The following is a 72,089-nucleotide window of genomic DNA, read 5'->3' on the forward strand; positions in this document are numbered from 1 at the left end:
CGCCCTTTTCCAAGTCAGCTTGTCGTCTACTAGGATGCCCAAGTAGGGGTATTCCCTAACACGTTCCAGTTTTGATTTCTCGATACAAAGATGTTTAGAGCTTTTTATCTTGGGCCCGGATTGCATGACAAAGGTCTTGGTCTTATTGACCTTTAGCCCAAGTGAGAACATAAAATTGCAATATTTATCAAGCTGCTTCTGGAGTTGTACTAAGGTCCTAGCGAGAAGTACGGAGTCATCAGCGTAAAGAAGTGCTGGAATTGGGCGACTGTTGATGGTGGGTAGGTCCTGGCACCCCTCTAGCATGGCTACTTCCAAGCCATTTGTGTATAAATTAAATAAGAGGGGGGCGAGGACACAGCCCTGCCTTACTCCGCGGTTTACTGGAAAAGAGGGCGTTAACTCCCCAGCCGTACCAAATCTTACACGGGCCGAGGCATTAGAATAGAGCTCTCGCAGGAATCTGATAAGGGGTGGGTCAACGCCCAGCCTGTCCAAGATGGACCACAGCTTGGCATGGCTAACACAATCAAACGCCGCACTAAGGTCGACGTAGACCATAAATAAGTTGCCCCCTTTTACTCCAACATACTTCCCAATTAGAAGTGAAAGGTTTAAAGCCTGCTCAACGGTGCCCAACCCCTCCCGGAATCCATACTGCAGGTCCGTTATGATGTTCTTTTCTGCCGCCCAATCCTGTAGACGATCCAGGATTAGGCGACCCGCAACCTTACCCAGCGAGTCCAGGAGGGAGATAGGCCTGTAGCAGGCAGGGTTATTTCTCTCACCTTTTTTAAAAATTGGGAGCAGTATGGAGGTGGACCAAGAGTCCAGTAGACCGTCTTTTAACGCTGCAGCAATTAGTTGGGTTATTAATGGGGACCATAAATCTATGTTTAGAAGGAAGATATCTAATGGTGCACCATCGGGACCGGGGGCCTTTCCACATTTAGAGGCTGATAGTGCTCTTTTAACCTCTCCGAGGGAGAAGTTCAAATCAATTGGGTACACCCCTTTATCGTGGATCCCAGGCACTGGGTTAGAAGTTACAGCACGGTCCGTTGGAGTGTCGCTAAAGATTTTAGAAAAGTGTGCCACCCATTCATCTGAGGGTACAGCGACATCCAAGTGCTGATGCAAATTGCCCTCGCTTAGGAAGGGAGATTTTACTATTTTCCAAAATTGGGAGCTGTCGTTACTGGTACAACTCTCGTGTAGTTGAGCCCAAAGGTCATTTTTATGATCTCTCTTACAGCTTAGTTGGGCCTGCTTGTAATTAGATCTTAACAGAGCTATTTTTGTTTGGTCTCTTACTGGGTTGTGAATCTCCTTTTTTAGGGCATTTAAAGCTTTTCGACATGCCGTATTAAACCAGCCTGGTTCAGTGTGACAGCCTATTTTGCGGGTACGTGAAAGGACCTTCTGTATAATTTTCAGGATTTCTCCAAAACTAGAAATGATGTCCGATGGGGAGGATGACTCGTTCAAACATATATTTATCCAGGGTAGAGCTTTAGAGATCACTGAACCAGATGTTTCTAGTGGGTCTATCCTTGACCATTTCACTGAATAGCCGTTAGTTTTTGCCATGGACAATGATTTTTGGGTTAATAAGCTATTTTTTATAAGGTTTGACGCCCTCGTAGGCAGCTTTAGCTCTATTGTGGTGGGGAAATGATCACCTGAAATTTCTGTTCCTGTATTAAACTTAATAACAGTACCCTTTAAAGAACTTGAACAAAGTATAAAATCTATGGTGCTAAGACAACCCCTGCCGTGAAAGGTAGACCTAAATTCCACAGGGGGGTCGGTGAGTTCATTGGCATATATCAATTCCAGTGACATTATAATAACATTAAGAGAATCACCCACTGAGGAGTGCGTAAAATGTGACAAAGGGCATTCATTTTCGTCAAGGAGGCCACAATCAGAATTCTTATAACGAGAACACAGTTGTACATTGAAATCCCCTCCCCAGATTACATTCCAAGTGGTTGATGCATACTTTGCTCTTTGTTCGTCTATACAGTGTGAGATTTCAGAGACTATTCTTATACACTCTGTCGGTGGAAGATTATTATAAAAATTAATCAAGCTATATGTTGTACCATTTTTAAAAATGATCAATAGAATTTGGTAACAGGGAGTGTTGCACAGAAGGGAAATATTCGTTACTTCTAACTTATTGGATATATATACGACAAGACCCCCCTTGGGTCTGCCATGTGTAGAAGGACTAGCGGAAGAATGGAACGTTAAATACCCTTGAATGTGTAGAGGATCGGTAGTCCAGGTCTCTTGAAAACACATTATCTCGTGGGAAGTGACGAAAGCCAACCATGATGCCGATAGCATTCTGGGTCGCAAACCAGCCACGTTCCAGAATAATATGGGCAAAGTGGGTATCAGTGTTGTACCAATCAAGGACGGTGGGCCAGTCGTGGACGATGACCCACCATTTTGAGACAGGTTTCGTCGTATTGCTGGGAGGTCAGGATTAGGAGATGGCAACGAACTTTCTTGATTGTTGTCACTTAGATTGATAGGATGAAGCTGACAACTAGCATGATTAAGGATGTGAATATCCAGTGGATCTATTGGCGTGTCCAGTATTAGAGAGGGCATTATTGTAGTTGGCAAATGAATCGGTGCGAGTGTCAGTGCAAGAGAATCAGTTTGTGTGGGAGGGGAAGGGCCTGGGGTGGTGGAGTTCCCACCAAACAGATCAGTTACTGTTGGTGGTCAGTCCACCATCTCCAAACAGTCGTACCTATTGTACGTGGGAACGCCCCTCCAATCCGACAGGGGCATGGGGTTTCTACCTCCTTGGCCCTGCCAGTTTAACCGCTCTGGATTTCTAATCCTAGTCCCCACCTGAGTCCAATTCCACTCCAAAGATGATGCAGGATAGTGGGCCGGAGGGTAGAAGAAAGCTAGCCTTTTAGTTCCTATGCCATCAGGTGATGTTTGTTCATCCCTTGGACAGATGTACTCTGCGGTTTGAGGATCTTCAAAAGTTATTATAATGCAGTCACCTTGGATGGTTTTTTGCTCCTTCCCTATCCAGGGGACTCTATGAACTGAAATAATGTTGTTATTAGAGAATGGAGGAAATGGTCGATTTATCGTTAACCAATGGAGTACCTTATTTTTTAAAGACCATCCGGGTTCCTCAGAGTTGGTATGCAGCGCAGGAACCCCGGTCATAATGACTACATATGGTGTTGCTTCTGGAGGAAGGTGAACAGGGCGGAATGAGTTGTGTCTTGTGTTATAAGCCGCGTTCTTGGTGGCTGGTGGATTAGCTGGGTGGCGTGTAGTTGACACGGTAGGATGGTTTGTCGTTTGGGCTGGCGGCCCAGGCTGAGAGGAAATGATAGCTTTTTTATTTACAGCATGATTAACAGAATTGACAGGTGTTTGCTGTGATTTACTTGCAATTGTATGGGCAGGAGTGTGAGTAGAAGAGTGATGAGCTACCACTGTGGTAGTTACCGCTTTAGGGATTTGTCGAGTTTGTTGGGGTAGGGGGGCCCCTGAGTTCGTCGAGTTTGATTTAGGCTGTTGGGGTACGAGGACAGCAGGGGTAGAAGACGTGGATTTCTTTGATTTTATTTCAGATGACAAAGTTGCTAGCAGCTTTTCAATCTTGGATAATGCCAATTTAACAGGTTTAAGATGATTTTTAATTATTGCCTCGAGTGAAGCTAGGATATGGGGATCTTGCTCGGGGAGAACCCGCCCATTACCTATATTACCGCTCGAAGCATTAATAAGATGGTCGGAAGGAGGATTAATTATTTCCGACGTTATTAAGGTGGTAGACTGATGACAGATTTCAGGTTGGATTAGGGGTTGAGCTAATGTAGGAGAATCATCGTTCAGTTGAAACGAAGGGGGCTGTTGTGAACCATTGGTAATTAATATAGGATTTTTAAGATCTTTTTTACCCTGTCTCTTTTTCGGTATGGCACCTTCACGCTGTCCCCTTTCCGTGGGGGATTGAGGGATCTCCTCCGTGTTGGAAAAAAGGATGGGAGTTCTCTCAATCGAGCGGGAGGGATGGGGTGAAGGGAGTTGGGATACTTGCGTGATAGACAGGTCTATGGATACTGATAGATCCACTATTCCTGGGACTGACGGGGTTTCATGATGTAAATCAGGCAGTGGGAGGCGTTGCGGGGTTACAGCAGCAGCCAATAGGCCTAGTGACGAACGCCTTGCTGCTGCTAAATCTTGAGAGACCCTTCTCTCTAACAAAAGAACACCCTGGTTAATGGCGTCATTAGCCTTTGCAATGAATTGGTCTATTGGACCTACAATCTGCGCAACGTGTGCGGCTTTGCTATTTCGTGTTATTCTGGGTGACATGTTGATAATATACACAGTGATGAATTACACAGTAGATATAATGAGAGCTGTCCGACAGACAAACGTCAAGATACAAATGATATAGGTAGCGGATATTTCTTTCTAGGGCACTCTAGGACGTTGTTAGTAGGGTGGCCCAGTCCAGTCTTACCAGGCTGAAACGGGCCCGCCCTTGGCCCGGGCTACGCCCCGCGCTGCGTCCCGCGCTGCGGGAGGGACTGAGCTAGTTTATATGTTGTGCTGCGATGAGGAGGCGTGGCCGCCGGGGGAAGAGGCACCAGCTGTGGAAGCCAGAGGCTGCTGGTCCTCGCAGTCCCCCGGTGTGGTCCGCAGTAGTTTGATTGGCAGCCTTGGTCTAGCGCACGCTGGGAGCGTGCAGTGTTACCGCCGAGTGCGGAACTGCTCCCACCAGCAGCGCGACCTGGGTATAGAGCCCCCTTTCGATTATTAGATCCTCCGTGGGCAAAAGAGCAGCTTCCTCGAGAGACTTTCCAGCAAAGCAGAGACGGTGAGCGGCACCCGCGGAGCGGGTGTCGCGAAAGGTATGTAGTCGGTGGTGAGGGGGCGTGGCCGCCGGGGGAAGAGGCACCAGCTGTGGAAGCCAGAGGCTGCTGGTCCTCGCAGTCCCCCGGTGTGGTCCGCAGTAGTTTGATTGGCAGCCTTGGTCTAGCGCACGCTGGGAGCGTGCAGTGTTACCGCCGAGTGCGGAACTGCTCCCACCAGCAGCGCAACCTGGGTATAGAGCCCCCTTTCGATTATTAGATCCTCCGTGGGCAAAAGAGCAGCTTCCTCGAGAGACTTTCCAGCAAAGCAGAGACGGTGAGCGGCACCCGCGGAGCGGGTGTCGCGAAAGGTATGTAGTCGGTGGTGAGGGGGCGTGGCCGCCGGGGGAAGAGGCACCAGCTGTGGAAGCCAGAGGCTGCTGGTCCTCGCAGTCCCCCGGTGTGGTCCGCAGTAGTTTGATTGGCAGCCTTGGTCTAGCGCACGCTGGGAGCGTGCAGTGTTACCGCCGAGTGCGGAACTGCTCCCACCAGCAGCGCGACCTGGGTATAGAGCCCCCTTTCGATTATTAGATCCTCCGTGGGCAAAAGAGCAGCTTCCTCGAGAGACTTTCCAGCAAAGCAGAGACGGTGAGCGGCCAATTATTATCAATTATTCAATTTTTAATTACCAATTATTTTTAATTAATTGCCAATCAATTATTAATTATCAATTAAGTCTAAATAAATACCCACAAATTAAATTACATATTTAATTAATTATAATAAAATTACTTACCACCCTGTTCTCCTATAAACCCACAACCTGCTACACAAAAAAACTTAATAACATTAACATATTTATCAATTAATCAATTACAATTAATTAGCAATTATATTTTAATTAATTACCAATTAATAATAATTTAACAAATAATTGTAAATAAATACCAATAAATAAAAATAACATATTTAATTAATTATAATTAAAGTACTTCCCATCCTATTCCCCTTTAAACCCACAACCCGCTACAGAATTATATTACACAAAAAGTAAATATTAATATTAACTTATCTTAAATTCGATATTTTTGTTGTCCATATTCTGTCTAGTCGGTATTATGTCTATTCTATATTTTTGACTCGATATTATGTCTAGTCGAAATTAAAAACTCGATATTTTGACTAGTTACCGTCTAAAAGCAGAGATCGAATTCCTTGTTGCTTTCATAACAAGAATGGTGTGGTTATATTATTTCACAAATCTTTAACTGTTCAGTCACAAAATGAGTTTCATGATGAAAATGGTAGATGGCTGTTTTTAAATACCACTGTTAACAATACTCAACTTTCTTTTTGTAATATTTATGGTCTGAATGGTATTGACTCAGTTTTGGAATTCTTTCTCTAACCTTATCTCTTCACATGCTGTTGATGATTTGATTCTAGGGGGAGACTGTAATCAACTTATGGACCCCTTCCTAGATGGTAAATCACAAAGTAAATTTGTTCCCAAGATACAGAAATCTTTCCATAAAGCAATTTCAACTAGAGGCCTAATAGATTCATGGAGAATCTCTCACCCTGATACAGTAGAATATAAATTTTTCTCCCCAGTACACAAATCTCATTCTTGTATCGACTATATTTTTCTTACCCATCATGCTCTGCAGTTTATGATTAACTCAGAGATAGGTTCCATCCTTATTTCAGATTACACCCCAGTTATTCTAGATATGGATTTTCCGTCACCCTCCCTCACCTCTCATCGCTAGCACTTTAATAACTCTCTTCTCTTAGATCCCTAATTTGTTGAACAATTTACACTCTTTATGGATGAATTATTTCTTAACATCCTTACCTCTACTCCTCAATTTCATTTCATTTGGGATGCTTTTAAGGCTGCTGCTAGAGGGTTTATAATTGTCTCTGTAGCTCGGAAGAAGAAAAAAACTATTTCAGAAACTTCTCTCATCCTTAAACAAATTAAAGTATTAGAACACCAATATTTCACCACTTATTCTACTGACACTCTTTCTTCTCTCATCAAAGCCAAAATACAATTTATTAAATACTCCTGGAATTCTCCTTGTAACCAGCCTCTTAAATGTAACGCAAAAATGTGTGGCGGACGGAATAAAACAGGCAAATCTCTGGCCAATTACCTTAAAATTAAGAAATAGAAGTTTAAAATCGTTGCTATTAATGATAATTCCGGTGCTCATCATACTGCTGATGATAAAATACTTGATTGCTTTGTCCAATATTATACCTCTCTTTACACTCCAGAGTCTACTCCTTCATCTGCTCAAATTGATTCTTTCTTCCAATCCATTCCGAATGCCTCTGCTGCTTCCACAGATCATACTTTATTGGACACTCCAATTACAGAAGCAGACATTATAAATGCTATCAATCTTCTACCCAAAAACAAAACTCCAGGTCCGGACGGCTTCACTGTTTGGTTCTATCTCCATTTAAAAAAATCTTCAATAGCCTATTTATTTCCAATGATACATCATTTTCTTCAAGAAGGAGAGTTAAAGGGAACCTTTACCCAAGCAATGTTTGTCTAATTCCTAAAAGGACAAAGAACCCTCCCTTTGTAAAAATTAAAGACCCATCTCTTTGATTGACACTGATTGGGATGTATGTCATTACAACGCATACTTTTACAACGCATACCTTTACAACGCTTTTTTTACACTGCAACATCCATTACAACGCATTCCATTACAACGCATGCCATTACAACGAATTCTTTGAAACTACCTTTACAACGCATTCCACTACAACGCATGCTACATTTACAACACATACCATTACAACACATACCTTTACATTGCATGTATGGTAAGTATTGGATAGTGTAGGGGTAAAAATTACTATTCTAACTCCAGGGGGGAGCAACAGTAGGGTAAGTATTGGATAGTGTAGGGGTAAAAATTACTATTCAAATCCAAGGGGTGCAACAGTAGGGTAAGTGTTGGATAATGTAAGTGTGCGTTGTAATGGTATGCGTTGTAATGTCTGCGTTGTAATGACATGCGTTATAGTGGTATGCGTTGTAGTGACATGCGTCGTAATGGTTGCGTTGTAATGGCATGCGTTGTAATGGATGTTACGTTGTGAAAGTTTTGTTGTAAAGGTAGTGCGTTGTAAAAGTTGCATTGTAAGTGTTGCTTCCCCACTGATTGTAATTTTTTTGCTAAAATACTAGCCATTTGTATTAATACAATAATTCCTGATCTTATTAATATCTACCAGTCTGGGTTTGTTAAAGGAGGATCTATAACCGACAATCTAAGAACTCTTCTTAACATCATCCATCTTGCCATCATGTTGGATGCAGAAAAAGCATTCAATAGGGTGCTATGGGATTTTATGTTTGGAGCATTAAGATGGCATGGTTTTAGTCCCCCTTTTATTAGATATATTCAATTACTTTACTGTAACCCCTCTAACTCTATATGGGCCAATGGTTGTCAATCTAAGTATTTCTCTTTACATAGATGTACCAGACAAGGGTACCGTCTCTCTCCACTTCTTTTTATTCTTGCTTTAGAGCCTTTTCTCGAAAAAATCAGGCGCTCACCTTTATATACTAGTTTCCAATTTAAGGATATTGACATTAAGTACACTGCATATGCAGATGATATTTTGCTTTACATTTCTAACCATTCCACTTCTTTGCCGGCCATTTTTTTCTTTACTACAAGGATAATCCTTAGTCTCAGGCCTCAAATTGAATATTGATAATTCTGAAGTTTTACCTTTAAATAAATATTGTCTTTCCCACATGTTTCAAGGCTCTGGCTTTGAATGGAATCCCAAAAGTATCAAGTGTTTAGGCATCCTTTATACAAATACTATTAGGGAAACTATTAAAATTATTCATACTGATATACTCAAAAAACTTGCTGTTCTCATATAGAGTTGGTCCCCGCTTTTTCTATCCTGGTGGGGCAGACTCTCCACTTTCAAGATGACGCTCCTCCCCATTGTTAATTTCTACCTCTCTATGCTCCAAGTCTCCCATCTGCTTTATTTCTTTTGTACCATAAAGCATTCCTTAACAAAATTTTAATAGAACAATCGCAAAGCTAGGATTTCTCTCTCCTGTCTCCAGCAACCTAAAGACTCAGGCGAAGTCAATTTCCCTAACATCAGTCGATATCACTTTGCCTTCACATTAACACAAATTTGCCCATTTTTAACTGACTCTCCCGCCCCTCCCTTAACAGCTTGGAGTTCACTGGAACTCGCTCAACTCTTACCTTTTTCATTTCTTACAGCCACCCTTATATCTCAACCCCCGAAATGTCTTTCTACTCCCATTTTTAATCACTCCAAAGCCCTTTCTCTGTCTCTGTTTCATTCTCATCTCTCTCCTGAAGAATTTCTCTCCCAAACCCCAATAAGGTACAACAAATCCTTAAAGTTATTAACAGAGCACTCTTTTGGAAGGAATCGATTGATAAAGGTATTATCACTCTTGATCAGTTAATGAAAGATAATTTACCAAGGGAGTTTTCAGATCTTCGCGAGTCGTTCAATATCTCTATCACTCACTCTCTTATAAACCCCCTATTGAAAACCTCTCTCTTTCTAATGTATTCTCATGTTTGCTCTTCAGCCACTCCTACTAAAGTACCTCCCTTTACTCTTGATTTCTCTACCCCACTTAAAGCTTCTGCCATCTATAAACTACTCTCCCACCCTTTAGCAAACAGGTCTAAGGCACCAATAGAACTACTTTGGGAGAAAGACTTAGCCCAGGAAATTTTGCCTCAGCTTTGGGACTCTGTTTGGTCCTAAATACATACCTCATCCCGCTCTGCAAGCACAACACAGACTTTATTTTTCTTTTATAATACACTTTTTTCACCCCCTCTGATTTTCACAACTTTAAATTATTAGAGTCAAAAAAATGCTGGCCATGTCCAAGTGAGAATAGTGACTTTCTCCATATGTTCTTTCACTGTCCGTCAGTTAAATCTCTATGGTCTCATATTTGGTCCAAATTAAATGTTATCCTATCCACCAATTTCCCTTTTGAGATTATACATATTTTTTGGGAGGCTTCTCACCAATATGGACTGTTCATTGCAATGTACGTCAATTTATAGATTTATTTATAGCTATTTCTTTCCAAATTATTACCACTAACTGGAAGGACACATCTTTAATCTCATATCTAGCCTGGTGGAATTTGTTATGCCATCATTACAGGCTTGATCGCTCATTTGCAACTTTAGTACCCTTATTGAATAAAACAGATTTATTATGGTCACCTCTCACAACATTTCTCTCCACTCATGCTCCTTGAAGCCATTACTTATTCCCATTTACAGTACTCTCTTTGTTCGTTATTATTTGTTTACTTATAACTTATTTTTGTTGTTATTGAACTGAATTTTTTCTTTTTTATGATACCCCCTCCCTTTTCTTCCTCTATCTTTCCTTTTCTTTCTTTCTCCCCTTTTCAAAAATCTTAAAAGTTTTTTTTCCTATGTACAGTTTTATCTCACCTTTTGGGGCTAATATCATTTCATATTTTACTGTAACTCATTTACTCTTGTGATGATGTTTGACTATGTTTATTAACTTTCAATATAAGCTTTACTAAACTTAAAAAAAAATGTGAATGTACATTTGTGTCATAGATTGGGTCTTCCATTCAGATACCTTAAACCTTCACCTGATGTATCTGTTTATGTATTGTGTTGTGGACTGGTAACAGAATCTATGCACTCCATAAACTATCCCTTTCTGCATCCTACAGTATTTTAGGAAATGAAGTCTCAGAAGTCACATTTTCTTTCCTGTGAATCAGACAATATAGGCACAGTGCTTTCTAAGGCCAACAGTCATTACGCACAATCATACGAATTTCAAAAGTATAGTATTCATCTGGGCAGCTGCTGGACATGCCCAGTTGTGTCTGAATTTGTGATGTACTGTGAAACAAATAACTACACATCATAAACTCTCTCTGATATGGACCAGTGTGACTACTTAAGGTGTTTGAAATTCATTCTATGTTTTAAAGAACAGTACGTAGAGTCAATTGAGCTCTACAGTCACTTGAGCTCTACCGAGGTTAGAGGCATAGTGGAATTTTTTCATCTGGCTGTTAACAGTGTCTAGGGGATTTTGTCCTTGAGACCTGCAGTTGAACTGAAAATTCTGTAGATCCAGTTTTGCTCCTATCTGAACAGTTGTTGTTCTGCTGTAGATGGAGTACATTTTTAAATGACAAACCAGGTAAAGTAATTTTAAGAGTGGCTAGTGGACTCAAAATGAGGCATCAATTTAGTACTTTTCTTTTTACACCAAAAAGTTCATTAGTGTTTATTGATATGAATTCTTGCCTTCCATGTTGTCATGCAGACGTACTTTAAGCTGCATGTACAGAGCAATATGTACACCACATTAGTACTGTCACAATTATTGTGTTTCCTCAACACCCAGGGTGTCTAAAAGGATCACTGACACAACATCGACAGTCAAAATATCGAGAGGACAAAATATCAAAGTAAAAATATCGACCGCACAAAATATCGTCTTTCCATCTTCAAACAGGTATAAAAATATCGACTCCAAAAAATCGAGTGTAAAAAATATAGACTGTCAAAATATCGATTTTTTTCAAATATCTTAAAAGTAAATTAAATGTAATATAATAATAAATTAAATTAATTTAAAGAAATGTAAAATACTTAAATAAACGTAAAATTAAGAAATATTTAATGTAACTAACAAAAAATATATATTTTAAATACATATATATATATATATATCTAATTTACAAAACATATACAATATTTTTACCGTAGGATAGGAAAAAAGTTAAATTTATTGTAACGACTCCAGTGAGTGCAACAGTAGGGAAAGCATTCGATAGCGTAGGGGTAAAAATTTACTATTCCCACTCCAGCGAGTGCAACAGTAGGGAAAGCGTTGGATAGCGTAGGGATAAAAATTACTATTCCCACTCCAGAGACTGCAACTGTAGGGAAAGCATTGGATAGCTTAGGGGTAAAAATTACTATTCCCACTCCAGAGAGTGCAACAGTAGGGAAAGTGTTGGATAGCGTAGGTGTAAAAATTACTGTTCCCACTCCAGAGAGTGCAACAGTAGGGAAAGCGTTGGATAGCGTAGGGATAAAAATTACTATTCCCACTCCAGTGAGTGCAACAGCAGGGAAAGCGTTGGATAGCGAAGGGGTTTAAATTACTATTCCTACTACAGTGAGTGCAACAGTAGGGAAAGCATTGGATAGTGTAGGGGTCAAATTACTATTCCAACTCCAGAGAGTGCAACAGTAGGGAAAACGTTGGATAGTGTAGGGGTAAAAATTACTATTCCCACTCCAGTGAGTGCAACAGTAGGGAAAGCGTTGGATAGCGTAGGGGTTTAAATTACTATTCCAAGTCCAGTGAGTGTAACAGTAGTGTAAGCGTTGGATAGAGTAGGGATAAAAATTACTATTCCAACTCCTGAGAGTGCATTAGTAGGGAAAACATTGGATAGCGTAGGGGTAAAAATTACTATTCCCACTCCAGAGAGTGCAACAGTAGGGAAAGCGTTGGATAGCATAGGGGTAAAAATTACTATTCCCACTCCAGTGAGTGCAACAGTAGGGAAAGCGTTGGATAGCGTAGGGGTAAAAATTACTATTCCCATTCCAGCGAGTGCAACAGTAAGGAAAACATTGGATAGCGTAGGGGTAAAGATTACTATTACCACTCCAGAGAGTGCAACAGTAGGGAAAGCGTTGGATAATGTAGAGGTAACAATTACTATTCCCACTCCAGCGAGTGCAACAGTAGGGAAAGCGTTGGATAGCGTAGGGGTTTAAATTACTATTCCAACTCCAGTGAGTGTAACAGTAGGGTAAGTGTTGGATAGCGTATGGGTAAAAATGACTATTCCCATTCCAGAGAGTGGAACCGTAGGGAAAACGTTGGATAGCGTAGGGGTAAAAATTACTATTCCAACTCCAGTGAGAGCAACAGTAGGGAAAGCGTTGGATAGCGTATGGGTAAAAATTGCTATTCCCACTAAAGTGAGTGCAACAATAGGGAAAGCGTTGGATAGTGTAGGGGTAAAAATTACTATTCCAACTCCAGTCAGTGCAACAGTAGGGAAAGCGTTGGATAGCGTAGGGGTAAAATTACTATTCCAACTACAGTGAGTGCAATAGTAAGGCAAGTAAATACTTCTTATTTAAATATAAATAATATAAATAGTAACACCAATTACAAATTAATTAAAATATTTTACAATTGTGTTAAATATATTAAATATTCAATTTAAAATACAAATAAAAAGTATTTCATTATAAAAATTACCTACTAATACTAATTATTTACCTATTATTAATAAAATAATTAACAATTTAAAAGTATTTTGATAAATTAACTCAATACATTTTTTATTCAAAAATGTAATTACTTACAATTACATTACTTCACAAGCTATTCCCCTAAAAACACACAACCCACTACGGAAATTAATTTAATAAAAGTAACATAACTATCAATTAATCAATTACAATAAATTCAAAATGTATTTTAATTAATTACAAATTAATAATTAATTTACAATTAATTCTAAATGAATACCAATAATTAAAATAACACATTTAATTAATTATAATGAAATTACTTCCCACCCTTTTCCCCTATAAACCCACAACCCGCTACAGAAAATACATTACTAAAATTAACATATTTATCAATTATTCAATTTTTAATTACCAATTATTTTTAATTAATTGCCAATCAATTATTAATTATCAATTAAGTCTAAATAAATACCCACGAATTAAATTACATATTTAATTAATTATAATAAAATTACTTACCACCCTGTTCTCCTATAAACCCACAACCTGCTACACAAAAAAACTTAATAACATTAACATATTTATCAATTAATCAATTACAATTAATTAGCAATTATATTTTAATTAATTACCAATTAATAATAATTTAACAAATAATTGTAAATAAATACCAATAAATAAAAATAACATATTTAATTAATTATAATTAAAGTACTTCCCACCCTATTCCCCTTTAAACCCACAACCCGCTACAGAATTATATTACACAAAAATTAAATATTAATATTAACTTATCTTAAATTCGATATTTTTGTTGTCCATATTCTGTCTAGTCGGTATTATGTCTATTCTATATTTTTGACTCGATATTATGTCTAGTCGAAATTAAAAACTCGATATTTTGACTAGTTACCGTCTAAAAGCAGAGATCGAATTCCTTGTTGCTTTCATCACGGGACAAATATTACAATGTCCACATGGAAAATGGCCAACAACTAGAGGTCAACGCGACATTGTGTGGATGCTGGGGTTTGCAATGTTCTACCATTTTGTTTGTGTACCAAGATGTTTCTCAGTTATTTTCCTTTCTTAAAGTCGGATATAGGTTTGATAAAGTCTAAGGAATCAGATGTAAAAATCCTCCAGTGTTTTGAAATCAGCTTTTTAATTTGATTTGAGTGTGTGCCAAATGTAATGACACAGAGCAGAGGATCATTTGTCAATTTCTCAAAGGTCTGTAAAAGTGATACTCTGTGCTTGTTTCTTGCCCTATTCTTGTTTTTTTTAATCAAGTGATGAGGGTATGACTTGAACTCCTATTCCCAGTCAATAATGCAGCGTTTTCATCATAAGTACTCTTGTCAGTACAATTTCTAGCTGTCTGAGAGATTGGCCTGCTGGTAGATTATCTGTTAATTATTTGGGATGAAAAATATCATATCATAGTAAGTTTTCTGAGAGATTAGCCTATTGGTAGATTATATTTTAATTATTTGGGATGAAAACCATCATATAAAATTTAGGGGCTCATTAGGATTGCGGATAATCCGCATCCTCCGGGCCGGTGGAAGCCACTGCTGGCCCGGAGGATGCAGATTATCCGCTGCGGACTGGAAAAAGAACCAGATTAGGATGGATGGGGGATCTATTTTCAGTCTGCCGCTTTTCCGCTGCGGTCGCCTTCCGACCGCGGCAGAAAAGCTGTAACATGGCCGGCTGTGTCTATCAGACACCGCCAGCCAATCTGCTAAACATAGAGCCTCATTTCACTGCCTCGGCAGATGACCAACTAAAAGTATCTGTTCTAAAATAGTTATTACAAATTCTACTTTATCAATGAATTAGGCTCATAATAAATATTTTTAAAGGTCCAAGAATGAACCTTGTAGGTGTTTTCCAGCCGAAGATAACATTATTAAATGTTAATCTTTTATCCCAATTATTTCCTCTTAAATAGCTAACCCTCCCATAGTGGAAATATCTTTGAGGTTCTTTGTCATTATAAGGACATGTTTAGCATTACACCTCAAGATGTCCTTCTTTCAAATCCAATGCTCCCTGCCTTGTGGAAAGTAAGGCCTCCTTAGGGGTAACTTATTGTGATTTAAATGGAAGTTGTAAACCTGTCAAAAGGGATTATATCATATATTTGCAGTTAAAACCTTCACAGCCAGGCTAAATACAGCCAGCCTGCAGTCACATATGCATTATTAAGTCAGTGGGTGGCACATTAGGTGCGGCAGCCCAGTAGTGACCTTTAACGTCTGGGAGCATACCAACCCTAGGGTGGGAAATAACCTGACATTTATCCAAAGACAGCATCAAAAGGCTAAATATCCACTGCCATCTGATTGGAGAGTCAGCTTTACAATCAGCACTCCAGCTGAGTGCAGAAACATGAGCTTTACCACATCTCTCATGGATTACAGACAGCAGATCTACCCTTCAATTGCTACTGTCAGCACAGGTATCCCTCATTTTCAAAAACACTCTTTTCAAAGTATTAGGGATATACTTACATACACCAAAACTAAAATAAAATAAGATCGTTATTCAATATAAACAAATATCAGTTTCAATTGAAGAAATCACATTTGTTCAGCTATTCAAACCCTCAAAGCTATTTAAAGAATTAATTCCATCTTTTTTTATAATGGCAATATTCTACAAATTGTTCCAGATTTCCGCAAAAATAAAAAAACAAATCTAATAGAATAACATACTTTTCAAAGGTCTACAATTTTGTTAGACATTTCATTAACCAATTCATCCACATCTGCTAAACTCCTCGTTTATTTTTCTTGCTATACTATTATCTTATCAAATCTGTAGTTTGGATGTGCTTGATCATCCTCTATGGTGTTGGGCTTGTTCTTCTGTGGAACCAATGTCTGGTCTTTTCTTTGTGCAGACTGAAGTGCTATCCCTCACTTGTCACAGACCCTACAGGTGGCACAGACTGTGGAGCTAGGCCTCACTGGTTACAGATATCTGATCTACGCAATGTAACAAAACGATCTCCCTGGGCAGATTCGCACCTATAAGTGATATCTGTCTACTTCCATCCCATAGCTTAATGATGCAAATGCTAGCTTGACTAAATTGACAAAGCTTAAAAAAGATAGGCTTAGGGTTGTGTGACCAGACCCCTCTGACAAGCATTCTGCAGGGATTATTGTTTCACTCGGAGTGGATTGGAAGGTCATAGAATATGCCCCCAATGTACCACATAACACTACATGCAGGCATAATTGTCTCACTCGGATTAGATTGGGTGTCATAAAGTATGACCCCAATGTACAAAATAACACTACATGGAATATTCTCTTTGTCACAGCCACATCATAAACATTTAGGGCCAGAATAATCAAATAGTTGTATTGCCCTTCTTGTGACACACAATAAGGGGCAAGGGTGATTCAACTACTGAGTAAGATTTATCAAGCTACCCAAGGCCACCTTTCATGGTTTGAAAAATCTAGAGTAACGCAACGCAGTGCCGATCATTGCGTTGCGTTACTGTGTCCCAGGAAGGTATTCCATGAGTGGAGCGTAGGTGTTCCCACACTTCCACTCATGGATTTTTGTGCATTCCCTAGATTTACAATTCCTAGTAGACCTCGGAATGCGTCATAAAGCTACACCTCCACAGGACATGCGTAACAAGAAAAAATATATTTTTTTTCTACTTGTTACTGCCTTGTTCTATGTGTGCTGAATTCCCATTTACTATGCAAACCTGCTCACACAACTCTTCACTAAAATGCAGAAAGTACAAACACATTAAATAGAGCTCAAAGTCTACTGAGATCCCAAACAGATGGATACATTGGTTACATGATCTTCTCATTCTCAGTGATACCCTTACAGAGACTAGCATAGAAATACCTCACAATGATATTGGTTAACCTGATAGGTCACAATAAAACACCCTTCCTTCTGAATGGAACTAAAGGAAAAATAACAACATCCAACACAGCACCACTCCTACTGGACAGTCATATAGATCATCCCCAAAGCAAACACATACATCTGTAAAGAAAGTACTAAAAAGGCAACAAGCCAAGTAATCTGCAGACATAAACTATCTAACATTTGTGTGACATGAATCAATTGGAGCCCAGGTGTGGAAGTGTAATGTCAATCAGAAATGTACTAATCTCCATCTTGTTATTCATCAGATAAGCCAGAAAAAAAAAGATTTGTGTTTCAATATTTAAAAATAATGTGATATGTTAAGAAACAACACAATTGTGGGAGAAAGTAGGAATGTTAGCATTTCCAAAGTATTAATACCTGTAAGAAAGTTGTTTATTAGCTGGGAAGGATGAGAATCCTTCAAAAATCATAAGTCTAAATTTGCCTTTTATTGTGAACCAAGCTCCCCTTTTTAGCACCTGACACTAACAGAGCAGTCCGTGGATTACTCAGGGGAAGTGCTGTGGGGTAGCAATGCAGCTCTCAGGAGTGCAACAATCAACACTCACTGTCCAGTCAGTGTTCTTTCTTACTGAAAAGGAAAAGTACTTGATATGCATGATGACAGGTTGAAATGCCTATAGTGACACCCTTTAAAAACCTCACAACCATTAGGGGGTGCACATTAAATAAAGTAGTAGTAATATAACTTTATTGTATAAATCATTGATCACAATAAACCTGAAAATCTAATATCTTGTTAGAAAATTATGATGCAACATCGAAACTGACCAATAGTTTCAACGTCGAGTCCCTGTATACCTGCATACCGCAGGAAGAGACTCTAGAGGCCATTAGATCTCTTCTTGCCACACAGGAACTTCAGAGTATCACAGTGAATTTCATCATGGAGTGTGCCAGATTGGCAATGATGGAGAATTATTTCAAATTCGAAGATCAGATTTATCTCCAAACCTCAGGAACATCTATGGGGAGTGTCTTTGCCCCAGCTTCGCCAACCTTTAGGTTCACTTATTTGAACAGAATCATGTTCTCAACCATAGCAACCCCTATCTCCATCAGGTGGTGCTATGGAAGAGATACATAGATTACATCTTTTTGGTTTGGCGAGGTACACCATCAGAGGTGAAATCATTTCATGATTGGCTTAACAATCAAAATCGGTATCTTAAATTCACTGTTAAGTTTAGCCGGGATGAATTGCCATTTTTGGATATTATCATCTTTCCCAAACATGGTAAACTTGAATGCGAACTCTATAAAAAACCAATGTCCAGGAACTCCCTGTTGGTTTTTAATAGCCACCACCCCCGGGCTGTACGGGAGAATCTCCCAGTAGGACAGTTCATGAGAATTTGTAGAAACTGTTCGTCAAAACCTCTTTTTGATAAACATGCCAGGATTCTATCTAAACAACTACAAGAATGGCAGTATCCTCGCCATCGGGTAAGAAAAGCTTGGAAACGTGCCTCCAATAACAACAGGGAGGCACTTCTGGACAAAAGACCTGAAAAGGCACCCTTGGATAGGCTGGCTTTTGTCAGCACTTTCAGTGTCCTTTCTAACAGGATTCAAAAGACAGTGTGAAAACACTGGGATATTCTGAACATAGCCCAAACTAACATTCCATCTCCCTTGTTTTCTTTCAAGAGAGCCCGCAGTTTACGGGATAGTTTGGTCCATACCAGACCTAGATCAAAAGTGACAGGAACATCCAATACATTGTGGCACATTCCACCAGTACGCGGCCACTTCCCATGTGGCTCTTGTAGTGCATGCCCTCAGACATACAAAGCGGACCAAGTTGACATAGGTACAGGAAATCCATGGTTACGCCAAAAACATACCAATTGTATCACCGAGGGAGTTATATACATGATCACCTGTCCGTGTTCACTAAGGTACATTGGCCATACTACACGCAAAATGAAGGTTCGTATCAGTGAACACAAAATCACCATTCGGTGTCACAAACAGTCTACTTGTCTGACAAATCATTTCCTGTCAAAGAAATATAAAGCAGAAGATTTGAAGTGGGTGATCCTGGAGCATCCTTACATCCCACCACACATCAGTGACATCTCAAAGTTTTTATTCATCAAGGAGCAAAAGTGGATTTTCAAGCTCCGTTGTCACAGCAGAGGATTGAATGATTCTATTCCTTGGATGTCCCTTTAAGTATCTTTTTATACACCCACATCCTCCACTTCAGTATAGCTTATTCAACCCTTAGTTGTGATGGGATAGGAATGGATACAATAAACTTCAGGGCTTTGTTGTCACAGCTATATCATCTTTTACAGCTATTTGCTTGTATATAATTGTCTGCAAACTATTTTATCACCTCTTCACGACCTCTATTGGTGATTAGTGCATCCTCTTTGTGACTTTTACACTGCACGTTCTACTACTGACACCTGTATCTATGTGTTAACACATAATGAAATTGGTCATATTATTTGACTCGTTACAACTAGTCTATTTCATAATAATACTTGCGCGATTGTGTTTTCTTTAAACCTTCTTTTTGGTCACATCTAGTGTCATTGCATATAACAGTATACTTTGCCGGCTGTCATTGCAATTACAGTTCATCCGGCTAGTTGCGCAGTGGAGGTGCGTCTTGCCGTTCCTATGACACGCGACGCCCGCGCATGCGCCATTTCAATTGAACTTTACAACTTTTGTACACTTTCGCCGTATCTACGGCGATCTTGACATCAGCGCAACAGCTGCCATCTGTACATTTTATAGTTAGCAGTCATCTTTCGTAAACAGCAGAACGGCCTTCATTAGTACATTATTAGGCAAGGCTTATCCGACTTGTACGGCTGCGCAGGGGATAGGCGCTTGCCGTTTCTTTGACACTTGACGCTGGATACCCTATCCCTCATATGCATGCGCCGAATGTTAGTGGCCGTGTTTTGTGTTGATCACAATACCACACTTACGCATAAGTTTGTAACATGGGCCACAATTACGATTCGACAACACACATGCGCAATGACAAAAGCGGCTCTTAATCATGTTAATGTCAATGTTAATGTTAAGCTAAACTTATAAAGCGCACTGACAGCATAGGTTTCCTGGCGCTGAAATAATGATTGTGAGGTGGTGACAGAAAAAAATAGTTGGAATTCAAGAAGAGCCAGGATTTTAGACTCTTCCTGAAGCTCAGCAGGGTGTCAGAGGTCTTGATTACCATGGGGAGGGAGTTCCACAACTTGGGTGCCAGATAACTGAATCTGTGGCCACCCAGCTTTTTAAGTTTGACCACCGGAGTGACCAGAAGGTGAAGATGGACTGAACGAAGATTACGGGCCAGGCAGTACGTGGCAATGAGTGATTTCAAAAAGGCAGGACACTTGCACTGACGGGCCTTGTAAATTAGGCAGCCAATCTTGAAAGCGGCCCTCTGTTCAATTGGCAGCCAGTTCAGTTTGGACAATGGGGGTCTTGCTGACTGCCATTTTGGGACTTTATAAATGAGACTTGCTGCCTGGTTCTGCACGATCTGGAGACGATGAAGCAGGGACTTGGGCAGACCCCAGTGAAGAGAATTAAAAAAGTCAAGACGGGAGAGAACAAGGGAGATAACAACTCGCACCAATGCATCATGCGAGAGTAGATAAGAGATTTTTCGAATTTTTCGTAACTGGAACATGCTGGCCGAAATGATAGCTCCGACATGGGTTTTAAGAGAAAGGTCGGTATCAATGGTAACACCCAAGCTCTTTACCCAGCAGCTCGACGGGCTGGGAGGCGTACCTAGCTCTATTGGCCAGAACTGTGGGCCCCAGTGAGCCGCACTGTTGCCAGGCAGGATGAGGCCCGTTTTCCCGGATTTAATTTAAGCTGATTATGAATCATCCATTGTTGAATGTGAAGCATCACTGCCTGAAAATCCGATGCAGCATCAGGGGAGTCCAAGGGGAAGATGATCTGCATGTCATCTGCATAGTTGAGGACAGTGCATTTCCAGTTTCTCAATGAATGGATTAACGGCCGAAGGTACAAGTTAAACAATAAAGGTGAGAGGGAGGATCCCTGTGGTACTCTACAAGTTGTGGACACCTGAGTTGCTGTGAAAGGGCCTAGGTGAACCGTTTGCCCTCTGCCCGAGAGGAAGGACTTAATCCACTCCCGGGCCGGGCCCTGGATGCCCGCCTGTCCGACCACTGTGTCGAACGCGGCCGACAAATCCAGGAGTACTAGTGCCTGTGGGGACCCCCTGTCAGCATTCTCCCGAAGAGTATACAAGACCTTCAGGATAACCGCTTCAGTGGAATGCGCTGGCCTGAAGCCAGCTTGGTTAGGTTCCAGGAATCCGGAGCTCTCTATGAATGCCGACAGGCATGTGGTCACATGAGCCTCCAGAAGTTTAGAAATGTAGGGCAGAAGGGAAATAGGCCGATAGTTGGCAGGATTAGCGGGGTGGGCTCCCGGTTTCATCAATCAGTCTCGAGTTTGGCGGGCGAAACTGAGCTAAACAAGGCAATTATTCAATTGACTCCAATATAAAAAGGAAGAGGCCGGTCCAGTCGGTACCTCTACTTCCTCTTGGATGACAGATAGAGGTACGGATGGACAGGTAAGGTCTCTTCCTTCTGGTGCTATTGACCATCCCTTTTTAAAAAAAATAATAACAACAAACAAGGTCTAGTTTAGGACCCTGGAACAGGTTGGTTTTTAATCAAATCTAACCTGTGATAGATTTGGTCTTACAGTGAATAGTTCCCCTTTTTTTATTACTAGGAGTATGTGCTCTTTTTTTTTCTTTGCTTTTCATCTCCTTTGCCAATACCTGTGTGGTTGGGACCATGGTTTATATTGATTGCGTCCATATTTTAGATGGTTAGAGTTTGGATGTAACAGCTATTAGCTGGGGCATATACAACTTTGGGATTTATGCCTCATTCTTCTTCTTTACACATTAGAGCGGGCCTCATATTCCCGAGCGGGTGCCGGGTGAGGTGAGGTCGTCTCCCACGCAAAGCGGGGTGAGTGTTCACAGATAGGTCACTTTTTCTGTGAATGAGTTAGTATGCTCAGGAATAAGCAGAGTATAAAATACTTATGCTAGTGTGTTGTCTGTACTGTTTCTTTGTGAATATGTGGATATACATGTAAATATGTGTCTGTTTTCATATGCTTTTTCAACAGGATTAAGACATAAATTACTTCTTCCAGTGCACATTGGGGCTCCAAGTTCCTATTAGATATAAGCATTTATATATAGTATAACACCTATTTTATGTTACCATTTTGCACATTTCACGTATTTCATGTTGCAGTAGCTTATCATTATTTAGGTCCTGACGAAAGCCGGATAGATTTCCAACTAGGCTGAAACATGTTGACCGTCCTGCACAGCGTCATAGTGTAGTTATATATTCAGACTACCTGGCGTGGTTTTTAACCTTGACACTTAGACAATCCTCATTAAACATATTTTTTGTCTAAGTCGTTAATTTTAATTTCACTTCACCACAGCACTGCACTACACACCTTCAGCACTACCCTCTGAGTAACATTCTGGCTAGAGATTCTACTTTACATCCATAGCCGCACCGTCATCTGATGGTTTGGGCGGCTTGTTGGATGGATTAAACAAATCCCACATGATGAGATTCCGCCAGAAGGGTGGGCTGATGAGAATATCTCAGCCAGTTGTAACTCATTCACTTTTTGCATGAGTCCTGTTTTCTAAGTTACTAGTACAGCAACACAAAGAGGACCGGTCATTTCTATTTTGTATGATGATTATGATGTAGGGAAGTGAAATGACAGGTCGTTAAATATAGTCCCTTGACCCCCTCAAAATTCTTTTTTTTCGGCTCTCCAGAAGTCTCATACATTATTCAATGTTGCAGCCGTATGGATTACTTGAAGTGATGTAATACCCAGTTTGAGATGTAACATACTTTGTGGAGTTTCTTGGAAAAGTTTGAAAATGGATTGTGTAACCTACATGTATATGGTATTCATGATCCGAAAAGATTTTGAAATAAATATCTGTGATCCATGCAGCAGTGATGGAGTTTTTTTTGCATTAAATACTTTAATTGACTGACCCACATCCCTTCCTTTCTAGATTCTTGTGAACCTTTTTATGGCATTGATTACTACTCCAAGGGCTAGTTGTACAATGCATTTTACTGGTCACAAATGGCTCAGGCAGGGAGTTGTCCCACGGGCCACTGCCCACTATTAACAAAATTAAAGAAAAACTCTTTATTTTTTATTTTTGAAACACATCCCATTTTCCTTTTTAGGAAAAGGCCTGCTTTATGTCACAGACATGGTGGTCTACTGACTCTAGCAGGCCACCATCCCTGTGAAAATGAATGAGTCAGGTCCCTTGAGACCCATTTGAGAATCTCAAACAGTGTCTCAGACACTGTTGTACATCAGGTTTTTTCAACTTGCACATTGTGTGTAGCTGAAAAATGAAACTTGCTACTCACAAAAACAGACGGTTCTACATCTGGCCCCAACTTTCTGTCTTTTTGATCTGAAATGCACACTTCATTTTCATTTATCATCTATGTCCCTACCAAGAAACTCAGTGGTTCTTACTTTATCAACTTGTGCCAAACAGATTCTAGTTGTTTTTGTTGATTTTTTTTCGCGGAGTATATTACTTTTATTTTTGCTTAATTTACAGAGAAAAAATTACTCTTGTTAAATTTATGGAGTGTTGAAAATGTAATTTGATGACTTCTTGCAGATTGTGAAACACTTACCAAAACACTTGCATAGGCCAAGTATGTTATTGGATGTTTCCATAATGTTGGTATTATACTTTCTGCATGATCCAGATAACTATGAAGATCATAAATGTAAAGGGTATACAAAAGAGAGGCCAATATTCAGCCCCGCTTTAAATGATTTTGGGTATAGATCTTTGGTGAGAAAGAATTTCATTCTGATAATTTAATCGGTAACCATCTGTCTTTGTGAAACGCTTTAATAAGATGGAGAAGAGAGTACGATTCCCCAGTTTAGCGAATGGGACTACAAGAGAGAATGGTTGACTGTGTCAAATGCCATCCTGTAATCTATATAGCAGACATACAATGACCGCTGTCGTTCAATGGCATTCTGAGCCAATATTATCAAAATTGTAATGTTATTGAGATTAGAGTAACGGGCAAGAAAACAGGACTGATGAAAAGTTATTAAACTCTTCTTGGTGAATATATCACACAATTTCTGGAGCAGATATCAGTGGGTGCAAATTAAATAAAGGGCCGATTGACCAAGCAACTCCTAAATACAGCCTCTACTCCTAGCACAGGAGGCACTTTTAAGGGTTTGCGAAACATCAAGCCCTGATTTCTAAAATCCCCCTACATATGATGAACACATCAAAATGGAGTGCAATCATTAAAAGTTGGGCCAACTGAACCAGAACAATAAAGGCAGGTATGTGTAATCAAAAGCCAGTACATCCAGTTCCAAAACTCTGCAGGACTGTAACTTCTTCCAACAACTTTCAGTACAATAAGTAGAAATGTTTTCCAATAAAACATTAATCATTTATTAGTTTGTATGTTCATGGGTCTTTCTTCTACTTTAATACTGTTTCAAAACAGCATTAAGATCGCAGGCGAATGTCCTGCACCCCAAACCCAAACAACTGAAAATCCTAGCCACCAAAACACTTGAAAGTATTGCAAAAGCAATATAAGGTAACACATTCATTGCCCTAGGAACCCAATGTCCTAATTTACAGAATGTTTTAAAAGTCACAAAACCTCAGATGTGGTCAATCTGAGAGTTTGTGACTGCTAAAACACTATTTTTACTTTGCTAAACCCAATCAACGATTAAGAAATGGTTTTCTGAACTGTTAAATTAAGTAGACATTAAGGTGTGCTAAGGGCACCCTTTCAAAATAGGATTGGTGTCAGTACAACGCGTTGTGTTACAACGCATTCCGTTACAACGCAGATTTTACAACGCGGGATCCATTACAACGCATGGCATTACATCGCAGATGCTATTACAACGCATGGCATTACATCGTAAGTATAGGTAAGTATACCTTTTTTTAAAAATGTTATTTTGTTTATTGTAATTAATTTTTTTTAAATAATTTAATTAAAAGACATTTTAAAATTGTCATTAAATTAATTTAATTAAATAATATCTATTTAATAAATGTAATTTTATTAAAAATTGTAATTAATTTAATTTAATAAAAAAAAGTAATTAGTATAAAGTACATATTTTTTATAATAAAATTAAATTAAATTAATAATAATTATTTATTTAATTTAATTAATTTGATTAAAAAAAGTAATTAATGTAAAATAATTAATTTAATTTTTTAAATATATTGTAATTAATTTTAAAATGGTAAATATAATTTAATTATCCCTAAACACAAACCCTACCCTAAAACCTAAAAACACCCCTGTACCCCAAAACCCAAACCCTGCCCTAAAACCTAAAAACACCCCTGTACCCCAAAACCCAAATCCTGCCCTAAAACCTAAAAACACCCCTGTACCCCAAAACCCAAACCCTACCCTAAAACCTAAAAACACCCCTGTACCCCAAAACCCAAACCCTGCCCTAAAACCTAAAAACACCCCTGTACCCCAAAACCCAAACCCTGCCCTAAAACCTAAAAACACCCCTGTACCCCAAAACCCAAACCCTACCCTAAAACCTAAAAACACCCCTGTACCCCAAAACCCAAACCCTGCCCTAAAACCTAAAAACACCCCTGTACCCCAAAACCCAAACCCTACCCTAAAACCTAAAAACACCCCTGTACCCCAAAACCCAAACCCTGCCCTAAAACCTAAAAACATCCCTGTACCCCAAAACCCAAACCCTGCCCTAAAACCTAAAAACACCCCTGTACCCCAAAACCCAAACCCTGCCCTAAAACCTAAAAACACCCCTGTACCCCAAAACCCAAACCCTACCCTAAAACCTTAAAACACCCCTGTACCCCAAAACCCAAACCCTGCCCTAAAACCTAAAAACACCCCTGTACCCCAAAACCCAAACCCTGCCCTAAAACCTAAAAACACCCCTGTACCCCAAAACCCAAACCCTGCCCTAAAACCTAAAAACACCCCTGTACCCCAAAACCCAAACCCTGCCCTAAAACCTAAAAACACCCCTGTACCCCAAAACCCAAACCCTACCCTAAAACCTAAAAACACCCCTGTACCCCAAAACCCAAACCCTGCCCTAAAACCTAAAAACACCCCTGTACCCCAAAACCCAAACCCTGCCCTAAAACCTAAAAACACCCCTGTACCCCAAAACCCAAACCCTACCCTAAAACCTAAATACACCCCTGTACCCCAAAACCCAAAACCCTGCCCTAAAACCTAAAAATACCCAAACACCCCAAAACATATACCTCAGTACCCCAAAACATATACTCCTATACTCATACTTATTTAAAAAATCACTTAAATTAATATATTTAATTTATAATATTTAAAAACATAAATAAATATTTTTTTTTATAATTAATAATAATTAAATCAATTAAATAATATAAAATAAAATTTAAAAAAAATTAAATACTTACCAATACTTACGATGTAATAGTATGCGTTGTAATAGCATCTGCGATGTAATGCCATGCATTGTAATGACATCCGATGTAATGGATCCCGCGTTGTAAAATCTGCGTTGTAACGGAATGCGACGTAAAAGATGCGTTGTAAGTGTAACATACCTTCAAAATATCAATTGATTAAGAGATATATCAATGGTCTGCAACACAAAATCCAGTTGCAATTAGTGAATATATTGCCACCATTCGAAATTGATGGGCAGCCATTTGCAAACCAGAAAGGGTCACCCAGGGACTTAGTCCTCTTTGAAAATATTGACAGTATTTTTTAAAGAGTTGCCCGTGGTCCTGAAAAAGGTTTCATTATGTTTTCATTTTGCTTTTAAGAAAACGGGCTGCATTAAACGCAAAGGTTGTTTTACTTAAAAGTAATCACAGACATGGTGGTCTGCTGACCCCAGCAAGTTACTATGCCTGTGGCTCTAGACAATAGTAGTGAGTCACCATCTGCAAACTGCCTTTTATATATTAATCAGGTAGGTCAAATTGTGACAAACTACGATTCAGAATTTTGTGAATTGTCCTATTGGTACATTGGTGGGTGTTGGAAATGGGGATTCTGGTTGGCTAGAGTATACACATAAGCCATGCAGAACGCACCACTCTAGTCCGGGCAAGTAAGTTACATACCAAAGATAACCAGTACTCACCCTCTGGTAGGTTTCTGCAAAGCAGGCTGGCAATGTGTAACGTGTTAGTGCAACACACTTACACCGGAACACAATGAACACTCTACAAAAGAGAATCCACAAAGGAATAGATAGAAATATATATGATACATTATTCATAACAGTAGACCAAAAAGACATGAATCAAAAATACTGTGTATATTATGCAAATACTGAAATAGTATCTCCTGTCAATACAAGAATGAAAACAACATGCATTATAATATCAGGGCATGAAATGCAGCAGTTTGGTTAGAGCAAGAAAACACATGAATCACCTTATATCACCATAAACTATAGGGCACACATATGTTGCTGTTTATCATTATACGGTAATTAGGCTTCAAACATTGGGCACAGGGACACCTGCATTCCTACTATGTTTATTATGTAATCCAGTGTCAGGAGAAATCAAGATTAGGACCTCCATCAATGGTAGATCCTGTTCTGCCAACAAGATCCTGACCCCCCAAAACAACAAGTTCATTGCCTCCAAGGTATGTTACACCAAGGGAGGAAGGCCCAACATGGTAGTATTCAACGGGTGACCTCACTGGATTTCCCACATGAAATAATTAGCATTACAACTCCAAATGAGCATGCAGTGCAACTACGGACTGAGGCATCCTTCAGCAGCAATAAAGCAACCCTGAGGTTGCAGCATGCCTGAAGCCCTCTGGGGCCTCTCAGACCACTATCCTAACACCATAACAGAGCTGCCCACTAATGAACGTGGGGCAGCTTTCATAACATCAGCAATGACCCCAAGCTCCCTAAACAGGGAATTTGAGCACGCAATGGTGCACATTGGCGGTGGCAACAGTACTTTGAAAGTTAAGTCTGTGATCGCCATTCAGTGAGCTGAGACAGGGCATGCTTAGCGTGTTCTAGGAATGATCACTGTGGATCAGCAAATGACCAGCTGATCTCCCAGGTAGGATCAGCACACAAGCATGTGCACACCACTGATGCCGGCAGTGAAGTGGTCACACTGCTCCTCTGACATTCAAAAAATGTACACCAGAGAGCGGCAGTGAACAGCTGATCTCCTTGCATGGAGGTTGGGTTGGAAGGGCTTTACTTGAATCAAAGAGCGCATGTTAGGTGAGCGTTGATGTCTCTGAGATTTCCCAGCATCAGGGGGCAAGCCAACAAGCCCTTGGAGAACACCTGGGGTCCTAGCACAATAGTAGGCAGCAGCTAGCAGGCCAGAAACAAAAGGAAGGTAGAAGGTAGAAGAATGGCAGCCCCCCTGCAGACCAGCATACAACAACCAGCAAGTCAACACAGCAGTTAACAAAGGGACAGTGCCTCCTGGCAGCAAAACAATGCCTTCTGGTAATGTGCAGATGGAGAGCCAGCAGTCGCTGGTTACTATTTCGAAAAATGTCTAAAAACCATTTGGTCAGTGTCCCTGTACTTATACCTAAAATTGTCTTGGTTCAAGGGGTGACTTTATCATATATCACATGGCATGGAGTGTGAATGACCCATGCACCAATATTAGCACTTTCGTTCTTCAAACGCGCCGTTTCTTTACAATTAGGCATACTTAAGAACCCTCCACTTATATTCACAGATTCACTGGTCAATAGCACGGTCATAAGATGACGGCGTAAACGCACTTTCGACACGAATGTCTTCTGGTTGCACTTAGATGTAACAAGGTGTAATACTGTTGGTCTACACTAGTGGAAGCGTTACAAATTGTGCTTGAGACCGTATTCTACGGCCTATTTGTAAATGTACTCTTGCACGACGATTGCTCCATTGTTACTTATTTGTTTGTTTCAGCCCTGAGGATTCGCAAATGCGATGAAACACATGTCGGCTGGCTGTTTGACATATTAAAGGACTCCAACGGACTACCCTTCCTTTGGAGTTTCTGAAAAACTCCTGTCATTTTGTTTTTTGTACTAAACGTTGTATGTTACATAACATATGTTCTACTGTTGTTTGAGTGCATTGGGCAACCCCTTAATTTCTATAATTGGTAGCTCAGTCTACTGAATTTGGAGTGGTTCCAAGGACTCTCCACTCGCCATTTGCACCACCTGATAATAGCACATCTATATCCAGTGCGTTCACATAGACTGTGCACCCGGTTGCTTTTCTGACTAAAAAAGCCTTGCGGGATCCCTACAAGTTTATGTTAATTTGCGGTGCCCCTGCTTTTCCTGGCGCACTATAAGGTTCAATAAGCATGGTTATCTTGGCACTAGATAAGGTTATGGGCCAATCTGTTGTGCTGAGGCCGTATTTTCCTCACATGGTTTAATATCATTAAAATGCTTTTCTTACTTTTTTTGTTATCAGCTGCATTCTTGGACATACTTTAATTTCTCATTGAAAAACACTGCCTAAACAGTCCTTGCTGGCACCCTGTGTACCCGACATATCTGGATGCCAATGTAGAACCTGGCTTGTCTCATTGGTTCCCAGATAACTGGATAAATGGGGTTGGTTGGACTAGAGGATCCTGAGTGGTGCCTCTGGTCACTGGTCTACTTATGAGAAAGCACTGCCTGTAGGAGGAGGTGAGAGTAGAGATGTCAGCTCTTGCTATAGTGCTATATCAGTCTGATTGACAGACACCATTGTTTCTTCCTTGTTAGGAACAGCACCTACACCACTGATCTCCCAGCATCTGGAAACCACTTGTGTGTGATTACTGAGATAAATAGCCTTCTCTTCAAATGAGGAAGAATTAATTGTGCATCTCCTTATAATCTTTGTCCTGTCATGTTACAATAAATCTTGAGCGCACTTGATAGATCTGTCTTGGTTTGCAGGCAGCACAAGTATAAGGTCTTAGCATTTAGAGTGGAGAAAAGAAACAGGGGTCCTGTGTACCTGTCCCCGTGCTTACCCGGAAACAACAGCATTAGCAACAGACAAATCCCCGTGAGACAAATTGGTTAGATTTTAGAATTCCCCTCAATCCTTCCACTTGCCATGTCTTATCAACCAATTAGGGGCCACCTAGAATGTTCATTTACTCAGTGGATCATTGTGGCCTATTGTACTACAAGTCATTATTCGGTTGAAAACATTGATTAGCTTATATATGTAGTTATAAACTTTATTGCACAACATGTGTTATATCTATTGTAGATTCAGACAGTATGCTTGTAGCTCATATGTTCATATATTCAAATTTTCACTTGAATGTTTGATACTTAGAGAGCGGCACAGTGACTTTAAAATTATTATACACGTGCATTCTCATGCTATTCTTTTCACTTTTACATTATGACTAACATTTGAATATTCCGAAAATAATACCTTAAATAATACAAAATGGTGATTCACAGCCCTCTCATCAAGGTAGTGTGAAGCTTTGGATTGCAGGACAAACAACGCAGTCCTCAATGTAACTGCACTTAGGCTAATATTCAATTGTAAATGCGGCCACATGCACACGATTTTAGCTTTGTATTGCAGCCAGGCTGAGGGCTAGAAAATATAAAGGACGTTCAATATCAGCAGCATCTAAATACATAATCCACATACAATGCAGACTTTTGATGCTGCTATGTTTATTAGCTAAGGTTAGACGTGTAGGGATCTTGCAAATTAAAATTTGTATATGCTCTTTGTTAATACTCACTGCTTTGATCATATATCTGCAACAGCAAATCAAATCAAATCAAATATTTCTTTATTCGGTGTTTTCCATGTACAAAACCATAAAGCACTTTTAAATAATTTTTAATAGACATTTTTCACATTTAGCCTAATAAAAGCTTAATAGCTTAATAGCTTAATAAAATACTTGATCTTTTATATTAAAAAAAGTTTAAAAAGGATAACACGATAAAAAACAATTTATGATTTGTACTCAGTCAGTCAGTCAAGATATCTTTATTCGACTTTTTCCAAGTCATACAAAGAGGACATAAAACAGATAAAACATAGCATAAAATACATATAAGCAGATAAGTGTTAAAAAAAGTACTACATACAGTGATTTAAGAAGGCGAAATTTGACCCGCAGCATTCACCCTTACTGCGGCCACTAAAAAATTAGCAATGCAAAATGTTATCCGTGGATTTAGTACAAGCTGTAAATAAAGCAGCGCCGGGCGCACCTGAGTAAACCCCAGTTCTCTCAGGATAGGCAGCAAGTATTTTTTCCTCGGCTCCTGATAGTGGCTACAGAACATTACAAGGTGCATTGTGTCCTGCACCGAAAAGTCATCACAACTACAAGGAGGGGCTAACTCGGGCTTCAGCCATTTTTTAAAAGAAGAACCCAGGTAAAAATGTATCAGGTTAAACCTGAACTTCGTCAGTAAAAACCTGTGGTAGGGGTGTGTAACAAAGCAAAGATAAGGGGCCAAAGATGGTGCACTGACCAAGAGGTTATGTGCCCTGACTGAGGGTTTTAATAATTCAACATCCTCACGGCAGGCTGCCTTCTTTTCCAGAAATGCTTTTTTTATTTGGGCGATATCTGATGCCTTGATTTTTTCTGGGTGTAAGAAAAGTTCTGGACGGTCTAAATCAGCAAATGATTTGTCTAAATATGACAACCATGGGATGCTCTTGTGTCTATCTAGGGCGAGTACGTCTTTCAAGATGGTATGGTTCAGTGGGAGATCCTCATTCAGCCATATTTTAAGCCATAAAATCAGTGGCGCTAGGCTTAGTAGATCCGTCAGGTAGGATAGGCCCACCTCCTGATGTATCGCGTAAGTTGGGGCTGACTGGGGTAAGGAGAGGAGTGATCTAATAAATTTATTTTCCGCTCTCTGTATGGGTTCAAGGTTTACATACCCCCATAGCGGAGATCCGTAGAGTGCTATGGCCACAGGTTTGCACCTATAGATTTTTAAGAGGGCTTCCATTGGCCTTGCCCCCAGCTTGCCCGCAAAGCCAAGGATTGCTAAAGAAGACCTAGTTACTGCCAGTCTTTTTGCTGTTACCTGGGGCCCCCATGTTCCCTTGTTATCAAACAAAACTCCCAAATAGGGGAACGTGGTGACTTTTGATACGGGAACCCCACTGCAAAGAAATGTTTTATGGCATTTTTTAAAGCACTCACGCCCCATAACCATTGTGTGGGATTTTGAAACATTCACCTTCAGGTCCAATTTGTCCATGAAGGAACCGAAGGCATCCAATAAATGCTGCAGTCCGATGCCAGTGCGAGCGATCAGCACCGCGTCGTCCGCGTACAGGAGGGCCGGAATATGCACATCTCCTGCGCGTGGTACGTCCGCGCCCTGGCTGCGAAGGTGTTCTCCTAGGCCATTAATATACAGGGTAAAAAGTGTAGGGGCCAGAATACACCCTTGCCTCACCCCCTTTAAAGATTTAAACGTGGGGGTACATCTGCCATTGTTTGATACACGCACTGCGGCAAATAATTCTCGATGCAGCGCAGCCATAAATAAAACCAAAGCTTTGTCAATACCTAACTCTAGTAAAATCGCCCACAGTTTGGATCTGTTAACAAGATCAAATGCCGACGAGAGGTCCATGAAGGCAAGAAATACAGAACCATCCTTTGCGACTGTATACTTAGAAATGAGTAAGTGCAAGTTGCAACATTGTTCAATGGTCCCTTTCCTCTCCCTGAAACCGTATTGAAGTTCGGACAGCCCCCCGCAGGCCTCCACATTCTCCCTCAATCTAGCCAGAAGTACTCTGCCCAAGATTTTTATAGTTGAATCCAGGAGGGATATTGGCCTATAGAATGCTGGATCGTCCCGCCGACCTTTGTTTTTAAAAATTGGGACGATAATAGATTGGGCCCATGAAACGGGGGCTGAGTTTCCATTCACTGAATTAAATACGTTTGTCAGGACCTCGGCCCAAAGTTTGGGTGAGAACAAAAAGAAATCTGCGGGTACTCCGTCTGGCCCTGGTGCCTTGTTTTTTTTGGTAGCCAACAGGGCTTTTTCTACTTCTTGATGGTTAAAGATGATATAATGATCATCATTATTCGGCGAAGAGCCTATCTTAGCTCCCTCGTCAGCACCCCCATATACTTTTTCAAAGAAGGACAACCAAGACTCATCAGTGATTACGCAGTCCATAGGGTCGTTACTGACGTCAAGGAAAAGAGGCTGTTTAATAATTTCCCAAAATCTTCGGCTGTCCTTCAATACTGCTGCCGAGAGGAGGTTTTCCCATGCTTCTTGTTTGATCTCATCTTTGCGGGTCTTTATAGCAGCTTTGTAGACTTTCCTTAAACTCACAATGTCCTCTTTAACCCTGGGCACAGATTTAAGAGCCGCCAATAGATCTCTATGAGCTTTGGAGCATGCATGATCGAACCAACGCTTGTGGCCATCAACACCCTGGATGGGTTTAGCGAGTAAGTCCTTCGAGACCTGGTCACAGATTGCCTCGTATGCTGCGATAATTTTGTGCCCTTGAATATCCGGATCTCTGCACTTCTCCACATGTGCTTTGATTTTAGGATAGCATTTTTTATAAAAATTTTCCGGAATAACTTTTGCCCACTTAATACGTCTGGCTTGGTCTGTGGGCCTCAGAGGAAGGGCAGGTTTGTACTTGGCTGGTGCAGGTCCCAGGTGAGCTCCCCATGCAGCTTCAAGCAGGACTGGGTTGTGATCACTATAAATTGTAGGGACTGTGCTGTAAGCCATATATTGCTGTAAGATACCTGATGAAACAAAGATATAGTCAATCACTGTTCCCTGCTGAGCTCCATTGAAGGTTGGGAGTCTCTGCCCACAGTCAGGTTCGTGTAGGTCAAAATAGGCCAAAAGCTCCTCAAGCTCCTGCCCCTCAGCGGTATGTTCAAAATGGGGACCACGTGTGGCTGCGTCATCAGCCTCATCTACATCTCTGCCCTTACAGGCAAAACCACATGGGTGAATATTAAAATCGCCTAGTAAAATTAACTCAGAAGAAAGCTCGATATCTTGTGAGACTGTGTTAAAAATGTTTTCCAAATTAGCAATGTTGCGGCCGCTGTAGACACTATTCCCTGAGTTATAAAAATTGACAAACAAGGTCCTACAATCTTTGTTTATCACCCTCTCAACTATCAGAATATTATCAGAGTCTGAGCTTATCTGTCTATAGGTACCTTTTAAGGCTAGTGAGAATAGAAGCACCAGGCCGCCTTTGGCTCTGCCTGCTCTACTGGGACTTGCAGGTTTGACGAAACTAGAGAACCCATCCAGCCAAAAACTAATGGAAGTGTCCCAGGTCTCTTGTAAGGCGATAATATGGTGTTCTGAGATAAAGCTCAGCCAGGCTTTGTCCTGGCGTTTTGCGTTTGTCCCTGCAACGTTCCAGCTTAAGATTTTACATGGGACAAACGATGCTGGTTTATTGGTGTTTGGAGCTGCTGAGACTGTTTCGCCTGGATGTTGTGAGACCATAGTGCCTCTTACTGGTGGTGACTCGTTTGGTGCCTCCATGGCTTGCCTAGAACCTCGTTCAAGTCAATCGCATATATTTAAGTCCGATAGAGGGGCGAACCTATTTCCTGTGCTAACACCCCAATCAAAAGGAGTTGCTACCTGACCCTGACCATATTGTGGTAGGTTCCATGTAAGTAGAGGAGTGTTGGGATGATGTGGTAGCTGATCATTTCTCTGCCACTGAGCTTGCCTGAAGCCCCAGGCGTTACGCACCTCGCCCGGCATGCCCCCATCCCATACGCTACCTCTTGGCTCTTGGGCCAAGGCAGCTCTGGGATTCAGGTCTGACGTGCGATACAGTCTTCCCAAGTCCTGATAGACTGTAGGCTGAAGCCAATCGTTCGGGTGTCGGGGTCTGGCGGTGTCTTTCCAGTTATTCCTAGTGGTGTATCTATTATGACCAATAAGTTTAGGTAAGGTACAGAATTTTGTTTTGTCATAGAAAAACTTGAGGGTGAGAGGGACTATCGAGCCTCTGCGTCGTTGGGGCGGAAAGACGTTATTCAGAACATCTGGGAGAACCTCCGCGTTAGCGAAGTTAAGAATAACGCAATCCCCAGTGAACTTTTTGGGCTTGCTTCCTATCCAGGATACCCTCCTGGACATAACAATATCCCCTGCCAACTTATCGTAACCTTGAGCTGTCATATGCATATTGTTAGTGAGCCAATACAGCGCTTTATCTTTTAAATCCTGATTGGACTCAATCTTACCATCTGCTAGAACAGGGACATTTGCCAACACCAGAACAACTGGTGAAGCCTCCAAGATAAATTGAGCGGAGAGATCCTCCTGCTGTGTCCCCACAGGGACTGAAGTTATACTAGTGACGGGGGCTGCCGCTTCCACGCCTTGACCAGTAACAGGCAATGGAGTTGGTATTAAGGAAGGTGGGGGCGAAGAGCCCTGGTGAATAGCTAGTGGGTTACTTGCACTAGAGGTGTGCTCCTCATTTGTAGGTAACAAATTTAAAATAAGAGAGGACAAGTTTTCAACCACTTCCGCCATCTTGCTGTGCCCTGTGCCCAGTTTTTTGACCTCAGCTGTTAATTTATCTAATTTCCCAATCAGGGGTTTAATAATGGTCTTGATCTTGATGTCCATCATTTCCTGAATTCTGTTAAAGAGGTCATCATCTTTATTACTTCTAACCTCGGTCGCGTTATCAAAATCAGCCTGTTTCCTTAGCCGCTTAGGAGGTGGGGTGGTGGCCTTTGTCCTACCTAGATGTTTCCCCCCCCGTTTGGCTGTGGATTTACGACAGGCTCTAACCGCCCGTGTAGCTGGCCGTGGTGAATGGGATACTACTTCCGTGATAGATAACTGGAGATTTGGATCGATACTGGTGTTTGTTAGAAGATCTACTGGGTCTGCTCTATCAGACTGAAGATTATCCTCAGCATCTTTGATGGCTTCAGATCCATTAGAATGAAAAGACATGTCTATGAGATTAATTTCGGGGTTAACTTGCAGAGGGTCAAGAGCCTCAGTGCTAGAAACACTTGAGGTCGGGCTTGCGGGGGGCATAATAGGAGACTGACTAAGGCCAAGAGATTGCCTACGTTTATTATTAATATCACTGACCATTTGTACCATATAAGATTTGATGGTGTTTGTTTTCTCCACCGGTGCAGGTAGCCGTTTTTTCCCCATAGCCTTCTCGGCAAAGTCAACACTTTACAGAGGACTCGTTCTCAACACCTCGAACACTACAATGTGAATCGAAATAAAGCAGTACCTTACTGGTTCAGCCGGCAGGTGAAAAGGGGAGAGGCCTAGCCTGGCCTCCTCGTGCCCCTGAGGGCCACAGAGGGCCCGCCCTTTGCCCGGGCTTCGCCCCGGGCGTCCCGCACGCGTCCCGCGTAGCTGAGGGCTGGTTCTTTTTCAACGCCCCTCCTGACGCCTTGGCTCGGCGTCAGGGAACGCGCCTCCGCCGCAAGGACTGCCGGGACCTGTAGTCCCGAGGCGGCGGTGGCGAGCCTGGTGTTCGCGGTCTGCTGGATGCCTTGTGCCGGTTCTTCTTAGGCGACAATGATCCCTGGGTTAATGCAGGCTTGGGTAAGTTCCTCTGCACTCCGCTAACTGCTTGCTCTGATGAGAGCTCCCCCCGCTACACCGAGGGCTGGTTCTTTTTCAACGCCCCTCCTGACGCCTTGGCTCGGCGTCAGGGAACGCGCCTCCGCCGCAAGGACTGCCGGGACCTGTAGTCCCGAGGCGGCGGTGGCGAGCCTGGTGTTCGCGGTCTGCTGGATGCCTTGTGCCGGTTCTTCTTAGGCGACAATGATCCCTGGGTTAATGCAGGCTTGGGTAAGTTCCTCTGCACTCCGCTAACTGCTTGCTCTGATGAGAGCTCCCCCCGCTACACCGAGGGCTGGTTCTTTTTCAACGCCCCTCCTGACGCCTTGGCTCGGCGTCAGGGAACGCGCCTCCGCCGCAAGGACTGCCGGGACCTGTAGTCCCGAGGCGGCGGTGGCGAGCCTGGTGTTCGCGGTCTGCTGGATGCCTTGTGCCGGTTCTTCTTAGGCGACAATGATCCCTGGGTTAATGCAGGCTTGGGTAAGTTCCTCTGCACTCCGCTAACTGCTTGCTATGATTTGTACTATATGTGCAGTGCTACAGATAGGAAAGAGTTATTTTAGAATTTAACTCCTACATACTTTAAAAAATGTATACAGATGGAGAATTTATTCATTTAACTCATTCTAAGTTTGTTCTGTGTCGAACAATGCACTTCAAAAATTTAATAACAGTCTTTGCTAGCCATTCCTCATCCAAGAACTGTAGAGAGAGCAAGGCAGGGCGACATCTTCTAATTCCCAGTTGTTTTAGTATCGGTATGAGCCATATCTTTCTGTGTTCATTATAAAATTTACAAAATAAAATGGTGTGTAAAGTTGACTGGTTTGAGGTGTCATCGCATGGGCAAAGTGGTAACACATTTGTCCAGTTATTTCTTGTTGGAATTGCGACCAGTCGGTGAAAAAAATTTAACCTAAACCGAACCAAAAGGAAGGGCACAAAAGTAGTACAATCAAAAGTTAAATAGGGCTGAATGGCAAAAGTTGATTGTACAGCCAAACTGTGTTTGATGGATGGTTTAGTGACCTCTTTGGTTAGACGCAGTTCTTCCAGAGGAGTAAGGCAATGCGTCTGAAATTCTTTTCTAGGTACCTCCTGGATTAAGGGAGGATCATGGTAGTATTTTTCCGAACCTAGGTCACTTAAAAATCTTTTTATATATGATAACCATCCCGATTTATGTACATTTCTCCAGAGAAATACAATCTGAAATAATCGCATGTGAAAAGGCGGTTTTGTCTGAAGACCAGATTCGATGCCACAGTAAAAGAGGCTGAATTTTCACTACATCTTCCAAGTAGGATAGACCCAATTCCGTGTGGCAGGAGAGGGTAGCCGTACTCCGAGGTACAGCGAGAAGATACCTCAAAAAGGTATTTTCTACCATTTGTAATACAACCGAACATGCATGCCCCCACACACCCGCCCCATACAATGCGACTGTTAAGCATGTGGCTTTATAAATTTGTAGCCTTTTCCCAAGTTTCCTAGAGAAGTTTACAGGGGCAGTGGTAGTGCTCATAAAGAGGAGTTTTCTCGACTCGATTGCCGGTTTCCAGGTGAGTTTTTGATCAATCATAATTCCTAAATAGGGATATTTATCAGTATTCGCTAGTTTTTCATTTTCCAGATAAAAATCCTTTGTCCTTCTTTTGTTTACAGACCCTGCTTTCATAACAAACATTTTTCCGATGTTAATTTTTAGGTCCAAATTAGCCATAAAAGAAGAATATCTGTTTAGCGCCTTCTGTAATTCGAGGGGAGTGCGGGCCGTATTACCGCGTTATCGGTGTAGAGTAGTGCCGGAATCGGGCGGTTGTTAATTATCGGGAGGTCCTGGCACCCCTTAATCATATGCCTCTCCAAACCATTGGTATAAAGTGTATAGAGAAAGGGGGCCAGGACACAGCCTTGCCTGACTCGTCTCTCTACTCTGAACGACGCAATTAACTCCCCCCCTACCTCACCCTGGCAGAAGCATTCGAGAATAATTCCCTCAAAAAGTTTACCAGATTTAATTCTATCCCCATCTCCAGTAGGACAGACCAGAGTTTAGCATGACAAACACAGTTGAAGGCGGCTGACAAATCACTCAGAAGCGGTCGCTCCACCACGCTCCCTGGCCACTTAAGTATCTGTGCTTTGTCAGCAGCGCGCATTGCTTGGTTGTTTGCATCTCCTGTGACGCTTTAAAGCCCATTTCCTCTGTGCATTATTTGTCTCGTAGCGCTTCATAGAAATCAGCTGTTTGATTGCCATAATTACATGCGAAGTGCCTGCAGCATATCGTAAGCCTTGCTTTGCATTTCAAAGAACATATCCATTCATCGCGCTTTATAATCATAGCGCTTCATTGCTCCCAGTGCCCACTGCTGTAACTTTATTCGTCCTGCACCTGGAATCATCGTGTTTATCCTGCGGCCATTTCACTGTTTGTTGTTCTGCCTCCTGGCCCGTCTGTACACCCCGCCCCCCGCCTCCCAGCTGACCCTCCCTTCCACGAGTAGATCTGGAGTGTCCTGCCTAGTGAAGCGCTGTGACCGTCCTGATTCACTCAGAAGCAGTCGCTCCACCACGCTCCCTGGCCACTTAAGTATCTGTGCTTTGGCAGCAGCGCGCATTGCTTGGTTGTTTGCATCTCCTGTGACGCTTTAAAGCCCATTTCCTCTGTGCATTATTTGTCTCGTAGCGCTTCATAGAAATCAGCTGTTTGATTGCCATAATTACATGCGAAGTGCCTGCAGCATATCGTAAGCCTTGCTTTGCATTTCAAAGAACATATCCATCATCGCGCTTTATAATCATAGCGCTTCATTGCTCCCAGTGCCCACTGCTGTAACTTTATTCGTCCTGCGCCTGGAATCATCGTGTTTATCCTGCGGCCATTTTACTGTTTGTTGTTCTGCCTCCTGGCCCGTCTGTATACCCCGCCCCCGCCTCCCAGCTGACCCTCCCTCGCCCCTCCCCTTCCACTATCCACATATGACAGATGCAATCGCGCGCAGCGTCCATGCGCAGCGATCGGCCCCAGTCGCGCCAAAGGTGCGCCAAAGGTAAGCCCGTCTGCGCCTGGACCGCGCCCAGCGCCGGACCCCCTGGCCCACGCCCCACCCACCCCACCCGCATTACTTACAACGCCTCCACCCTCTTAGCCCTAAACACCGGTCGACTCCCCAACTGCGCCCAAGCCGCTCCTGGACACACCCATGGACCCTTCACATGCAACTCCTGCAAGTATGACGGCACCAAAACCATCTCCCCATCCACTAACACCAAACAGAGATCTTACACCAACCACCTAAAATGCATCCTGCTCAACACACGCTCGGTCCACAGACACGCCATCGACCTTTGGAATCTACTAGACACCATCTCTCCGGACGTCGCCTTCCTAACAGAAACATGGATGAACGCCTCCTCAGCCCCAGACATCACCATTGCCATCCCGGAAGGCTACAAGATCATCCGTAAGGACCGCACCATCCAAACAGGAGGAGGCATCGCTATCGTCCATAAGAATTCCATCCGCATCTCAACCAGCTCAGACGTCAACCTCCCTAGCGCCGAACACCTTCACTTCCAGATCCACACCGACCCCAAGACCACACTCAGAGGCACCCTCCTCTACAGGCCACCAGGACCCCGTGCACAATTCAGTGAAGACATCACTGACTTTATCACCCCACACGCCCTTCCCTCCGAAGACTACATTCTATTGGGAGACCTCAATTTCCACCTGGAAAAGAGCAACAACAGCAACACCACCACCCTCCTGGACAATCTCGCCAACCTCGGACTCAAACAACTTGTTAATACCCCCACTCACCACGCAGGTCACACACTCGACCCTATCTTCACCTCCAGTAAACATATCTCCTTCAGTCACACCACAGTTCTCCATTGGACGGACCACAGCTGCGTTCACTTTGTCTACAAAAAGACCACAATCCTAAACCATCCTCAACCTACTCTGCGAAGAAACTGGAACAAAATCACCATCGACCAGATCTCCTCATCGCTTCTTCAAAACCCCCCTACCCACTCTTCGAACCCCAACCAAGCAGCCATTAACCTCACTCAATGGCTAACCAACAGCGCCGGCAACCTAGCACCTCTGAAAAAACGTCAAATCAAACTAGGCAGCAAAAACGCCCCCTGGTTCAACGATGATCTTAAGAAATCCAAGAAACTCTGTCGCTCCCTCGAGAAGGCCTGGAAAAAAGACCCAAACACCAGCACAAGAGACGCCTTCAGAAACGCCACCCGCATACACCACCAACTGATCCGGACTGCCAAGAAAACCGCATTCAAAGACCGACTAGACAACAACGCCCACAACAGCAAGGAATTATTCAACATCGTCAAAGAGTTTACCAACCCTACCGCCAACTCCAACGACATCACTCCCTCGCAAACCCTTTGCGACTCCCTAGCTTCGTTCTTCCATGACAAAATCGCAGACATACACAACAGCTTCAACAACCAACCCGGAGACCAACCCACCCAACCTTCTGCCGTACCTTCACCCCCCTTGAACATCCTTAATGACTGGAACCCAATCTCCACTGAGGACACCATCCGCCTGATGAACTCCATCCACTCAGGATCCCCAACAGACCCATGCCTTCACCACATCTTCAACAAAGCAGACTTCATCATAGCACCACACCTCCGAGACGTCATCAACTGCTCCCTCAACTCCGCCACCTTCCCGGAAAGCTGGAAACACGCCGAAATCAGCGCCCTTCTGAAAAAACCCACAGCTGACCCCACTGAACTCAAAAACTACCGCCCCATCTCGCTCCTTCCATTCCCGGCCAAAGTCATCGAGAAAGTGGTCAACAACCAGCTCGCCGCCTTCCTCGAAACCAACTAATCCCTCGACTCCTCACAGTCCAGCTTCCGAGCCAAACACAGCACTGAGACCGCACTCATCGCAGCAACAGACGACATTCGAACTTTACTGGACAATGGAGACACAGTCGCCCTCATCCTCCTCGACCTCTCCGCAGCCTTCGACACAGTCTGTCATAGCACCCTGTTACAACGCCTTAGAAACATCGGAATCCAAGGAAAAGCACTGGAATAGATCACCTCATTCCTTGCCGGTAGAACTCAGAGAGTCCGCCTCCCACCATTCAAGTCAGTGGCCACTGAAGTCATTTGCGGCGTGCCACAAGGATCTTCACTCAGCCCCACCCTCTTCAACGTATACATGAGCCCCCTCGCGGCCATCGCACGCCAACACAACCTCAACATCATCTCCTACGCTGACGATCCTCAACTGATCCTCTCACTCACCAAAGACCCTAACACTGCCAAAACCAACCTACATGAAGGAATGAAAGAGGTAGACGAGTGGATGAAGCACAGCCGTCTGAAACTGAATTCAGACAAAACAGAAGTCCTTATCTTAGGTACCTCCCCTCCGCCTGGGACGACTCTTGGTGGCCAGAGGCCCTTGGAAAAGCACCCAGCCCGACGGACCACGCACGGAACCTGGGCGTCATCCTGGACTCCTCACTCTCAATGACCAGACAAGTCAACGCCGTTTCATCATCTTGCTTCAATATTCTTCGCATGCTCAAAAAAACATTTCGCTGGATCCCCACCGAAACTAAGAAAACAGTCACCCACACACTGGTTACAAGCCGCCTGGACTACGGAAGAACCCTATACGCCGGTACCACCGCAAAACTTCAGAAAAAACTCCAACGCATCAGCCAGACTCATACTAGACATCCCGCGTAAAGACCACATTTCCGATCACCTGAAAAACCTCCACTGGCTCCCCGTCAACAAGAGGATAACATTCCGCCTCCTAACCCACGCACACAAAGCACTCTACGAACTTAGACCCGAATGCCTCAACACACGACTTTCCTTCTACACCCCCTCCCGCCAGCTACGCTCTTCCAACCAAGCCCTTGCTGCTGTACCTCACATCAACAAAACCACCATGGGAGGAAGATCCTTCTCCTACCTGGCGGCTAAAACCTGGAACTCACTTCCCATTCACCTTCGCCTCACTCAGAACCACCTAGCATTCAGAAAGCAACTTAAAACCTGGATTTTCGACATGTAATTCCCCACCCTTCTTCAAGCGCCTTGAGACCCTCTGGGTATGTAGCGCGCTATATAAATCAATTGAATTGAATTGAATTGAACATGTACAGAGCACCTGCCTCCACACTGACATACTTATCTATCAACAGTGACAAGTTTAGGGCTTGTTCGATGGTCCCTAATCCCTCTCAGAACCCGAACTGGAGATCCGATAAAATCCTGCCATCGTCCTCCCATCTCTGTAGGAGCTCAGGAATTACTCGGCCGGCCACTTTACCTAGAGAGTCCAACAGAGAGAATGGACGATAGCAGGATGTCAGCTGCCGGTCTCCTTTTTTGAAAATAGGGACCAAGTTTGATTTGGACCATGACTCTAACAGCCCTACCACACAAGATGCTTTAAGAACCCTGGTCAAGACCGGGGTCCAAAGGTCCAAGTTTGATTTAAAGAAATCCATTGTAACCCCGTCTGGGCCCGGGGCCTTCCTATTTTTACTTGCTTTTAAGGCCTGGGCTACTTGGTCAACGGTGATATCTAAAACAATAGGATAGGAAGGGGGCAATTGGCCGATGACGGTTGTTACTTGCTCATCATTAGCCTCTGAGTCCCTCATAAACATCTTGGAGAAATGGTCTACCTATGCCCTTTCATTAACTGCTTCTTCGATGCTAGGAGAGGTTCTCTTATCGGTCAGAAAAGGGGATTTTACCACGGACCAAAAAGCTGAGCTATTTTTTTGGGTGCAACTGTTGTGAAGTTGATCCCAAAGTTGTTGATTTAATTCTTTTCTCCTCTCCTTTATCGCTATATTGAAGTCTCTTCTAAGGTTTACAATTTCATGTGGGACCCTAACTGCCTTCTGTAAGGCAGATTTTAGTTTAGAGTGGGCTACGGTGCACCTATGGTTAAACCAAACCTTCTTATTAGATTGTGTATTTTTAAGTTTTACAAATAATGCTTGGTTAATTGTTTTAAGAACTGTCCCAAAGTTTTCGATGACTTCCTTGTCTGGTGTGGTCAGATCTAGGAATTTCTGGATGGAAGAATATGCTTTTGTTACAACTATATTGGTAATTGTAGTGGGGTGAACTTTTTCCCAATTTATGGAGTAACCATTTAGCCTATCTATTGTCAGAGTGTTTTGTGTCAGTATACTGGCAATAGTACGAGTAGATTTATACGATAGTGGCAATGTAATACTCAGGGGATAGTGATCACTTAGTACATTAATATGTATTATAAAATTAGTGGGTATATTGTCCACTCTATTTGAAACAAGAATATAATCTATGGTGCATTGGCTGCCTCTGCCGTGGAAAGTAAGGGCCAGTGCTGAATTAGAGTTTATCGCTTTAATAGCCACTCCTAGATCTAGATCAAACAGTATTTCATTTAGACTAATTCCTGTTCTTGAGTGAGAAAAGTTAATGATTGGATTATTATCCCTTTCGACCATAATACCACATATAGTCTGGTTACTGGCTTGACATAGATATTGATTAAAATCCCCACCCCATATAATTATGACCTCTTTCGGTGACCTCTTTATTATATTAAGTAGTAGGAGACGAATCTGGCATATTAACAACATTACTTCTCCCTCTGGAAGATTATTATAAAAATTTACCAAAAGAAAATTATCCACTTTGTTAGGACGAAGGCTAAGAACCTGAAAATTAGCTTTAATTTTTATTGGAGTTATTTCAACTGCCTGTATCAAGTTGGAAATATAAGTTGTTAAACCTCCCTTTCCTCTATCAGAGGGAGATGGTTTGGAAGGTAAAAAGTAAGTTTTATATCCTTCCATGTGAATCTCTGAGGACGTCCATGTCTCCTGAAGGCATAGTCTTTTAAAGTTTTGTATAAATTCACCCAAACATCATTTCCTACCTTGGAGCGCTGTCCTGCAACGTTCAAAAAGAGAGCAGTGATTGTGGACTTTTCTTTATCTAGGTTATTTGGCGTAATCTCAATAGGAGATACAGAGATGAAGTTAGCGTTGGGTACAGTTGGTCCGATTATGTTAGTCATAGGTGGCGTTAGCCCTATTTCTGGAGTCCAATGTTCTTGTAGCTTCATACCTGTATGGTGATGATATGTTTTTCTAGGATTAAGAAGAAATTCAGAAGGGGGGTTTGGGGATATACAAGAGTGTTTTTCCCTATTTATGGTCTCTGGGTTCCCCCGTAAGCTTAAAAGGGGAAGGGACAGTCAATTGACCGTATAGCGCCTCGTATCTATTACAGGTCAAAACATCATATGATCTATTGTAAGTTGGAATATTTCTACCCCTCCCTGGAAGCCTTTGCACATTTGCCAGAACAATAACATAAGGTGCAGCAGCAGGGGGAAGGTCGAGGTGGTCGTTAAGGGTAGGTATTTCCGGACAACTATTATGGTTAGGTTGACTTAAAGAACACCTTATGTATGGGTCATGTAAAGAGATCCCTACTGGGTCATTTGCCTGGTTTAGAAAACCTGGCCCTGACCCTTCATGTGTTGTTGCTCCCACAAGGAGAATTTCCTGGTTTGTCTGGTGTGTTGTTGTTTTTTGACAAGTAGCACATGTACTCTTGGGGCGATTGGATGAGGTGTTAATCCTGTGCTGAGATTTTCAGGAGGAGTTATAGGTAAGGTCTAGTGATGTGATACCTAAGGTAGGGGCTAGAGTGGAAACTGTTGGTTCAGGTAACCCAGAAGACACGGTAAGATGGGTGTGGCTTTTAGCTGAAGTTATATATTCTTCGATCGTTGCTAGTCTCTTATCCATTTGGTCAAGTCTGACTCTAATATATAGATCCAACCTCTCAATTAGTGTTTCTAGGTTCTTTTGGTCTGCTACACATAGGTCTGATGGTTTCGCAGACGGGCTCTGTCATTCAGTTGAGTTTTTTTCGATATTCTTCTCTTAGAATTTTTTGCATTTTGCAAGCTATAAGTGTTCTGTGAATCAGTTTTGTCAGAAGTTAAAAGGGGTGTTTTGTTTACTGAGTGAGGGAGGCAGGGTTAATTTTTTTGGGGCGAGGGCAGTGCTGAATCAGTGTCATTTAAGATTATCTCATCTGGAATATGCTTGATACACCCTTTCGCAGAGTTCTTCATGGTTTCAACCTGTTCCAAGGAATCTGGTACCTCTAAGTGAGTCCCCCCTCTTCGTTGGATCGTGTTGAGGTAGCTTTGCGTGATTCCACTACAGAATTAATTTGTCTATCTAATGCCTTCATAGCTCCTGTTAGATACCCTAATAAGGTTTGTTGTGACTCAATATGAGCCCTTTTCCCAGCGTTAACTTTGGGGCTAGGTAGTTTCCTTTTCCCCATACTTTCTGTTCAAAGGTTAATTGGGATTTGTTTTTTTATAAATTATACAGTAATACTAAATACACCAAATTGGTAGACATAAACTGTTAATAAACAACACATTTAAAACTAGATAATAAAAGTTACAGAATAATACAGTACAAATTGACCAACTTCGGTCCAAAAGAAGAAAAAGCCAGTGCGAGAGTGAGACTACGCAAGCTCTCTGAAGAAAGATGGACTGGTATCCGAAGTCAATTTTAATGTCAGCGCTGTGAACCCACTTGATCTTACCAGTTCAGGAAAGAAGATATAAGAGGAATGGCCCAGCCCAGCCAGGTCTGGCCAGTGATGGTCAAGGACGGGCCAGCCCTTGGCCCGTGCGCGTCCCATGGTGCGTTGGCCCATAGTAGGTTTAAAGGTCCCGGGGGGCGGGCCGCTGCCAGCACCTCACGCGAGACAGCGATGCCCACTGGATGTTGTAGTTGGGGAGTGTGTGGTCCGAGGGTGTAAGAAGGCACTCAAGGCAGACTAGCTCACCCACAGGAAGGTAACAGGGCTCCCAGCAGAGACAGAGGCAGCAACACTGGTACAGTCCTGCTCGGAATTTGAGATCTCACGAAGCGTCCCGCGGCGCGTTGGCCCACAGTTGGTTTAAAGGTCCCAGGGGGGGCGGGGCCGCTACCGAGTACCTCATGCGAGACCGCGCTGCCCACTGGATGTTGTATTTGGGCAGCGCGCGGTCCGCGGGTGTTAGGAGGCACTCAAGGCAGACTAGCTCACCCACAGGAAGGTAACAGGGCCCCCAGCAGAGACAGGACAACGGGCAGCAACACTGGTACAGTCCTGCTCGGAATTTCAGATCTCACGAAGCGTCCTGCAACAGCATGTTTATATTTACTCTGCACTAAAATTGGCTTTCAATAAAGGATTTCCAAAAGGATTGGAGGGCACAGGTGAAGAACAATAACTTCTGCAGCAAGGTGGACACTGACCACATTCACATGAGGGGGACGGGTTGAAATGATAAGAGGAGGTGAATATATAGAGAGATATTCCATCTTGTTACGCCTCACCTGCAGGTGTAGTATATACAATATAATGTATTGCTGTAGTGCCATATGGAATTGACAATGTTTTGCTCAGGAAAATGTAACATTCCTAATCAGCACACACAAAAGACATGAAAACAGTGAAGGTTTCCTAGTTCCCTATTGTGATGGTGTCGGGGTATCTGTAGCAGATACCGCGGAAACAAATGATATGGCAAAACCTGAGACCCCTTTGGCAGTCCTATCCCCCTTGTCCCCTGAAGGTAGTGTGAAATCATTTAATAAGTTAAGTATATCCAAAACGGGAGACAGTTTACGAGACATTCTGGGACATAACGCCCCAGTGAGTAAGCAAGTAGGATTCGACCAGGCAATAGTAGATAGCAAGGTTAGATGCGCGAGTACCAAAATAGAGCATAGGAAGGGTAAAGATGGGGAGGGGAGAGTAAGGGCCATAGCGTCCCAATATAAGCATACCGGGGGGCGGATGAGATTAGTTTATTAGAACATCTCTGGGATGCAATCCAAGGTTGACAATCCAGTTTGAATTGATTTTATTAAGGATTTCGACATTCTATGTTTACAGGAGTCCATGCAGGAATCAAAATATTTAAAAAAAAGGTTGGTTTGACTCGCATTGTACAAAAACATACTCAATATTAAAAGCCGCCCTACATAAACCAGTAAAAGACTACGAGGAAATTAGGGGGCTTAGGAAGGCCTATAGCTTAGCAAGAAAAAAGCATAAGAAAGATATTAAGGATCAGGCCTGGACAAATTTGTACGAAGCATCTCTACAGAGGGATTGCTCCATATTTTGGGAGGCAGTAAAGGCCCCTTTTTTCTTGAACGGAGGGGGAGAAAGGATCGAGGTGGCAATAAGCGAAGATACCTGGGTCAACTTCTTTTCATCTGTCTACGGCCCTGGGGGTAAAGATATTGTTGAAGTAAATAACCAAGCAGCACAAAATGACTACATTAACTTCGTGCCAATTGATATCCATTTTACTCTTGAGGAAGTTCGACTGGCCATAAAAAAGAGTAAAGGAGGCAAGGCTCCAGGACCGGATGGGACTTCAATCGACCTGTATAAGTATAACAATGAGTTATGGTCCCCACTATTGGCACGAGTATTGCATGCAAGCTGTGAAAGGGATTTTATTGAATCTTGGTCAGAATCCATAATCATTCCAATTTTTACAAAAAGGCGACCAGGAGAACCCGGCAAGCTACAGACCCATCTCCCTGCTCGACCCCCTCATGAAAGTAGCAGGTAGAGTCATATTGAACAGATTCCAACAATGCGCAGAAGATAATAAGATCCTAAGACCGGTTCAATATTGATTCAGGGAGGGGAGGGGTACTGTAGAGCAGGTCTTAAATTTCATTATGATTCATGGAAAATATACTCAGGCCAAGCAAGGCATTTTATTTGCGGTGTTTGTTGACCTTACTGCAGCTTTCGACTGCGTGGACCACAGTAGACTGTGGCAGATCCTAGAAGGATTAAAAGTAGAGCCACCCCTTATATTATTTTTGAGACAACTATATGGGGGGGGCTTCTGCCAAGGATGAGGTTCGGGTTAAAAGGAGAATGTATGAAGCTTTTTAATGTAAAAATAGGCGTAAGACAAGGCTGCTTACTTGCCCCGTTCCTCTTCAGCCTATACACCGATGAACTGGAGGAGACATTGGTGGCCAGAGTAAGAGACTCGCCGATAATTATTCACACTAACATCGTCTCACTGTTATATGCAGCCGATGCAGTATTAATGGCCAGAACCCAGCTTGGTCTTCAGAAGGCCCTTAGCACTTATATTGATTTTATGGAGAATAGGGGCTTGAGGCTTAATGTTAAAAAAAAAACGTCATGTCGTAGACAAAATTGAACCCCCAAATTTTTTTTTTACCTTGGGATCCTATTAGAGGAATCAGGTTCTTGGGGTCCTGAAATTAAGAACAGGACTTTATTATTTAAGAGGTTGACGGCAGCATTGATGATGTTCACCAAAAAGATGGGTAAGAGGCCAGCGGGAATTTTACTGTAAATGTATCAAGCGAAGTGCATCAGTGCGGCTACATATGGAGCAGGGGGTTGGGGATTCAGCGACGTCTTACCAATTCAGTTAATAGAGAATGCTTTTTTAAGATTCATTTTAGCTGTTCCCCAAAGTGTATCTGTTTTTAATTGCCATAGCAAACTGGGGATTAGCTATGTTATGTATGTTATAAAATACAACCAATGCTTTATGCCATAATAGCATCCCACCAGATTTAGGATTGAACCTGGATATAATCAAAGATTCCATGGGTTTAGATCAGGCGAGAAAGATCCTATGGTTGAAATACATCTGTAATCTTTCTAATGATCTGGGTAGACCAGAATCTTTTAGTAATCTTTTAGTAACCCGGATTCCTTACTTTATATCTCTAGAAAAGAACTCAAGGCATTGTGTTTGAATCATTTGATCTGTTACAATTGGGGCTGGAGATAAGCAAAACCTCAGTGTTGAAACATCAACTCATCCTGACTTCTGTCACTATCCAGCCCTATCTTGCATGGTGTATAAGGGGGTATGACAGGTGTATTCTGACCAGGTTTAGATTTGATTCATTTTTTCGCCTGGTCACATTCCCGAACACCAATGACTGGTCCAGAATGCTTATTAGATGTCTGTGTGATAACCTATCAAATCAATCATTATTACATGCGATCTTTTTTTGTAAATTTTATACAATTGAACGGGCCAGATGGATTAAACCTTTCTTGAGGCAGGGTTAATGGCGGCAATGCCGACCTGTCCTTTTTTTCTAACAGTCATTGAATGATGAGTACTGTGTCTGAATCATGCAGGGTTTTAAAAAAAATATTATATTGAGGAAAATAAAATGTATTAGCTGTTCTTAATTCAAGTAGGTCTGTATATCTTTTGAATGAATTGCTGCTTTTATGGTTTTATAACAATTGAAATTGAATAAAGCATTTTCAGTAACAAATATTCCACTTGTGCATTGGAAACTTAACGAATGAAAGGAATAAGTAAAAAGCCAAGAAGATATTAGTTAATCTTTTTTTCCTACTAAGGATCCAATTATGACTTTATTGGTGCGGGGGCTCCCTTGTGTGCATCTCCATGTGGAGGAGTAACCTCCATGACATGGCCGGCGGAGAGGAAGCTCATAATATGCGTGTCCCGCCAAGCATACTGCTGCCTCCTGACCGCTCCAACGCTGCCAAGACCACCAGATTCATAATCGGGGCCTTAGTGTCTGCTACTAATAATGACAAACTAAAATATCAGCTATTGTGAGAGATGAAGTAGATCAGTCACCCACCTGATACTAATGCTTAGCACCCATCAGCAAGCACATGCCACTATGTGTGGCATGTCATGCTAGGCCCTGTGCCCTTGGAATGATGATGTTCCCTAGCAAGCATGAATGTCTCCTCTGCTTTAAATAGAACACAATATCCTAATTGTAGGCCTCTTGCTGGAGCACCATGAGATGTCCCTCTGATTTGAATGGATCATGATGGAAATATCAGAGGTATTTGTCTAGACGTATATGCTTTTATATATGCCAAAGCAGCACTGTGCCTAGATATTAAACAAACTATATGTTGTGTATATGTCTATAATTGTGCATATATATGAACACAAGTCACACTATAATAATATGAAACATAATTGACCCATGTATGTGTGAAATGCAGCAAAAGACATACATCTTAGACTATAGATCACATAATACATAATATTGTTTATATACAGTATATTGTTGGAATGGGTGAATATGATGTCAAAGAATATACATGATATATGCAGGCCTGACAACGGCAATACCAATGCACTTTCCCAAAAAATACCACAAACATGGATGCCACATGTAAATAGGACACTCAGCCAATCCAGAATCAACATGCACACATGCAGTGATCACACCTTCCCCACACCAGACATCTGGACACATAAACAGTGGCCCACACTTGCTCTCCCCGAGGTCAATAGCCATCTGTGTTCTTGTGCAAACATGTTACTTACTTTATGACTGAGATGCTTTTTGAAGAAGGTAGAATTGTTCTATTGTACCTCATTAGATGTATATATAGCCGAAACTTTGTATAACAAGAGGCTTTCTTCAGACACAGTCTTTCAAGACTCTCCTGAACGCTGCATTTAATAAAACCAACTAGTTCCTGTTTTGCCATACGTCTCTTGTCTTTCCATTTAATTAAGGTAAATCCAAATACAAGCAACATTCATACTCATTGTTTATTTTCCCTTCTCCCTTCAACCACTACTCCTGCTTTGATGTGTCCTCCAAACATTCCTCTTACCACTGAGGGAAGAGAGAGATGGAGAAAAGAAGGCGCTTCAGTCCAAATGTCTGTATTTTTAAGTAATACATATGTGGCACTGGTGATACATGTTGGACATGTTTTACTACAGCATCTATGGTTATGGATGCATCACAAAGGGGGTCACTACACATGCCCCATTGTCATAGGTCTCAATGAGCGCAGTAGATGACTTACTATATCATGAACATTTATGTTCCCATTGTTTGAACAACATATAAGAACTATTAGGTAAGTAAAGTATAATGGATTTATGTACTTAAGTTATGTGTTGTTGCTATTTTAGGGTATTTTATCAAATGATTGGCTAAGCCTAAATTAGTGATTTTAAATTGATAAGATGTCTTGTGCCTATATTCCCATGTTGGGGAATATAAAACAAAAATTCTGGAAAGAGTATCTCTGACATTATGTAATGCCAACTCAACATATTTTAAAACCTCATCCCTTCACTTCATATGCTCAAAAGCTTACTCTCTTCACTGCACACATCTCTCACACCCCACAGTGCATTTAATTTTCCACAAGCAACATACTTTTCCAATTCTTCCATTCATTTCCCAACTCCTATTCTTCTCCAAAATGCCTAGGGGCATATTTTATAGGAAATCATGCACTGCAGCAGAGCAAGCCAACTTACTGCACTGTGCTGCGTGAATGGAAAAGGGCAGGAATGCACCATACTTTAACATTAGATACCGTATTCCTGTCTTTTCCCTGTGCTGGTGCATAATGTGCTGCCTAGTGCCAACATGGGCAGCCTTTCACTGGGGTACAAGGCTGCCTGAGCTGTAAGCAAGGTTGATTTTGCTCAGGAAGGTAGACCTTCCTGCGCAAAAACAATTCTGATTGGCATTTTTCTTTTTCAATGTGTGCTACAGAATGCAGCACACATAGCAAGAGGAAGTAGCAAGGATAAATAAAAACATTTCTAATTGTTACTCCTCACCTGGCGAGTTTTTAGATGCATTTGCAGGTTTACCAGTAATGGTAAATCTGGGAATGTGCCAAATACATGGGTGAATGTGTGGGAACACCCACACTTCACCCATGGAATGCCTCCCTGGGGCATAGTAATGCCAGCCATGGCCATTTGTGCTGCATTACTTTAGATTTACCAAACCACGCAGGTACACGAAAGGTGGCCATGTGTGGCTTGATAAATCCTACGTATAAGTTGCATACCTCTTGCCCCCCTTTGCATGGTGCAAAGGCAACGCAACTCTTTAATCAATATGCCCCCTATTATTTAAAGGTTTAACCGTATGTTTATTCTCTAACAGCCAACTCCATGTGCTCTATCTTGCTTTCTATTCCTTTACTTTAGGGTTAACTGTGCTCATACATTAAATCAACTTCAACATCTCAACCAATCACAATCAGCCTTATTCATTGTATTCAAGCAGAAATGGGGATTGAGGCTACTAGGGCCCCACTGATAGCCAAGTTCCTAGTGCTTTTGTAGTGTGGGTGCAAGTGGTCTGGGATACAGTCCCCTAGATCCCAAAAATATAAAACAAAAAACTATTTGTTTTATACATCAAATTCCACAAGTTGACCATGCACACCAAAAACAATTAATGAACACAATATTAGTGCTTAGTTTCCATTTGTTTTGTAACAGAATGCGGTCGTCTGGTTGTCTAGTAGACGACCAGACGACCGCATTCTTACGAGACGCCGACACCAGATATATGGCATATACTTCATTCTTCTTCTTTTTCTGATTGAAATATAACGAACTGAGGGTATATCTTGAACGCATAATCCGCCACTATTACACTTGAAAACCCTATTGAATATACAACTCTCAAGACGGACGGGACGCTGTGTATAAAGATATATTTGAGTCAAGCCCTGAAGAAGTCCGGTTTCGGACGAAATGCGTTGGCTATTGTTTTTATCTGCAAATTTTGAATAAAAAAAGAAAGAATAAAGAAGAAAATTGACTTGGAACTTTCTTGGGAGAACATTTGGATATCTTTTCTGTTACAAAACAAATGGAAACTAAGCACTAATATTGTAGCCTTATTCATTGTCCATGATCTGCAGAGTCCAACACTGTTGAACGCCTCTTCATTTCTGTCATCCCTTAGCACACTAGTCAAACCTAGACCTAAAATAGATCTGTTACACCGCTAACCACTTTTTTTTATTTGCTAATGATTTAAACTTATTATCACCCAAATTACTATCTATTAGTGCCCCACAATGCTCAGCTTTGACCTCTCTAATTTTACTATATGTGCAACCTCCTTTAATTATCAGGTAGCTGTTGTACCTTAACACCTCATTATCATGTGTGGAACCTTTAAAATGTTATGTTGCAAGGTCCACTCACCTGAAAACCAGGTACTTCGGGAATGGGGATAGGCAGTACTCTTGCTGAGTGTTTAACCTTCACACTGACTGAGACAACAGCTGTCAGTGGTAAAACACTGGGGGAAAGGAGAAAAATAGGGAAAACAAAGAAAGGATTCTCTGTGCCATGCTGTAGCTCACTCAAGGTAGGTGTCCAGGATGGGGGTTATTCCCTGGCCAATATCCCTCACATCAGGAAAGAATTTCAATAGAACCTTCTTTAAGGTAAAAGAGGAAAACGAGATGAATTGGAACGAAGAGAGCACAATGCATTCATTCTAGGACAAAATCTCTGGTGCATTCATAGATACCCAAAAATAGTCTTCTCATCAAAAGCTCACTATGCGGGGACTCACGAGGAACCCATAATACCACACAAGAATGGCTCCCATTATTCCATAGGAGCACTGTCCATACACTTCTCCTATTATCCTCATAAGAGGACGTAGAGTAAACCACAACCCTTTTTCTAAAAGGAAGGCAAATGGTAGTCAATGGAAAGCAATATGGTAGTCCCTGACAATCAGAATTTCAAAAATAGACAGGAAACAAAGAAGAAAATCCTTGAAGGTAAAAATCAGGAAGGACAAATAGTTCCAAATATATATGGAAATAGGATACAGTGCCCTGGTAAGAAAATCGGGGGAAAAGGTGACAACGTGGGGGTGTTACGTGTCCTGGGCAGGAAGAGAACAAGAGGGTCCAGCACTAGGAAAAATCACCATGAAGGCAATAAGCAGCTGACTTGAATCCAGGACGAAGAGAATATGGTTCCAGAGATACTGTGTGGGAAACAGATAATCAAAGGAGGCACTGTTACACCTAGAATTCCTTTTTTTTTATTGGAATACCAAACACAAAAGAGAAAAAACAAATAATATAACATACAACATAATAAGATGCTGTGGTTGATACCCCTTACATTTTTAAAAACATTTTCACCCCCCACCCGTGGTGGATCCATGCTCCTAAAAGTAAGAAAGAAAATAAATAAATAAGGGCAATATACATAAAGATGCTAGAAACAAAAATAATCATACCGTCTTAACTAGCCAATTAGTTGAAGACAAACACACTTTCTTCCCTTTCACCCTCGCCCGCCCCCCGTTCCTTTTGTACACCGCAATCTCCCAGTTATATATAGATAATCATTTGCTAAACCAGACATGTTCAGTTGGGAGATCTGCATCAAGCCATACCGTAGCTAAACACAGACGAAAAGTTGCCATAGCAATGAAAACCACTTTTCTATCAGTTTCTTCCATGACTTGGTTAGATATTTCCAACATTATAACCTGCAGAGTCAATTCTACTATGTAGCCCAATATGGATCCCAATCGTTGTTCAATTTTAGATAAAACTTGGTAGAGACCAGGGCAAGTAGCAAGCATGTGTGCACTGTCAGCGTCCAGCAACCCGCAACGCGGGCAATGTATTCCTGTTGTCCCCCCCTACTGGTGTATACGTGCGGGGGTTACATAAAGATCGCACCATGTTTTAAAGCATTGCTATTGCAAATTTGCAGAGATGCATGATGTTTCGCTGAACAAAAAAGAGTCCACGCACTCCCCCTGTCCAGCCTAAAATACTGTTTTCCATCTAGCAAAATGCCTTGGGAGATCGTCGCCCATTTTTTCATTAATTAATTTATAAACAGCAGCAGTAGCCAACTGTATACAATTAAGCAGATTAAGTAACTGGATTCTATTCGGATATCTTTTATCAAAGAAGTCCCAGATTTGTAGATATTTTAAAAAAATCCCTATTCTTGAAACTGAATCATTCTTTAAGAGCATCAAAGGAAAGTAGGTTGATCCCACAAAAAGAATCCCCTAAATAATGAATCCCTCTATTCTCCCATCTTCTAAAATATTCATCCTGGAAGATTCCCGTAAGTAAAGCATTATTAGCTAAGGGGGAATACCAGTGGAGTTGCCCAATATCAAGCCTCTTCCTAACCCCAGTCCAAACTTTATAGGCCCCTAAAAAGACCTTGAACTTAACCCCCTTAAAATATGCAAAATCGATTTGCCTCAATAAGAGGCCCCTTGCTTCTACCCCATATATTAATTGAAAAATAGAAATTTCTGAGCCACCAGAATTACCCCCTTTCACCAACTCCCCCAGATACTTCAAAGCAATAGCCCAACAATAGATTTGGAAATTAGGGACAGACCAGCCGCCCAATCTCTCAGTAGAGTCATGAACCTGAGTGCCCGTCCTGGGCGCTGCCCCGCCCGTAAGAACCACAACACTACCTGATCAAATTTACAAAACCAAATCTTACTAATTTCCAAAGGAATAGCTCTAAAATAATATAATATTTTGGGCAAAAAATTCATTTTGATAACATTACATCTTCCAATAAGTGTCAGATGGAGATTGCTCATAAACTTAGTATCTAAAATCATATTATGTAATAATGGAGCAAGGTTCAGATCTACAATGTCAGTAGGGTTAGAGCTTATCTTGACCCCTAAATACCTAGCTTTTGCTACGATACGGCAATCCACAAGGTCTACCTTTTTGTTAATTACTATTTGCATTTTACTTTCATTTAAATAATAGTCTGAGACTCTACCGAATCGTGATGTTAGCCTACCTATTTCCTCCAGCGCCTGTGGTGCAGATGTGGTGATAGCTAAATCGTCTGCATACCCTAAAATGTTAACATCCCCCTCTCGAGCAGAGACTGGGAGTATTGACTGGTTCTCCTGTATCAATCTTATTAGTGGATCGATACAAATCTCAAAGAATAAGGGAGAGCACGGGCACCCTTTTCTTGTGCCTCGCCTTATCTTAATCTCTCTTGATTGTGTTCTCATCAATGCCATCTTGGCGATTGGATCCTTATACATACTTTTAACGGCTCGTATAAAACCCTCCCCAATACCATAATATTTCATAGCCGCCCTTAAATAAGGCCAGAAGACCCTATCAAAGGCCATTTCAGCGTCCAATAAAATTAAGGCCATAGGGTCTCCTGTCAGCTTGGTGTAATCAAATAAAGTTACTGCTCTGCGAATATGGTCTATGGTTTCCCGGCCGGGGACGAAGCCATGTTGCTGATGAGACACACTTTTTAAAATTACAGACGCTAGTCTATTGGCCCCTAAATCTGTAGCCAATTTCCCTTTCTTTAAATAAATGACAATTTTTGCATACCTCCATGACACAGGGGGAGACTCCCCCTTTGAATCTGCCCAAACATCTCCAGCATAGTTGGCGCCAGCTGTGTTTGAATTTTTAAAAAAATTAATCCGGAAGGAAATCCGGCCCAGCCGCTTTCCCAGATGGAACAGAATCAAGTGCACTAATAACGTCCTTAAGGCTGATCGGGGCATCCAGCATTTTTCTCTCAGCCAAGGACAGAGGTTCAATTTTAACCTTGTCAAGATATCCAGTAATCTCATTCTGTAATCCTGATGCATCTCTTCTATCTTCTGAATATAGCCTCTGATAAAAAAATTAAAAGGCAGCAAGAATTAATTCGGAATCTGTCACAAAACCAATTTCTGGATCATTTACCCCCATAATCCGCGTTTGTATTTCTTTTTCCCTTATTTGCACAGCTAATGTATGCCCCATTTTTCGTTGCTCTCATAAAGATTGGTGCGCCAGGCAAGATATCTGGCTGCGGCTTTAGCCGAGGAGATCTCCACAATAGCGGCTCTGGCAATTAAAACCCTGGTTTGAGCCAGATCAATATCCCCCCTCTCAAATATAGCCTGAACCAGATTTAGCTCTGCATTAGTCACCGCCTTATATAAATCATTTAGCTTATTTTCTCATGTTTCTGGACCCCCCACTCAAACTGCGCGGTCTCCCCTCTAGCCCCTGCCTTCAGGGTGTCCCACACATTCTGCAAGCTTGTACTACCCTGATTCTCGTTCAGAAATCTAGTGATACACAGCCCCATGTGCTCTACGTACAGATTATCACTTAACAAAGCCCTATTAAAAGTCCAGATAGAAATATTTTTTGACATTTAATGGACACTTGCAAAACCAAGGGGTTGTAGTTAGACATGACCTTTGGGAATTTTTCAATTTTGCAGCCCTGCATTAGACTTTGGGAAATAAAAAAAGAATCTAATCTTGAATGAGATTGGTGTGGGGCTAAGTAATATGTAAATCACAAATCATTGCTTAGTATTGGTGCCCAAACATCCACTAGCCCATGAAGCTCCTTTAGTTGGCAGAGCGATCTGTAGACTTTTGGCTTACACCCCTGATATATCAGTTCCGGATGATTCAATATTGTGCAGCCCAAATTTATATTAAAATCGCTGCACATAACGACTGGCAGCAGCCATCCCACCAATTCAATTCTCAACCAATCATACAATTCCGGATCGTCTAGCACGGGCCCATATACAGAGCATAAAGTAAACAGGCTGTTGTCTACTGAGCACTGAGTTATCGCCCATCTACCATATTTATCTGAAATGGAACGTGTGAATTTGGCCATCCCCCGACGAGCAAAAATCGCCACCCCCCTAGTCTTAGTCTCCTGCTTGGACCATAAAACCAATTGAAACCCATCTAGCTCCATATATTGTTTCTACTAGCTTAGATGTGAGTCTCCAGGAGGCAGAATATATTTGCCTTCAGAATTCGGACCTCTCTTTTATCCTGCGCCGCTTTGCTGCATCATTTAAACCACAAATATTGATTGTTGCTATCCTAACACACCCCATGCATTATATGAAGTACTACAGAGAGCAAACACCACAAATATAGCCATATCTTAGAAAGGAGAAGAAGAAAGAAACAAAAACACATTTCCTTACAACACCCAGTTCCCTTGCCCTTAAAATGGTTCCTCCCACCCCCACCCCCTCACACCCTTTACTGCAGCAAAAAAGGTCTCCAGACCCTTGTGATGCCTCCCACGATAGTGCACCCCTGTTGCTCCCTGACCTATTTAAGAGAACTCAAGTTAAGCCAAGCCACCCTCCCCCTCACCCACTATTACTCAATTACACAGGACCCCCCTGCAAGCCGAGCCATTAACAAAAGCAAACAACCAACAAAAAAAACCTTCAAGAAAGAAAGAGAGAAAGAGTGGGGGTCGGGCAAGCTGCCCATATCCCGAACACCCGTCTTTAATTTCCTATTCTCTACTGCAATACCGCCTTATCTGTTGACCAGATATCTCTTTGAGATAGTTCCCCGCCTGAATCTCAAAGTGCCCACCCCTGATGTGTAACTTTCAATCGAGCAGGGTTCATCAAGTAGACTTCACAACCCAGTTTCTGAAAGGGAGAGATCATCTGCCTCAAACGCCATCTTCTCTCAACAGTTGTATGGCAGAAGTCCGGTCGCACAAAGAATGTCTGACCTTCCGCAACCTTCTTAGCATCGGGCCGGGTTCTCTCATATATTGCTTCCCGCAATAAAATATTCCCCCAAAAAATTAGGATTGCTCCTGGTCCTTGGTCTGTCCCAGGGTTATTCTTTGCCATCAGAGGAAATCGATGAACCCGCTGAATCTCAGCTTCCCAGTTCCAGTGCGAAAAGTCTGGGAAAGCAGACTTAAAAAGCTTGATCACGAAGCCTTGTGTGTCCCCTCCTTCCGCTTTCTCCTCTATACCCAACAAGTGCAAATTATTTAGTCGCTGTCGATTATCTGACTCCTCAAGATTCCATAAGATGTCAGCCATTCTAGCATTGTTGGCAGATGTCTTTTGCTCAGTGCTCTCCATTCCGGCCTCGAGCCCCAAAACCCGCTGCCCCAGTGCTGTTGTTCGCACTATAACTTCAGTACAGGCTTTCGTGGTTTTCCTAATCGCTCCCTGAATTTTTTTCATTGCCAGTTGCGCTCTTTTATGCTCCTGGCGGGCCTCAATTTGCATAGCCTTCATGGTCACGTAGATCAAAGACATTGAGGGAGCCGACTCTCCCTTAGGCCCTGCATTGTGGGGATTCTCTTCAAATCCTTTCCCTCCCTCAGCCCCTTCGCCTCCGGGGTTAGTATTTGAATAATCCCATTGGAGATGGATATTGGAGTCAGAGTAGCCACTCTGTCGCAGGGAGCTGTGGTGTTTTTCCCCTTGGTATGGCTGGAGGCTTGCCTGAGTGTGTCAGCCGTTGTGGGAGCGCTATCTGTATCACTATTGTCTGCAGATCCATCTACATCTGAATTCTCCAGCTTGCTATCCACAATTGAGCCTGATTCCTCAGCCATTGAAAAGAAGTTTTCTCCGTCAGGGGTCCCTGGTATTTTATCCCCTTTCCCTTCCCCTTCTCCTTGTTGCGCATCAGGGCAGGGATAGCGGTCAGAATTCGATCCCCCAATCGGTGTCTCTGGCTGCATCTCTGGCTGCATTTCCATAGGTAGCTCTGCTAAAAATGATATGGGTGATGGTGCGGCCAGCTGGAGATCTGTACCATCTAGCCCTTTAGAGCTCTGTCAATCCTCTGAGCCACATTGCCTGGGTTACTTGTTGCTGAGTTACTTGTTGTCGGAAGGGTATTGCGGAAGGCCACCGTGGTACCCGTGATAGCATTGGTAGTAGCAATAGTAGCGAACATGGTGGCAGTATCTAACAAGGTGGCAGAAGAAACAATTAAAGCAGCTTTTTTTCTCTTTAGCTGCATAGGTGTTTGTCAGGTGCATGGTCAGGGTCTTTTTTTTTGCTCCCCCATCAGATTGTGCCTGTTCCATGTCAGGGTTTCCACTGCACTCTGTAACCTTCTCTGTAGCCACTGCAGTCTCGTCTCTCCCATGCCTGAAAGCAGAGGCACGGTCCTGACTTTTCACCAACTCCAACTTCTTTGTAGTCAAAGTGCCTTTTAGGTTTGCAGCTACATCCTTAGAAGTGGCTCAGGGGGGTGCCATCATCCTCCTGTAGAAGTAATTCGCCAACAGTTGTGAATGCAAAGCTCAGCTTCCGCTGCAGAGCCGGCAGTCATCACTCTCCGCAATGCTCGGAGGCAGAGTTCCGTCAGACGCTGCTGCCAGAGCCGGCACAGTCCAGGAGGAGTGATCATGCGACTGGGTGAGCCGAGAATCAAGGGATCAAGGAATCGGGGAATCGAGAAATCGAGAAGTCATAATACAGGCAACTCAATCAGTCAGGTAAGGGGCAGCTTAGCTCGGCTTCATAACATCCAGCAAAAGGCCAAGCAGTCAGGGAGCAGCGTCCGTGCACCTCACGCGGCCGCCATTTTGCCCCCCGCCTAAGTTACACCCGGATTTCCACTGGAACCAAGGCAGTAGGATGAACATGAAGGAAGGTAGCCAAGATTATGTTCAACTAAGCAAATAGCAAGAATCTTTCCCGGAAACAAAACCAAGCGTTTTGGTTACAGAGGGTGGCCTTTTTACAGTCCCACTTCCAAAACCCAAGAACGCAACCACATGCAATGTTGTTTGGCCAATCCTGAAGGGATAGGTTGCTCCTTAAATCTAAACCAACGCATTACTGAGCCATGGATGTGGTTCGATTCCTCCCGCATCATACATTAAGAAGTTTAACACTAATGAACTCCATACGCAAATTCATACATGTAACAGTTTTTAGTAATAATGTAAACTTCATTTTTTTATTTTGTTTTTATAATTTTTGTTGAGAATTAATTGGCACAGAGAAAATAACTTTGTAGTACAAAAAAATAGATATTATCCAACATTAAACCACTAAAACCGCTTGCAGCCTTAGAAGAGAGAGACAACATATATACATATTCATATATTTACAAATTATACAATGGTCTCAGAAGAGTAAAAACCATTATATACATTATTATGCATTTTTACAATGTGTTATTTATTCCTACAGCCTTACGCCCCTCCATTTATCCAAGGGTACTCAGATCTTTGGACCCATCTCCCGTGCTTTTCTGCCCTTAAGCTCGTATAAGGCGGACTCGAGATTATGTATGCCTAAAAGTGTGGTCATCCACATCTGGAAAGACGGTGCAGCTGTATCTTTCCAAGCAGCTTAAATAAGAATGTGAAGCACTTCCACTGATATAAAAAACAAGCTTCCCTCTCTGCCTTTAGGGTCATCTTACTTTCACAACCTAAGATCATCAATGTTGGGGATAGACTTATCTTGATGTCTAGCAGCCCCTCCCAGAATGCCTCGATCTCACTTTTATTCAAATTAAGTTTTTCACACTGATGAAACATGTGCAGTAAATCAGCTGGGCCCTTCAAACACCTGGGACACCTATTATCCTCCCTCTTCCCCCATTCAAACAGCGGGTGTATAATATAGATTAAAGAGTGTTTTAAAATGTTGCGCTTTTAGATTGGAGGAACGTAAAAATGTTTTTTCCAGCTGTAAAGCTTTGTCCAGATCAACATCCGGGTCTTCCAGTTTTGTGGCCCATGAGACCTCATTTTTTTCCACGTCATCCTGGATTTCATCCATTAAAATTTTGTAGATGACTTTGATCCTACGTCCTCCTCTTATCAGGTGTCTAATATACTACACCGTTTTCCTGAATTGATACGTGGCCTCTTGGATTTTATTTTCTGGGTGACTTGAGCAAACTTAAAATCTTGGTTTCCAAGCAGGAGGTGTCTCTGTTGAAGATCTTCTAAGGTTCTAACCTCTTCCCCGTCCATAATATCTCCCACTGTCAGAATACCCTGTCGTTCCCAATGTTTCCACATACCATTGTTACATAAATTTGGGAATAGCCCCGATTTCCACAGGGGTGTATGGTAATACAATTTTGGAATTCCCAGTAATTTCTGCACTGCCCTCCAGACCCCCCAAATTCTTTCTATTGTCTTGTGTCTCATTTTCTTGAAGTAGTGTTGCTCTGTCCTTCTCAATAGAACCCTAATTGCCTCCCTTCCTAATATTAGTTCATATATTGAAGGGGAGCATTTGGTTCATTCACAGCAGGATCAAATAGGACTGCCATTTGGGTTAATAGGCAAGCCCAATGACAATACCTTATATTGGGGATTCCCAAACCTCCCTTTTCCTGAGGCAGTGACATAGATTTTAGAGAACGTCTACCCTTTCCATATTGCCATAAAAATTTTATGAATATGGCTTTTATTGATTTAATACATTTTCCGTCTATTAAGAAGGGAATAGCCCGAAACATATATAAGATTTTTGGAAACATTGTCATTTTCAGGACGTTGGCGCGCTCTACTATTGACAAATGTAATGTGTCCATTCTTTTTAATTCAACCTCCATTGATTTCAGTATTGGGGTAAAGTTGTCTCTGATGATATGTTCAGGTGCCGTATTGATCGTTACCCCTAGATATACAGCTGATTCAACAAATCTCAAATCCAATTTGGCTATATTCTGGGAACAGATCACTTGGGTTTTCTCCTCATTTAACCGATAACCTTAGTACCTCCCAAATGACTTAGTGATGTCATACAAGCCCCGCAAAGCTGCGTCAGGTTCTACGGAAATAACTGCCAAATCATCGGCGTATGCCAGAATTTTGGTTTCGAAGCCCTTTGTAATAACCAGTTTTATTATTGGATTGCCCAGTATCCGCTCTATCAAAGGATCTATGTAAAGTGCAAACAAAATAGGTGAGCAGGGACACCCCTGCCGTTTCCCCCTTGTTATATAGATCTTGTCTGAGCTCTCACCCATCATTTGAATCTTAGCAACTGGATCTGAATATATCGCTTGGATAGCAGTCCGAATTCTTGGACCAAACCCTCTTCCCTCCATTACTCCCCAGAGGTAATTCCACCTGACACGATGGAATGCTTTCACTGCATCGAGGAGGATCATTGCCATCCCCCCTCCCCGGCAGCATGGATATCAAACAGAGTTATTGCTCGTCTTGTAGGATCTGTAGTACCCCGACCTGGGATGAAACCGTGCTGCCAGGGAGAGACCAGACTTTAATGATCCTCCCCAATCGGTTTGCCAGAATTTTTGCATACATTTTATTATCCGTGTTTATAAGGGATATGGGCCTATAGGAGGCTTCCCTTTCTTATGGAACACCACTATATTTGTGTCTTTCCAAGATTCCAGTATTTTGCCTGTATTTATTATGCCATTAAATAGATCAGGAAGCAATGGAGCTGTCTCCTCTGACACCTTTTTGTATAATTCTAGACAACATTGGTAACGAGACTACCACATCTTCAAAAACATCTGAAGAACAAAAATTTCTCTCAGACACGCTCGTAACAACTAAACAGCTAAAAGGTATAATAAAACGCCTAAAAACAGAGGGTGCAGCAGGTCCCAATGGGCTCCCGAATGCTCTCTTCAAACATTCCCCTGAGTTCTGGGCAGAATACTTAACCTCACTCTTTAATTGGATTTATAGCCAGAACAAAATGCCCAAGTCCTGGAATGGGAACATAATACACCCTATCTTCAAGCAGGGTGATCACAACGACCCAGGGAATTACAGGATGATATCGCTGATCGATGTGGAGGCGAAACTATACGGATCATGCTTGTTACTGCGCCTCCAAGATTGGATGGAAGACACAAATGTAATACCCAGGTGCCAAACAGGATTTAGGCCAAGGACGGGCACATTAACAAACTTGACAACATTAGCCCTCCTAAAGGAAAAAGTCGAAACAAAGAAGTCCAGATTGTTCACTTGTTTCATAGATCTACGAGCCGCCTTCGAAAGGGTGAATCAAATCCGACTTTTGGAAAATTAAGATCACGGGTGCTACCAAAGAACCTATTAGAGGCAATGATAAGCCTGTACAGTGACACCTGGGCAAGATTTAAACTGGGAGCAGGCAGCACCACAACTGCCGAAATCAGCACACAACAGGGCCTAAAACAAGGCTGTGTCCTGGCCCCAAGTTTATTCAATCTCTAGATGGCGGATATCATCAATCATATAGAGGTGGGAGAAGGACATCCATCGAATTTGGCAAAAACCCCAATCCCCATCCTACAATATGCGGACGATATAGTTGTGTCGAGTCAAACCCCAATAGGGTTGCAAAGAATGATTAACAACCTTGTAACCTATTTGGAGCACGAAGGTTTGGAACTAAAGAAAGAAAAGACCAAAGTTGTCCACTTAGTAGACCCGAAAAAACATAGTTTAATTGGTACGCAAACAGATCCCAAATAAAGGAGGAATCATCCTATAAATATTTAGGTCTAAAACTGGGGCGAGGCCCAACCAACAAAGAACACAAAATAGACCTAAAGGCAAAAACCTACTCTATGATCTACGCACACCGGTTATTGCAGAAAAAAATGAGTTGCCCAATTTATTCACATCTGCTAAATGTGATGAAAGCACAGACCTTACCCATCTTGTCATACGCACTGGTTATCTGGCATGGCAAAGAGACAGGGCTATTAAATAACCTGCAAACGAAGGTATATAAAGCGGTTTTTAATCTACCAAAATCAGCCTCACCAGCTCAGGTTTGTCTAGAGTTTGGCCTACTGAATCAGAAATGTTGCAGTATGGGTACCTTCGCGAAACTTTGCCATAAAATACGTCTGTCAGAGGAAGGCTCACTGGATAACCTGTGCCTGAAAGAAATTGAAAACCAGCAGAAACAGGCCACATCAGGTAGCTGGGGAAATTTCCTGACTCAATCCTTGAGGGGTTAGGAATACAATCAACATGGGATTCCATCCCAGATAGAAACAGCTTTGACAAAACTACAAATAATGCTGTCAAGTGGGAATCCTTTCTGGAAGATCAATCGACAATCTTGAAGCGACGACACGGGCGGACAGTGATTAATTCATAATCTGGGATAAAGCTGCAGCCTTATTTAAAAAGTCACTTTAATGAAAAACTTAAACAGAGATATATAGAACATCGGCTGGGCTTACAATATACGAAGGATTTACTACCATCCTGGAAAGGTAGCTATACGGACCCCCACTGTCGCCTATGCGGCTACCAAAATGAAACACTACCCCACCTGCTATGTGTTTGTCCAGCCCTCACGGACTTAAGGAGACGACTCTTAAAAAACATTTTTAATAAATTGAACATTCACACATGCAGACAAGCTGTACTTAGATGGTTGGAGGGATCTTTGTCCGTGTTGGCTTGTAGGGGGGTCAAATATATGAGTAAAGTGCAATCCCTCATACGACAAGCGGAGCTCTGGGAGATAAGAGAAATTGAAAATGGCATATCCAACACTTGACAGATAAAGCTTGGCATGGTCATAACAACTCATTAAATTACAGGAATATGAACAAACTTGAGTAAGAAGAACAATCAGGAAATAAATAATTAAACAAGTTCCTGTACCAGCGGAAGTAATAATGTACAAAACAAGTACTTTTTTAATAAGTGATGTAAATGTAATATTGTAAACGTAATATTGTAATAATTTTTAAAAATTGGAAACAATAAAATGTTTTGACTTTTTTTTTACTTTGTATAATTCTAAGGGTATACCGTCCGGCCCTGCCGCCTTGCCTAGTGCCAGCTCTTGTATGGCTCCTAGTAATTCATCCATAGTGATTTCCTTTTCCAAAGTTTCCCTCCCCCTGGTCCAATTTAATTTCTTCCTCCCCCAGCTATCCCCGTGGTATCTCTAGGGCTGACTCCTCCTGATAGAGAATTTGATAATAGTTTTTAAAAACATTCAAAATATCCCGGGGTTCAACATATTACTGACCCTGCTCTAAGATACAGGTTTTTACATTTTTAGATGAAACCTGTCTGATGCGAAGTGCAAGCACCCTTCCCGCTTGTTCACCTGTCTCATAGAGCCTGCCTCTCTGTGCAAAGTATTCAGAAGCTGCCTTTTTGCCATTTGTTTGTGGATTTCTGCTTTGATAGAGCTAACTTTTGCTTGACTTTCTGTCCCCTCTTTGACATCCGATATGTCTCTCCCGTGTTGTTCCTCTGCTCCTATCAGTTGATCCACTAACTGTTCCCTCTCTGAACTGATTCTTTTCCTGGATTGGGCAGAATAACTGATGGTCTCCCCCTTAATGCTGCCTTCTAAGCGTCCCAGACAGTGTTTCTTGATGCGCTAAACCTGTTTGCATCGAAATATCCCTGAGACCAGTTCTTGATATGTTCCACAAAGGCATTATCTGGTATTAACTTTCTATCAAAGGACCAGGGCCTATACTTCCTGACTGGCCTTGGGGAGTCCAGAATCAGGGTTAGTGGATTATGATCTGAAAGGTTTTTCGGTAGTTTCCGGATCTTTGCCTTGCTGAGCTCTGTAGATGAAATCATAAAATAGTCAAGTTTGAGCAGAGAGCACGGAATACCCTGGGCTTACGACCAGAAACGGGAATTTCCCCCCGAAAATCGGCTGCGATATTCAAGTCTCCGCAGACCACTATAGGGGTAGGCCACCCAATCAGTTCCTTTTCTATACATTCAAAAACCTCGGGATCATCCTGATTTGATCCGTATATACCACAGACAGTAATGCCAATATTCATCTAGCAGAGTGCCCATCTGCCCATAACATCAGCCCTAGAGTGTTTTACCCCACCTAGGCCAAGCTTTCCTATAATAGCCACCCCCCTTACTGTTGAGGTCTGAGAGGAGCAAGACAGGATCTCATAACCGCTTAAATTCAACAAATGTTTTTTCGCACAAGGTAAATGTGTTTCTTTTAGGCACAAGATATCCATCTGTTCAGTTTTTACAAATTCGGCCAGTCTCTCCCTTTTTTTCTAGTCATTTAAGCCTCCGAGATTCAGAGAACATATCCTAAGTTTGGACATTCTTCTGTTTGCATTCTACCTTCTTTTTAACCCACACAAATTGAGAGATGAAATTACTTTCAATCCATAGGTCACATTTCATATGTCGGATTAGATCTACGTTTGTGCCAAGAATTCTATTTTTTTTCATTTTTTCCCCTCCACCATAACACCCCGAGCCCTACCCCTCCCCCCAAACCCCCCCTACCTCCCTTCCAACCCTTCACCCCTCTGCCCCCAATACCCCCCTGGACCCTGCATCCTCCCTCGTGAAGCGCTCAGACCTTAGTCTGTGCATGTGATGGTTTGCAGTGAAGACAGTGAGACTTCAAAACATGATACCCCTTATTCCATTAGTTTCCAACAGCAAGCCATACTTTGCCACCCTTACTCTCCTTATAGGGCAGAAGGAATGGTTCACTGACTGCCTAAAAAATCCAGATATTCTTGCACCTGTACTTCCGATCAAAAATACTGTGTCCTCCCTTCATTAATTATCTTCAGTTGTGCAGGATTTATGAGGTAGGCTTGCATTTATTTGTCCTGAAAAGGCTTAATCAACTGCCTCAACCTCCAGCGCCTCTCAACCGTCATGTGGCAGTAATCTGGATGGACAAGGAATGTAATTCCTTCACTAGATCTCTTCGCATCTGGTCTCGCTTTTTCCGCCATGGCCTGCCTTAAGATAAAATTGCCCAGGAAGATTAAGTTTGCTCTTGGTTTGTCCTCTTCCCTAGCATTGCAGCGTATTTCTAAAGGTTTTAGATGTGCCTTTGAATTTCTCCAGACCAATTCCAGCTAGATAACTCTGAAAATGCACACTCAAATAGCTTTATGACATAGACTCTAACATCCGTCCCTTCAACTCCCTCAGGTACTCCCAGCACCCTAAGGTTGTTTCTTCTGAGCCTGTTCTCCATGTCCTCTAACTTCCATTGGATGTCGATAACTTGGGCGTATTGAGACTCGACTTTGCTGCTAGCTGCAGCCACCTCTGCTTCCGTTGTAACTACCCTCTCCTCGAGGTTTGAGACTCTGTCCCCCACATTGACACAGGCTTTAGATAGTTTCCTGACCTCGCCCTCCATCTTCCTCATTGCCGCTTGGGATTTGTGGCTGTCCTGGCGTGTTTCCTCCCTATGTGCGAGGATTGCCTGATGGATCACCTCCAGGAGTGGGAGTTGGCTCATTTCCAAGTTAGTACTGCCCTGGAGTGGCATTGAGTAGGAGTGATCCCAGCTTAGATCTCGTTGGGACTGCTCGTGTGTTTTTGGTAGAGTAATAGGTCTTATTGCGGTCGCCGGGAGTTCTTGTTCAGGGTCGCTCTCCGACTCCAAGTTGCTAACCCCCATATATGAGCTACGCTCATCCTCCTCTCCTGACCATTCCGCCCCTTCCGAGATGGAAAAGAAACACTCAGTGGGGTCTTTCTCTTTCTCTGAGTCTAGAACACTTAGGCCCCTCCCAGCGTCCAGAGGGCCTGGATTTGCGGTCTCCCCCACCTAGTCATCTTGCCATTATTTGTTATTAAGGCCTCAGGAGCCTGCTGATCAATTGTAGCAGCAATAACCAAGCCAGTCTGCTCCTGGGGCATGCTGGCACCTTTCCCCAACTTGCTCATCCCTGACTCTTCTGATATTTCATCGCTAGCAGTCAATAATCCACTGCCCGGCCACTTGGCTAGCCACAGGCTGATCTGCCGCTCAAGAGTTTGTAAGGGTGGTTACCAGCGTGGGGGGATCTCTGGGTCACTACCAATATCTTTCCCTGGGAGGCGGGCTTGCATTACACCAGAGCCAGGATCAGCTTCTAGCCCCTGCTCTTGCCCTGCAGCCTCCTGAGCGTCAGCTCCCTCCCCCACATTGGTAGCCGCCACTGTCCTTGCGCCCTTCTCCTTACCGCTCCTTGAAAACATTTTGGCAATTGAGGCTGTTGCCTGGTGGGTCCTCACCGAAGTCTGTTTACTTTTCTTTGCAGGCTCCACAGGGGGCGTCTGCACCTTCCGCGGTGTCTCTCCCACGTCGACTTCTGCATCCGCATTTTCCGCCTTCTTCCTAGCTGCCGCCGCCGCTTTCGAGCCGGTCATTGCTTTTGGTGCCATGGCATCCCCGCTCCTCCCTCCGGGAGCTCCGCTCACTTCCACTTCTCGCTTCTCTCTCCCAGGCTCTCTCCCAGCCTGCTCCGTCTACCAGCGCCCGTGCAGCTCACACGCCACGAGGAGAGAAACGCTCTGATGAGTACTGCTGCCTGTCTGATAGAATTCTGCGTCCCCAGCCAGAACAGTCAACAGGTACATGCAACCAGCATCGAGTCCTTTCCCCAATTTTAGCCGAATTTTTTGGCTATTGGTATGCAGCCGGAGAAACGGGGTTTTAGTGCCAGTTCATGTCCTCACTGCAGCGCTGCAAACGGCCACAACTACGCGGCCGCCATCTTGCTTCCCTTTTCTTCGTAATAATGTAAACTTCAATAGATGTTGCTCCTTCCATCTTGCTCTTTACAAGCACAGTGAAGAACCATTTTGAATGCAATAAAGTGCTTGTAAAGAACAAGACTGGAGGAACAAGATCTACTGGAGACTACATTATTGTGTGTGCCATGTGAGTGTATATAGATTTACATAGAATCTCGAGTGGGCTCCAATTTGTGAATGTTGGGTGAACATTCTTCCCTCTTGTTCACCGTATTTCATTGTACTGTGTCTAAATAGTGTGTGGTAATTCTCAAGTGAGCTTCAGGGAACACTTTTTTCACTCCTCTTTTTCTGCAGTGCAGTACCGAGTACCAATGGGGTGGCATAACCAATTTGTGCATGTGTTCTTGCACTAGGTGACATGTTACACCTTTATTGACTATACTGTGATGATTGATTAATTAAAGCAGTTGTTTTTACTATGCCATTCTACTGCTAAGCTGTGTATTTAACGGTGCCTCAATTCAATTTAGAAAAAGACATCTCAAAATTAGTTAGTTATTTATTCAAGCATCTGTCACAAGACCGCGAAGGCCTAGGTAGGCTCCCAGTCGAAGAGCCTTCGAAGCTGATGATCTGTTTCATGTGCTGGAAATCTTGTCGTTATTGCGGGGAAATAAATCTATCCACAATGAGTCATCAGCTAGTACACTGACTACAGCCCCACAGTGACCAAGTGCTATAACTATGCCGATTTCTTATTGTTTATTTGTTGGATATAGTATTTTGATCAGTTTCTGTCTTAATTGTTAATTTAGTTACACATTGTGTGCCCCCTGAACATCTAACCCACAATATTGACAGGACACAATATTAAGGACAGAATATCGAAAACAATTTCAACAGGTGAGTACGTCTAGATTGTCTAGACCTAATTTTCACATATATGTGCCTACACAGTACTTATATCTTCAAGGTATGTAGATGTGCAGTCAGGAATAGTGAATCTGTACTTCCCTATATGCGCTTACCTTTCAATATTTTGTCCCTTAACATTATGTACTCTATATTAGCATGCCACAATATAGTTGGTGTCGATGTTCAGCAGTACAATCATTACACAATAGTTTCTTAATACCATACCTCACTCACCCAACTTACCTAGCATGTTATGAACTGTTATTATCCTATTGTAAAACATTTTGTTTGAAATATTTTCACTGTAAAATAAATATAAAACATCACCTAATGAATTTTTGCTGTGAGTATAGAATGAGACTTTAAGGGGGTTTGTTTATGGGAATGTCCTTAAGGACAATCCAAAACACCCTCATTATTTTCTTTCCCAAAATCCAGATATGTAAGCCTCAGCATACTTTCATAGTCTCTAGAGGTAACCCAAAGCTGCGCAAAATGGAAATGCTGTTGTAGTGCTGATAACCCAGCTCCACCGCTATTGATATCTATGGGCCACAATGAGAAACTTGCATTAATTGACTAAATAGTTGGAAGGTGTATTCCAGGTCTTCATTTTTCATCGGTATGCTTATTTTCTGCCACTTTTACTTTCAGATGGCATTTCGGATAAAGTGAGAATAGTGCTGGGAATGAGAGTTTTGCTTTTTTCATAGAGGACTGGGAGAATTTAAACAGGAAAAAAGGTGTGCCTTGCCAGGCCTGGGAACAAAAAACGAGGGCAAAGAATTGTGCTCTGGGATAAGGCCATAAAAGGGATACACAGTAAGTCAAGGGGTATGCTGAACTGGGATTTGTCTTCAAAGGTATTTTAGAGGTAAGGGAAGACAGTTAGCTGATAGTGTGTTCATTTAGAATATGCTTGGATTTGGAAGGAAAGAATACATATTTTTATTATCTGTGAAATATTGTGTTTATAAAGTGATTCATCCATGAACTGAAATAACATGCAATATTTACTTGTATATTTTCTAAGCTAACCTGAATATTAAGACCAGCAGCAGGAAAGAACAAGCATTGTA

This window comes from Lissotriton vulgaris, chromosome 2_1 (genome assembly GCF_964263255.1).
Source record: "Lissotriton vulgaris chromosome 2_1, aLisVul1.2, whole genome shotgun sequence".
Lineage (NCBI taxonomy): Eukaryota > Metazoa > Chordata > Amphibia > Caudata > Salamandridae > Lissotriton > Lissotriton vulgaris.